Genomic DNA, 72,089 nt, shown 5'->3' on the forward strand with positions numbered 1-72,089 from the left:
GACCGCGTGTTCCAGCCGAGAGCTCACCTCCTTCACGGTCGGGTTCAACGCCGCAATGGCCTCCGCGAAGCTCGGATCGCGACGAGGGCTGCCGCAACTGAGTGCAGTGATTCCGGGGTGAAGGCGGGCTGCGCGGCCAGAGTTGCGTTAGGCTGTTGAGCCGACTGCTCCACATTGTCCGCTTGGCATTGTGCACCAGCAACCCCTCATGCGTCGCATAGTGCATGACGAGCACCCCACACGAGTCGCAGAAGGTTGCCTCGGGGTCCGCGGGCGTTACCACATTGCCGGCCACTGGTCCGAGAGTGTGTGGCCCCAGAACGGGCGGGGGTAATTCTGAGCTCTACTTTCTGCTGGTCCTGCCAACGCCGAGTGGAGACGAAAGCTTCCTGCTGCACGTCGCCACACTCCGATAAGGCTTCTTAGGGGCAGGAGGTGCGATGCGACGCTTCGTTGTCACAAGCAGTCTCTGCCGCCGCGCCGGACTTCGGCTTCGAGCGGCAACACTCCGAGTTTAATTGCTTTTTTGCAGGCATCGCGGAGGTGAATGAACTGCGAACTCCTGCACAAGCAACAAAGGAAATGACGGGGGCGAGGGTCAGGCAGGGTGCAAATAAAAATGCGCACTAGAAAACATGCAATCATCTCTGCATAGCGGAGCAAAAGGCGTTAAGGATCCGGTCCTGGTGATGATTTCGTTTTTAAATTTAGCAGCATAGAAACCACACCAGGCGCCGATATAACAACAGTGTCAAGGGGTACGGCTGAAGGATACTACTATGAGCAATATGAAAGGGAACACATAGAAATACCCTCAGACCCAGCTATGGGTGATATGCAGCGGCCGCTGTCGGAAACAAGTGGGAAGGGGACGCTGCTCTAACAACTGTTCGCATTCATTGCGTGCGTCTGCAAAGTGCGGAACTTCGCATCGCCAGCAGACAGTGATAACACTCTTAGATATTCCATCACTGACAACTGGGTGCGTCGATTCAAATAAAGAATCGGTTTGAAATACAGGGCAAGCTTGGTCTAAGAGTACTATCAAGCAGTTACGCGAAGAAAAAAAAAAGAATGAATGAACGAAAAGAAATGAATGGGTGTAAGTCACTGCGATGATTACCGTCTTATCGGCTGTCGGACGATACGATATCCTATGTAGGAAGACGCAGACGAAAAGCTATATACAAGTATATTTACAAACAAATGCGCCGCACTTGGCCAAGAAGCCACAGCCCGCAGTAGCCTCTAATCTTTGTCGTCGTCTTCACACTGCTCGCCTCTTCGTCAAGGCAAATACTGTTCCGTAGCACTACCCCCGGCGGCAAAAGCGCCGTCCCGGAGCGATTAAAGGCCAGACTCGGAAGCAGTGTAGTAGGCCTTGAGCCTACTGACGTGCTCAACATCACTAGATGCCAGAGTAGACGGCGAGGTCGAACTCACAGGTTCAATTTCGTACGTCACAGGCGTCACCTGGCGCAGCACGCGGTAGGGCCCTGTGTATCGCGAAAGGAGCTTCTCTGAAAGTCCGACGTGACGAGAGGGCGACCACAGCAGCACGAGCGCACCAGGCGAAAACTGTACGTCATCGGTGGCGGGCATTGTACTGACGCTGCTGAGTGGTTTGCGAGGCTGTCAGTCGAGTATGGGCAAGCTGGCGTGCATGGTCGGCGAGGGCGATGGTGTCGCGCGCATACTCGCTTGTTGAGATCGCAGCAGGAGGAAGTGCCGTATCAAGGGGCAAGGTCGGTTCGCGACCGTACAGTAATAAAATGGAGAAAAGCCGGCGGTGTCGTGCCGGGAAGAATTGTACGCAAATGTGACGTAAGGAAGGGCAATGTCCCAGTCGTGGTGGTCCTTGGAAACGTACTTGGACAGTATATCGGTAAGGGTACGGTTTAACCGCTCCATCAGGCCATTCGTTTGAGGATGGTAAGAGGTAGTCAGCTTGTGTTTAGTGGAGCAGGAACGCACAATGTCGGCGATAACTTTCGACAGGAAGTTGCGACCACGGTCAGTAAGCAGCTGTCCCGGGGCGCCATGAACTAAGATATTGTAGCGCAAGAGAAAGTCCGCGACGTCAGTCCGCGACGTCAGTCCGCGACTGGTAGGGAGAGCCCGCGTGATAGCGTATCGGGTGGCGTAATCAGTTGCGACGGCTACCCATTTGTTCCCCGAAGATGACGTGGGAAAAGGGCTGAGGAGGTCTAATCCAACACGAAAGAACGCTTCCACAGGGATGGTGATCGGCTGAAGATGACCGGCAGGTAGCACCTGAGGTGTTTTCCGACGCTGGCAGGGATCACAGATAGCAGCATAGCGTCGGACGGAGCGAGCGAGACCAGGCCAATAGAAGCGGCGGACGCGGTCGTACGTGTGGGTTACCCCAAGATGGCCTGCAGTGGGTGCGTCATGCATCTCAAAGAGCACAGTCCGTCGTAGATGTTTTGGCACGACAAGAAGATCAGATCCATCAGGGAGGAAGTTCCTTCGGTACAGAATGCCGCCGTGGAGGACATATCGGCTAACGGAGGCGTCGGTAGGTGTAGAGCGCAGACGCTCGATGAGTGCTCGCAGCGATAGGTCCCGGTACTGCTCATCAGCGATGCTAGTGAAGTCAGACACAGAGAAAATACCGTTGGCGTTACTACTGTCTTCGTCGTCAGGCTCGTCTACCGGGTAGCGAGACAGGCAGTCAGCATCCTTGTGTAGTTCGGCCGGATTTGTTGGTAACAGTATACGAATATTCTTGGAGGCGTAAGGCCCAGCGACCAAGTCTTACTGTAGGATCTTTCAGTGAGCATAACGAGCAAAGCGCGTGGTGGTCTGTGACAGCGGAAAAGGGCCGGCCATATAAGTATGGACGAAACTTCGCAACCGCCCAAACTAGGGCCAGACACTCAAGCTCAGTGATGGAATAGTTGCGCTCGGAGGGTGAAAGGAGCCTGCTGGCGTAAGCGATAACACGGTCACTGCCGCGCTGGCGTTGTGCCAGTACTGCGCCAATTCCGTGGCCGCTGGCATCAGTACGGACTTCGGTAGGCGCAGAAGGATCGAAATGGGCCAGAACGGGAGGCGTTGTGAGGAGGTCGATTAGATGCGAGAACGCAGAGGCCTCATTATCGCCCCACTGGAAAGGGGTGTCTTTTTTCAAAAGCTCCGTTAGTGGTCGTGCTATGGCCGCGAAATTTTTCACAAAACGGCGGAAGTAGGAACAAAGGCCGACGAAGCTGCGCACATCTTTGACACACTTCGGAACAGGGAAGTGCGTAACAGCATGGATCTTGCCTGGGTCCGGTTGCACTCCGTGCACGTCAACGAGATGTCCAAGGACAGTAATCTGGCGACGGCCGAATTGGCACTTCGATGCGTTGAGTTGTAGACCGGCTCGACGAAAAACGTCCAGGACTGCTGAGAGGCGCTCCAAGTGTGTAGCGAACGTTGAGGAGAATACTATAACGTCGTCTAAGTAGCACAGGCACGTGGACCATTTGAAGCCATGAAGAAGGGAGTCCATCATGCGTTAAAAGTGGCAGGAGCATTAGATAGACCGAAAGGCATCACTTTGAATTGATAAAGACCGTCGGGTGTTACAAAAGCAGTCTTCTCGTGGTCTAGATCGTCCACGGCAATCTGCCAGTAGCCGGAGCAAAGGTCAATAGAGGAGAAATAGCGAGCACCATGGAGGCAGTCAAGGGTGTCATCAATCCGAGGTAGGGGATACACGTCTTTTTTGGTAACCCTGTTCAGGTGCCGATAATCCACGCAAAAGCGCCATGAGCCATCCTTCTTTTTATTGCGATAGCAATTATATGGACACTCCAAAGCAGATTTCTGCCGTCGGCGTCGCCATCGCCGTCGCCGTCGCCGTGAGGTTCCGTATGACGTCAATGGAGATGAAATCGTCGCCGCGCGCCGCCGAACGCTGTATGTGCGAGTGAAAGGGCGCGAGGGACGTGCTCTTTCACGGGGAGTGAACCCACGGCGGAAAACAAACGCGTGTTCTGCGCCGTGCTTCCTTAAGGGCTGCAGAAGTAGGCGTCTCTTTCCTCCTTTACAATCACCATATATGTGGAGCAAACGCGCCTTCTTTCGACGCGCTAAAGGCGGTAGGGGGGGGGGAAGGGGGAGGGAAGGGAGGTGACTTTAGCTGCGGCACGAAGTGCCTATTTATATCAGAGGCTCCGGCACCAGTCAGCAACGCCGCACGCATTTTGTGCGAACGCGGGCAAAACGCCGACGGCGTCGACATTAGTTCTGCGTGTTGCCGGTGCTGCTGCATGTCCAAGTTTATACAGCTGATAAAGCTACTATCATTTACTCCGCATAGCTCTCTACAAATTTGCTATCGCAATTGATGCTTCGCCTTTCAGGTGAAACTGCGACCACTTTTTTACCAGTACAACAGGTGACGCCCATGGACTACATGACGGTTCAATAATGTTCTTGGCAAGCATTTTGCGAACTTCTGCGTGAATAACTTGACGCTCAGCCGGGGACACTCGATACGGGCGGCGATGAATAGGAGGGGCATCGCCGGTATTAATGCGATGTTTAACAGCTGTAGTTTGGGCCAAGGGACGATCGTTAAAGTAAAAAATATCGTGGTAGGACAATAGAACGCGGTAGAGATCACGAGCGTAATCGGACATGCCATGTCGGGCGCAATCATTTTCTGTAAGTCGGCAATGGCACAAGTTGCCGACTGCGATGGTAGAGGAGGATCGGCTGAATTGTCGTCTACTGCAATAGATGCTACTGAGTGATCCTCGAATGAGCAAAGCTGGGCCAGAGACATCCCGCGTGGCAGCACTTGTGCCGTCAAGCCAAAATTGACCACTGGCAGGCAGACGCAATTCGCCGTAACAGATAAAACTGTATGAGGCACTGTGATCCCGTGTGTAAGCAGGACGTCTTGCATGGGAGCCGCGATGTAGTGACCGTCGGGCACTGGTGGGGATGACACTAAGTCAACGTAGGTCAGTGCCGAAGGTGGCAAGCGAACGAAGTCGACGGAACTGAGGGACTAGGGTGTGGTTCAGAGGGATCCAGAACAGGCAGGTCAAGGCGGAGAGTACTGGCGGAACAGTCGATGAGAGCAGAATGCGCGGAGAGGAAGTCCAAGCCGAGGATGATGTCGTGGGGACAGTGGGCGATGACTGTGAATAGCACAATAGTGGAGCAATCGGCGAAGGAGATGCGGGCGGCACACATACCAATTACGGGGGCTGTTCCGCCATCGGCGACACGGACAACAGGAGTCGTGGGGGGTGTGAGTATCTTCAGCTGGTTACGAAGGTCAGCGCTTATTACGGATACATGCGCCCCAGTGTCTATAAGAGCAGATACAGAAACACCGTCGACGTGCACGTCAAGAAGGTTCAGATGAGTGGGTAACGTCAGTAGAGGATTTGGCGGCGTAGGGAGCAATGCAGCGTCACCTCGAGGCGCTGCATCGTCTAGTTTTCCGGCTGGGAGCGGCGTCCGAAGGGAGTCGGCGAATAGGAGCGACAGGACTGAGGAGAGCGAGATTATCGTCGTTGGGGCGAAGGCGAACGAGAATAGGGGCGGTTTGGCGCAGGAGAATCAGTGGCGGCATTATTGGAGCGTGCGGCATAGGGTCGAGAAGGGCCACCTGGGCGAGAGTAGGTAGTATAAGTAGACCGGGTCGGGGCACTCCAACGACTGCGACAGTGGCGAGAAATGTGCCCAATTCTACGGCAGTGAAAACAAATGGGCTTGTCGTCAGCAGTGCGCCATTCAGATGGGTTGCGGAAACGTGGTGGGTAATAAGATGTGGGACGGAACGTAATCGAAGAAGCCGGATGGGTATCAGGGCGATGGGCCGAGCAGACGGTGTGAAGACCCATGTTCGCGAACTCCTGGCGGACAACTGCCTGGATCAGGGAAACCGTGACTGCAGGTGAGTTGGAGGAGCTGGAGTCGAAGGCAGCCGGATAGGCGGCCTCAATCTCACGCTGGACGATTCTGGTAATATCACCAGTGTTGTTGGGACGAGGAGCGTCGGCACAGGAAGATGTCGCTGGGGTGTTGGGCAGACGGGCAAACTGCTGGTCGATACGTCGGCTTTTAGCGAGTTCCAGGTGGCGACACTCTTTTATAACTGCATCCACCGTCGCCACGTTGTTGAACACGAGCAAGTTGAAGGCGTCTTCGGCAATGCCTTTGAGGATGTGGGAAACCTTGTCTGGCTCAGTCATGTGTGCGTCAACTTTGCGGCACAGACCCAAGACGTCCTGAATGTACGTGACGTAGGGCTCTGTGGACGTCTGCACACGGCCGGATAACGCCCTCTGCGCGGCAAGTTGGTGACCGTAGGGGTTGCCGAACAAGTCTCGGAGCTTTTGTTTAAGCGAATCCCAACTGGTGATCTCATCTTCGTGTGTCCGAAATCAAACTCGAGGTGTGCCACCAAGGTAAAAGAGTGCGTTGGCGAGCATGATAGTAGGGTCCCACCGGTTATTGCGGCTGACGTGTTCGTACAGGCTGATCCAGTCGTCGACGTCTTCCCTATCTTTGCCCGAGAATACGCCAGGATTGCGGGAAGCGGGGAGAGCGATGTAGGTCGTCGAAGTGGCAGCAGATGTCGGAGCCGGCTGAGTCGAGCTGTCGTCGGCGGGAGCCATGACGGAAGGCTCGACGTACCGTCCACTGCGAAGCTCTGTGACGAGGTACAGGGAACGTCCACCTCCACCAGATATGTTACGTAGGAAGACGCAGACGAAAAGCTATATACAAGTATATTTACAAAGAAATGCGCCGCACTTGGCCAAGAAGCCACAGCCCGCAGTAGCCTCTAATCTTCGTCGTCGTCTTCACACTGCTCGCCTCTTCGTCAAGGCAAATACTGTTCCGTAGCAATATTATCGACGAAATGACGTAAGCTGCTGCTTTGTAGAAATGCCAGCCTGGTGGTAGTGCCAACAGTTAGTGGAAGAGCGCCCTCCTTTCCCCCTTCGTTTTTCACAGCGCCATCCGCATATCGCTCCGAGTCTGTTTCGAGGCTGTTTGCCACGCGTTCCTGTGTTCCCTTTCATATTGCTCATAATAGTACATGGTTCGAGACACTTGAAAATACGCTGTGAAAAAATTTATGACAATGCAATCAATGGGTCTCTTTGTGCTAGCTAGATGGGTCCAGAATTTTTCTGGTGCACTGCGCATAAAGCCAGGCAGGGTATATTGAAAGTACCGTTGCTTAGCCTTGCATACAGCCTGATTCAAGGCCTCTTGAGTGTTCTGGATTTCAGTGCAAAGGCCATGCCGTCGCTTTCGCCTTTTTAGTTTTTGTTTAAGTTGCAGTACATTTTGTGTAATCCACGGATTACGTTTGGACATACTTTTAACTTTGTTTAGAATAAAATTATCGAGACAGAAATGCCACATTTCTTTCAACTTATTCCAGAGCACCATGACGAATTTGATTCCCATCAAATTCGCTCAGCCAGTGATCTAGGTAGTCCAAAACACTTTCATCTCTGGCACAGGAAAAGTCCTTCACAATCACTGTTTTATCTAGGGCAGTATCGCAACGTTCCATGGGACATGAAAAGTAGACAAGTTCATGATCCGAAATACCTTTTTCTACAGAGGTGAAAAAATTTTCAATAGAGCGACTAATAAAAGATCAAGCATAGTTTCACTATCTCCTTGTAAGCGCGTTGGCTGTGTCACAATTTGTGGCAACTTATTAGTTAGCATAATATCAATCAAGTAATCGACATTCTGATCGTAACTGTAAACAGCATAATCCCAGTTAACACCAGCCAGATTGATGTCACCAACGAGAAGTATTTTATCCTGAGAAAAAGACGACATATGCTCATAAAGGTCATTTAGGAACTGGGTAGGTGACTCAGGTGCGTGATAAACAGCGAATAATATAAAGGATTGCCCCCAACAGTGAAGGTTTAGGCCGATACTTTCGTGAATTTTAAGCTGCCGAAGTAGAAAAGCAGGTATGCTATGTTTGACTAGTATAGCTACACAGCCTCCTCTGGAAGGCCTGTCACGTCGCAATACTTGATAAGAAGGTGGAAAAATTCTTGTGCTATCAATGTCATCGCACAGCCAGAGAGAGAGAGAGAGAGAAATAACATTTATTAGCCCCGAAGGAACTAAAGCCCAAGTCCGGGCCTCCTGGTAGGCTCATGCCTCCTGGCCCAGAACGTTCTTGACGTGCTGCACCAGAAGCGGCCACCATAGTTTTTCAAACCTTCGTGGGGGAGTGGTCCACTCCTCCCAGCTGCCAGGACGCTGGTTGTGTGGTAATTTGGAAAGTATTGTCTTTTTCAAGATGGCGTTTGCAGGGCACTCCCACAAGATGTGTTTATTTGATGGATAGGCCCCGCACTGTTTACAAGTGGGGGAGCCTGGGTCCCTGTTAATATAATGCGTATAGTGTGGTGTGAGTAATGTGTGTGTTTGTGCTTTTCGTATGATTGAGGCGTCCTCTCTCGAATGCGTGTAGGATGGTGTGTTGAGAATTGTTGATGCTTCCCTGCGAGACTTCAAAATACGTATCCTTTCTTTCCGCTGCATCTTCTGCTCTTCTCTGGGGTTGTAAGTATCTTCAACAGGCCAAAGGATAGGAGGTCCCGGATTTTCTGCGCGGGTGAGCTGGTGTGCTCTTACATTTCCTCGCAATCCTTGATGGCCTGGAACCCATTGTATGCGTATGCGTAGAAGGGGGTGAGCATGCATGTACATGTGGAGCTTTGTGCGTATGTGGTAAGGAAGATCATCATTTTGAATGTCTCTGCAAGCGCTTTGACTGTCCGTTCGGATTGTGATCGTGTCAGATGTGTGTGTCATTTCCGTTATGGCGAGCATTACTGCCAGCAATTCCGCGTCGTGAGGCGTTCGGACTCCCAAGTAATTTTTCACAAGCGTCGAGTCATGGCCCACGACCGCTGCTTTGCTGATTTCGGCATTATGACTGGCATCTGTGTAGTACGTGCTTTTATCCTCTGTCCTCTGCATTACACTTGTTCTTTTTGAGCGCCTATTTCGATTCTTTTCCGGGTGCATATTTTTTGGAATGGGATCTACGGTTATCCTTGGCAGATCATCCCATGGTGGTAGTTTCGGGGGAATTGGGGGTAAGTTAGCGGTTTCGTATCCCAATCTATTCAGTATTCGTCGACCCTGATTAGATGATTTAAGTCTCTGTATTTGTGCTTGATTGTGCATGTCTATTCTGTCTTCTAGTAAGTTAAAGAGGCCGGTTGCTTCAATTTTATGGTTAGGTGCAAACTTAGGAACTCCCAGGGCAAGTCTAGCACACTTTCTAATTATAATGTCTATCTTTTTGCGCTGAGTGCTGGTTATCTTAGCGTATGGTAGATAGTACGTTATCCTAGAAAAGATCAAGGCTTCTATAACCTTACGAAGTTCATGTTCTTTCATTCCTCTCCTTTGTCTAGTTATTCTACGTATCATTGCAAGGATCTGTTCCAGTTGTACGGTCAGCTTCTGCACCCATGTTGATGCTTTACCATTGTCCTGTAGAAAAAAACCGAGGATTCTTATGGTATTCTTGCGGGGTAAGACTGCGTCTTTCATTCCAAGTTTGATTAAATTTTTATATTCTTCGGCTCGCTTGCTAACGTCTTCACTAATGACAATATATTCTGATTTCTGAGGGGAACATTCTAGCCCTAGTGTTTCGGCGTAGTCACGTATAATATCTAGTCCACATTGAATAATGTGTTCTTGCCATCCTGGTGATCCTCGACAGCACCAAATAGTTATATCATCGGCGTACAGATTATGTTCTAGGTTTGGTATTTGTTCTAGTAATGCGGGTAGCTTCATCATCGCAATGTTAAATAAAGTCGGCGAGAGAATAGAACCTTGGGGTGTTCCGCGCGTGATTGGATGGCTAGGTGACACATATTCATCAAGTTTCACTTTAATCGTCCTTTCACTTAGGAAGTCCTTAACATAGTTGTATACTCTAGGCCCAGGTTTAGTCGCCTTGAGGTTTTCTAAAATTGCGCGGTGGGTGACACTATCAAAAGCTCGTTGCATATCGACCCCTACGATTGTTCTTAGCTGAGCTGTACTTGGTAAATCGAACACCTGGTTTTTGATCCTCAGCATAGCGTCCTGAGTGCTAACATGTTTTCTGAAGCCTATCATTGCCTCGGGTAAAAGTTGAAGGCCTTCCAGGTGCCACTCAAGACGTTCTAAAACCATCTTCTCCTTTAATTTTCCTATACAGGAGGTTAATGATATGGGCCTAAAATTGGATACTTTGCCGGATGGTTTTCCTGTCTTAGGAATTGGTATTACTACTGCCTCTTTCCATTGTTTTGAAATTACACCTTGTTTCCATGCTTTGTTTATATGTTCCAGCAGAGCCTCTTGATAATTATCTGGCAAGTTTCTCAACATTGCGTACGTGATTCCATCTGCTCCAGGGGTAGTGTTCCGTTTTAAGCTCTGCATGGCGGCATGTAATTCAGGAAGGGAAAAAGGCGAGTTGATGCCTTGGGAATTGTCGTTACCAGACTCGTCGTAATCTGGTAAGGGATGATCGTCGCTTTTGATTGGAAAAAAAGTTGTCGCAGTTTCACCTGAAAGGCGAAGCATCAATTGCGATAGCAAATTTGTAGAGAGCTATACGGAGTAATGATATTAGCTTTATCAGCTGTATAAACTTGGACATGCAGCAGCACAGGCAACACGCAGAACTATTGTCGACGCCGTCGGCGTTTTGCCTGCGTTCGCTCAAAATGCGTGCGGCGTTGGTGACTGTTGCCGGAGCCTCTGATATAAATAGGCACTTGGTGCCGCAGCTAAACGTCGCCTCCCTTCCCTCCCCCTCCCCTCCTCCCCCACGGCCTCTCGCGCGTCGGAAGAAGGCGCGTTTGCTCTACATATATATGGTGACTGTAAAGGAGGAAAGAGACGCCTACTTCTGCAGCCCTTAAGCGAGCACGGCGCAGAACGCGAGTTTGTTCTCCGCCGTGCGTTCACTCCCCGTGAAAGCGCGCGCCCCTCGCGCCCTTTCACTTGCACATACAGCGTTCGGCGCGCGGCGACGATTTCATCTCCATTGACGTCATACAGAACCTCACGGCGACGGCGACGCCGACGGCAGAAATCTGCTTTTGAGTGTCCATATAATTGCTATCGCAATAAAAGGTATGCAAAAATTCTACAGCGAGCTCCTCTGCATTTTTATTTTCCAACATTTGCAGTTTAGTTATCGCGTGCCTTGGTTTTGCCTGGCCTAGAAGGGTCCTCAATATTTGCCAAACCTTCGGAGTATGCAGCTGTCCGTTAAGCTGATCACATGTTTGAAGCCAGTTCTCGTTGGCTAATTCCTGGGCATAATCTTGTGCTTCTATTGTGATTCTTTGAATTGTCTTGCGTAATGCTTTGTTTAATTTATTCTTTTTGTATTTGTTGATTAACCTGTGGCGCTTGTCCCAGAGATTTAAGAGATGGGAGTCAACATAGGGGTGATCTTCATCTCTTCCTATTTCCTCAGTGGTCTTTTTTAGTGGTCTTAGTAGTTGAACTAATTCATTGAGGTGTGGATGAGCTTTGACAAGTACTTAATTCTATTCTGGAATTAGTGTTTTCGACCCACATGAACAATTTTCCATCCACTCGTAGCTTATCATTGATAAGGTTTACTTTCTTGCCCAGTTCTTTTTTGATTTTCGCACTCTCCCACAAAAGTTTCCGCTTTCTGCGTGTGTCCAGAGAAAAATCGCTTTGAACTGACGTTTTCGATCCTTTAAGCTTGTAGGCATTTTTCAATACTTGCTGTTTCTCGTTATAATCTTGAAAGTATATTATAACTGGCCTATTTTTGCCAGGTTTGCCCAACCAATGAATTCTCCCTACTGAGTTGCAGGTAACATCAAGTTTCTGTGAAAAGATATCCCTCAAGACTTTTTGCTTCAGATCGTTATCAGTTTCAGCATTGCCTTCTTGCTCCCCGAAAACAACCAAATTTGACCGCCTCCTCCCATCCTCTAGTCAATGATTTTTTTTATGCAGAAGATTCACAGATTGTTCCTGGGATGCAACGCGAGCACCTTGTTTATAGATTTCATCGAAACGTAGCGCCATATCTGACATTAACTTTTCCATTGTGCTTTGCTGAGTCCTAAGTGCCGCCACTTCAGTGGTAAGTTTGTGTTGCCCTTCCAACAGTTGTTTCAGAAGTTCTGCTGTCTGAGGGCCAGGGTTCAATTCTACGTCCCCGCAAAGAAGAAGCTGGCACACACAATACACATTGTATGCTATGATAGCGCACTGTTGTGGGCATGGCACGACCAATATACTGGGGCAATCACTTCTAAGCGTAATAAAGTATGAACTAACCTGCGCAATACAGAAGAAAGACTTAGACATCATGCCGAAGCTCGGTGTGCCATGCCCACGGAACTCGCAGAGCTGCAGCTGTTCTTTATAGTCAGGCATGATGACGTCACTTGGTCCCGAGGTGGCGCTGAGGGTGCATCGCAGATGATTTCCTCGAAAGCGAGGCACTGCGTCGCTGTTCCCGCTGTCCACGAGAATGATTCATCCAGCAGTATCTTAAAATGGTCAGAAAATTTATGAAGCAGATTTGGCGCTCCGGCTAAGCGCAGCAGAAAAGCCTGCGCGATACCGATGAAAGGCTTAGACATATGCCGGAGCTCGGTGTGCCATGCCCACTGAACTCGCAGAGCTGCAGCTGTTCTTTTATAGTCAAGCGAACAAGCGAACCGGCCTCATTTAGCACAGTAATCGAACGATCACTAATACGATTTCTATGTGGTTTGTATCCGATCGGCAGTATTGGATTCACGCTCTACATTTTACTACTTAGGCATAGGATACCGCAATACACCAGACCACCGGCTAAAGCCTTTTCTACCATCTTTATGGTCGCCCGCCCCGGTATGTATACGCTAGACACGGTCCTTCCTTTTTATCACAATGACAACCTAACGGTCGCTTATAGTCTACGTCTTGATGAAGAGGCTCGTTGGCTTGCGCGACTACATACTTTGGCGTAAGAGACAAACTCCAATGCACACTAGGACCTGCGACATTGGTCTGCTGCTTTTTATTCTTGTGATCTAGTTTGAATTTTGGCTCCCACGTGGAGGCGTGATTTGTTTCAAAAGCTACTCACAAGCTACGAAGGACCGTATGGTGTCCTTGACTGGATTAGAAAAGTGAACTGCACTCTCGTGCCCCAACACGACCCGAGGTGGCGCTAAAGGTGCGTCGCAGATCATATCCTCAAAAACGAGGCACTGCATCGCTGTTCCTGCTGTCCACGAGAAAGATTCATCCAGCAGTATCTTAAAATGGCCAAAAAATTGATGAAGCGGCGTTGGCGCTCCGGCTAAGCTCAGCAGAAAAGCCTGTGCGATACAGAAGAAAGGCTTAGACATATGCCGGAGCTCGGTGTGCCATGCCCACTGAACTCGCAGAGCTGCAGCTGTTCTTTTATAGTCGGGCATGATGACGTCACTTGGTCCCGAGGTGGCGCTGAAGGTGCGTCGCAGATCATGTCCTCAAAAACGAGGCACTGCATCGCTGTTCCTGCTGTCTACGAGAAAGATTCATCCAGCAGTATCTTAAAATGGCCAAAAAATTGATGAAGCGGCGTTGGCGCTCCGGCTAAGCTCAGCAGAAAAGCCTGTGCGATACAGAAGAAAGGCTTAGACATATGCCGGAGCTCGGTGTGCCATGCCCACTGAACTCGCAGAGCTGCAGCTGTTCTTTTATAGTCAGGCATGATGACGTCACTTGGTCCCGAGGTGGCGCTGAAGGTGCGTCGCAGATCATGTCCTCAAAAACGAGGCACTGCATCGCTGTTCCTGCTGTCCACGAGAAAGATTCATCCAGCAGTATCTTAAAATGGCCAGAAAATTGATGAAGCGGCGTTGGCGCTCCGGCTCAGCTCAGCAGAAAAGCCTGCGCGATACAGAAGAAAGGCTTAGGCATCATGCCAGAGCTCGGTCTGCCGTCCCAGCATGCTAATGTATATGCTGCCTTTTACGTCATAACACAATGTGGCCAGTAGCTGAGGCAAGGCAGGTGGTTCGAGGGATTCAACAAAATTAATTTCTAAAGAATCTGTGCAACTCTCAGACGTGCTTGACGACATGAGGGTAGTTTGCAGAGGAATGTAACCAGTGAATTTCATTGACATCCAATGACATGAAAAAATTACCAGAGGAGTTGCTCTCTCCTCACCAGGTTTAGGCACTGCAAACAGAGAAGCACGGTGCGTAGATGACGCACTCACAATTGGGTCTGCAAATTATCGAATCGCTCATGAAAACAGCTGAAATTTCATGCAAAACCCCTTCTTCTCGAGGAAGTCCTGCCAGAGAGTTATGTGCATACATGCAATGCACTGACTGCAACGAGTGTGGCGCGTGACTTTGGTAAGCTCACAAAATGCTGTATTGCCATTGTTGCACAGCCACAAAGGAAGAGAAAAAAATGAAGACTATGCTTGTGTTGCAAATGTGAACTCAGTCCTGGCATGACAGAAGACAAGAATGCACTGCCTACAAACACAGGCAACGAGGTGTTGGCAGTGAAGCTTGCCTCATGGCAGCATGCAACTACGAAATGCGGTGCTAGTTGTGCATCATACTTAGAGGCATGTTGACAAACGTACGTTGAATTGATTATAGCCTGCCAAGGGTGGGCGCACAATCCTTTCTACACGTATTGCTGCCCCTCATCATCGAATAAATCAATCGTGAGTGTCAGCTTTTGTGTGCCCGTCATATGCCAATGCTGTGGGTATTCCTTTGAAAATGTTAACACTAATTGTGTGGAATTGTTTCGTCCCGTTCTAGACAATCATTTTTCCTTGCTGTCCTCTGAGAACAGTTGTATGATAGAAAGGAGAGGGTAAGACTAATTGTTGCCATACAGGCTACGAAAAACATGCTTTATGAATAACCTGGACAGTTCTTTGGAGGCTAGTGTTGCTGCTTGTGGGTAAAGTGCAGGGCGTGTGCTGCGGCCTGGATCGCTGGTCCGAGTGACCCTGTGCCGCGGCCAAGGGGGCACCCTCGCCGACAGTGAGGTGCGTCGCTGCCCCAGCGACACGTGGCAGGTGGTGGAGATGGCTGCTCCAGGGGGATTCATCCTGCACCAGGTTCTGCCCTTCTGCGCACCAGCTGGCTACACTCCACGTGGGTACAGGTCAGTGCTTCTCATCGAGTGCAACGTAATGTTACTAGTCCAGCATGCCGTCCTTTAGTGTGATTAGCGTCATCTGGGAACTTGACCCAGTTTGCGGTACGTACCTTTCACATCCCCAGGTTGTGTACTAGGTATGTGCTGGCTGCTGCCACTGGGACAAATTGCTGCCTTGCTAGGGTCACTGGGTGTGTTGGTATGTGTTCATTCTTGGGCAATCCTCCCGAAAGGACGTGCCAGGGTGGTACAAAAGGCACCCCATCCACAACAGACACCTCTGCATCGAGAGCGGTCACTTGACGGATAGCCACTGCAACCAAGTTTCAGTCAATATACTAGGGGTAGTGGTCGTTGCTACGCAGTTTCAACTGGGGAGGCTGTGCCTACAACGAAATATACTATGTCGTGGTATCATTCCATTGTGGTTGGCAATGAGGTTGCCACCTCATGTGTCTGCAGATGTGCCCTTATGGTTTCATGATTGACGGATGGCATGGGGGTATGGCAGTAATACAGTAATCTACTAATCATTGTAATAATGACCACAACCTATAAAACATATTTCCAATTACACACCAATCATAAGAAAGATTGCTAATGATTCAATAAGATGGACAATTGGGCGAGTTGGGGAAGCTTCACGGTAGCTGCAGTGCGTCTTTTGCCTGCGTCTGTCACGATGTAGCTACCATATTGGTAATGATATTGACATTGCCAATCATCTACAAAGGATGCGTGGGCCACCAATTTTTTTCTGGTTTTCTTCCTGTTGGCATTCCTGGTTCAAATGACATTAAAGGATGCTTGGATTTAGAGAAGTTCACATGTTTTTGAATGAGCATCTGTAGCAAAAGTTTTGTAGTGCCCACCGACACTGTAATGCGAGGATGCTAAGGTCGACACTCTTAGCTGGTGCCTTGTTGCCGGCTGCGAAAGAAGAGAAAAATAAAGATGGGTCACGGCATTCTTGATGCGGGGCACGGCATGTGCAGTGCTCTTCTAGAAGCCAGCTGTGCTGGTCCTCTTGGTCGCGCACTCCGCGGCGATCTCTCGGTTCCCTGCAGTGGTTACCCGGGAGAATGCGCCTTTCACTGAGCTACACACTGCCATGGCTAACTGGCCAGAGCCCCAGTTCAGCCCACCACTACTACCGTTCTGGTCACGCTACGTCGGTGCATGGATTGCGCAGTTCGAGGCAGCGCTGAACAACATCACAATCCAGGAGTTTAAGTACGAGGTACTCCTCACCTGGCCCATGCCCCTACGACAGGCTGTGCTGAACGGCTCTACATGCTGACGTTGACCACACGGTACGCGACTCACATCCTAGCCGCCGTTTGGCTACCCCAACCTCATTGTCCTCTTCCGCGCTTCACCACTTAGACGCACCTCGCTCAAAGATCACCAATGCCACTGCAAACTACGAAGGTCTGTTGCTGGAGCTCCAAGTGTACCGTCCATCACACGATGCACAGCAGGGGCCGTATTTTGAAACGATACACTTCGGCAATACTATTGCCTTGGCCAACGGCGCGCACTGATTGGCTGTTTTAGCAAAATTTGATGAGCTGATTGGCTGGTTGAGCATGACATCATTCAAATTTGCTCAACCAGTGTGCACATGACAGTGATATTGTCGCCTAGGTGATGCTATCGCCCAAGTGGATCATTTCAGAATACGGCCCCTGCAGCCCCGCGTACGGGCTGTACCTTCTACCGCCTCCACCCAGCGGACGTTCAACCCGACACTACACTGTGGCACCTACAAGCCAGCGAGAGCGACGCAGCTGCAGCAGAAATCTCCATCCCTTCTCTACACTGCCCATCCTCTCCTTCGGCTGGCTTGCCGTCAAGTCCCTATGGCGACTGCGCTGACAAATCCGAGATTGGCAGCTACCAACACTCTTCACGTGACACAGACAATGTAGCTGAACTAACACTACCATCTCGAGACACGAGTCCCGATGGCCACTCGCATCTGCCACCTTTGTGTTGTACCCACACCTGAACCTGTGAAGCGGCAAGTATTAGCTATGACTGCTCCGACTTGCACCGGTTTTCGCGCTTCCACGTCATTGTCATAGAACGTCCTTGTCCGATGACTTCCTCGCAGTCTCGAGCACCACAGGTATCCAAGGCCATTAACCACGGTATGACCGAAGATCTCGCCAATGAACCACAGACTCTCTTGTTGCGGCATATGTGATTTTGCATGCAGAGGTCTGCGACTTGCAACTTCAATCTTAAGGCAGACTGGGAGTAGCCGAGAGCGTGAACATGCGTCGTCCATGCCGGAATACGGTCCCACGCGAAAGCGAGGATCAAGCCTGCGTCATCTGCTGCAGACAACTTTCCTACCTCGCTCTGTTCGCGGATCATCCTGGCACAGAGGCCTTCTCCACACTCTTCACACAAAGATGCCGTATGCAACATGTCCGCTGCGCTACTCCCAGCCTCAACCTCTCGAATGTCTTGACCGAACCAATCGCTTCCAATGGACTCAACTCGCACTTAGACTGACCACAGACCCTCTTGTAATGCGGTTACACTAACTCGCTTTATCGCTGTTCAGTCTGGGCGGGGTGCCCTACGTGATGCCCTCCGATGCCGAAACGCGCGGATGCTAAGGTCGGCACTCTAAGCCGGCGCCTTGTTGCCAGCTGTTGAAGAGAAAAAGAAAAATTGCTTGCGTGTGCTCGATGGGGTGCATGACATGTGCCGTGCTATTCTAGAAGTCGGCTGCGCTCGTCCTCTTGGTTGGGCGCTCCGTGGTGACCCCTTGGTTCCCTATAGGCTCAAGAAGCTATTGTATCTAATGAGTGGTTGCTGCCCTACCTCGACTTGGTGTTCTGCCCATGGAGCCAAGTGGTTGCTGGCTGTAGACATGCAAAGCAAAACTGCAGGACTGCACTGCTGCGGTGCTATGGGCAAAGCTGCATTAGCTCTCCTGCAGTCCCTGGCTTTTGCCACTGCCTTTACTGTGTATGGGTACACAAGCTTTACTCGTGCATTTCATAATGCAGCACAGGTTAGCTACGTTACAGAGCCAAAAGGTGTGCTAAGCAATGTGTGCCGACTAAACGTGGTAAAAAAAATGCACATGGCTATAACAAGTGGGGAAGCTTTCGGGCAGCTGGTCGTAATTTGTGCCGTTGGTTTTTGTTTAATTACTGTGTAACTATTGCTTATTTGCAGCACAGTTATGTAAAACTTAGGATTGCAAATTGGGCAAGTTGGTACTATTCTATCTTTTATAGCACCAGTATTTGACATGAACAGGCAAAAGAAGACAGGGCATATGCTGACTATGAGTTTAATTTATTGCACACATAAACAGTAGCTTATCACCATAATGTTACTCCTTGCCACCCCCGCCTGCGCACATACAGCCTGTAAATAGATATCTGACGCCAAGAGTTTGAATCGGATGGCGCAACCTCAGAACAGATTTTTTTCTCTTAAGTCCCTTGTCAACCTTCCAAGAAGGCCACTTCGCGCTCGCATAAATCAATTGAGGAGTGGCTAGCACACGTGTTGTTATAGTTGATAACACCTCTCCACTTCTGTTATTTTATGCATTTAGCCTTCCCTGTGGGTGTTTTTTGCTCCTTGCAAAATTGGAATGCACCTGCTGTTGCGACAGTGTGTGGTGAGGTGTGTGCATGCAGCAGCTTTCTACGAGCTTTTATGTTCAGCCACGTGTTTGTGCACCTTCTGGCCTACCCCATGTACCTACCTGCTACCACAAAAAGTGACACATCATACCTTACTTGTTTACATTCACAAACTTGTTCACTTTTGTATAGAGTGTGAATGACACGCTGTACACATTGTAAAGGGTCTTGTCTGTGTATGCATTATTAGGTACTGCCTGGCCAACTAGAAGACACCATGTGCTTACGTTAATTGGGAAATTCACTTTGTAAAAATAATGCAGACCAAAGAACACAAGAACACAATTGCATGGCCTTGATTTGTTGACTATGTGAAAGAAGAAAATAGGACGTAATGAGACAACATCAGCTGCACTTGTGTTGCATGGTTGTGGCCTGTTCTTTCTTTTTTCTTTTCATACTTCTCAAATAATTATACATCACCGCAGTATATAGTACCAACGAGTTCAGGTTGTTACGCTTGGTCTTCATTGCTCTTTCTAAATTGCATATTTTGAATCTTGCATGCAGGGGTGGTACCAAAGGCTTCCACACTGAAGGTGCCCTGACGCACGTGTTCTGCCTGGTGGGCAGCGCAGTCCCAGTGCTGCCCAGTGCGTGTTCCATGTGTGCGGAGCAGAATGTCTTGGCAAATCGCCTCTGGTATGCATGAGCACATAGTATTGAGTGCACTAGTGCTGGACATCATTTCTGTTCTGTGTCAGCCATGTGCATCCTTGGCCGCACTTATTTTGCTGCCGTCTTTCACTGATTTTTCATCCCCTTCCCCAGCATACCACTAGCATTACTTGACCTGCCCGACTTCACTCCCTGATACAGTGTAGACCGCTTATAACGTAAGTTGCCGGAGTCGCTAATATCTGCACTATAACCAAAGCAACGATTTGCAAGGCCTGCACATATGCAAAACATGTAGACCAAGCAGCCGCGCGTATCCAAGAATCGAAGCGTGCGACCGGGGTTTTGCATCCTTTTAAATTTCGGAGTGTTGAAAGAGTAATGTCCAATTAAACACGGTCCTCGAATGAAGCAGACAAAGTAATAATAATTACAATAAAAAAAATGACGCTGACCAAAATTTCAGGTGCAGTGCAGTGTCTCATCCGTCTCAACTGTACTTTCCATGTACCGTACAGCCATTGCAATGCATTTCATTGACTTGGCACCACACCATAACCTTGGTTGCCCGCAAGGTGCGCTGGTTAGGCCTAGCCGGCGGGGGTGTCGGGTGGCATGCCGTCATGAGAAGCTCACCCTTGATATGTTCGTACCCATAGACAATTACATAGAGGCTACGCATGCGATCACGCGCACGGGCTGAACTGACAGCGATGCGTACGAAACGGAGTTTGGTTCCTCGGGCAATCAGCCGCAGCAGCTACTGCGAATGCCTACCAAGTTTATATGTGTGCATACTACTGGTACGAACAGCGGAAGCTCACAAGTGCACATAAAGCCTAATAGCCCCAAACTAAATTTGTAGCACACTGCTTAAACTGACAGCGTCGCACGCGCGATATCTGCACTTCATGACGCGCATCGTGACAGCAGCACAGAAACTGAATCCGTTTTCAGTGCAAAGCACACCGCGAAAAGGCTTCTCTGTTGCCTAGGCAACCACTGTGCGACTGCATTGCGCTGCCGCCACTTTTTTTTTTTGTCGTTCGTTTGTGTCAGGTCTCATGCTCCTCCTCCGCATCGCCCTCGTTGCTTTCCTTTCCCATTGGCGGGCACACCTGGTTGAGAAGCGTGCTCGCTACCGTGCTTGTCGGCAGGATTTTCCCGCAGACACCGCATTATAACCGATATTTTGTCTCGCACAGGTGCACTGTAAGCGGTATACATATACAGTGGCACCCCGTTAATATGTTTTTCACCGGACCGGGAAGAAAGAACATAACAGTTGGGAAAATGCACCAGTGAGGAAAGCTCCGAAAATGAATGAGAACAGTGCACCTTTGACTTGAAACAATTTATATCCACAAAGTGAGCTTAGGACTTAAATCGAGAATGAAGGATTGCCATTTCTTTCGTTCGCTGGAAAGCACCATGCGTTTCTCACTAGCCTGAAAGGCTGCATTGCTGTCAGCGTCGCTTGGAGGTGCGACATACCTGCAGAGGAGGTCTAGAGCCGCGACGGCTTCTCCAAAACTTGGATCTGCCAACTCCCCGGAACCTTGTGGCTCGTCATCATCATCGCATTCAGCGGCTTCACTTGCAGCCGAGTTTGCAGCGATCTAGGCGATGCTTTGGCACTCTGACGTCACGACGGCAGCATCTCGCGTAGCACCCAGCACAGCCTCAGCTAGCTCTCGATCACCAGAGGCTGTGGCAGTTTCCACTTCCCCGTCCATGCATCTTGCGAGGCAGTGCTGTGCAGTTAGTACGCTCACTGCAGTCCACGCTGAAGTGACGTAGTGCATAGCGTCAAGTACAGAAATGGTCGTAGCGTGCTGTCTGCTATCAGTACGTGCGAGGCAGCGCTTCACGATGCACTTATTTATTCATTTATTTATTCAGTTACCTCACAGGCGTGCGAGGCAGCACGAGGCAGCGCTTCACGATGCACTTATTTATTCATTTATTTATTCAGTTACCTCACAGGCTCCCGAAGGAGACTATTGTGTGAGGGGAGGATTCAGGGAATTAGCAAAAAGAAAGGAGTACAAACAAATTGTACATTGTTTGCGGGTAAACATGAAAGAACAAATATCTAACAATATAAATAAAGCGATAAATGAAACAAAATGACTGTGTCAGGTAGCAAAAAAGGAGTACCAAGAAATTATACAAATGGTAGCTGGTGAAGATGAAAGAACAAGTCTCTAACAATGTTAACTCAATGCAGAACAAAAAGAAATGTCACAGTTTCGCCCTAAGGGCAAAGCAATGAATGCGATAGCAACACAGCAATGTCATACAAAGTAAGGTGAGCGGCTTTGGTAGCAATATGAATTGTAGTAAACATGAGCTGATTAAGTAAGCAGGTGTGCTGCGGCGTAAGTAGACCGACATGAAGAGAGACTCGATGACCACGAGAAGGCGCGTGTGAAACGGTGGTGTTGATGAGAAGCGCTGCCCGTAGGCAGCGCGTGCGAAGGGACACACCTGTAGCGCTGCACTGCCAATCCGGGCAGCATTGCATGTGTAGCGTGCATTGGAAAATGTGGCCCGACTAATACTAACTGTGGTGTAAGCGCGCACAAACAAACATGAATAGATCACACTGAATGACTGCAGACGACTGTCAAAACGCTGGCAGCAAGCAGCGGGCGAAGGTACGTGCGGTCTATCGCTTCAACGGAAACTGAGCAGCGAATGCACGGTGCATAAAGGTCAGAGCCGTGTGGAGATAAGAGACGGTGCGAGCGAGCGCCGAGCGCCGTTGTTGGCAGAGTAGAAATGCCCCCCCCCCGCTCCCTTTGGCGCTCGCTTCCCGCTTCCTTGCTTGCGCGTGGAAGATTGAGTGCATTCGCTCTCCGTGACAGCGTGCGTCCCCGCACGCTTCCGCTCGGGCATACGGTGCGCGGCGAAGATTTTATCTATACGGAACCTCACGGCGACGCCGACGGCAGAAATCCGGTGGAAGTGTCTATATAACTGCTATCGCAATAAAACTAACAAAAACTATACAACTTTGCTAAAGGTAACTTTAGGTAACAAAAAACTAACAAAGCTATACAACTTTGCGCAGTAAGGTTAGTGCTTTGAAGGAATCAGGGTCAAGAATCTCAACTATGTCGTTCGGTAGGTTATTCCAATGGTGAAGGGCACGTGGTAACGCAGATGAATTGAAAGTATTGGTTCGGCCAAAGATACTCTGGAAAATGAGATGATTATGCAGACGCCGAGATGTACGAGATGGACGAGTGGGCGGCAGGGTGGACCCGCTTATCCTATGGATTATTTTGTGAAACAGACAAAGCAATGCGATGGATCTTCGTGATTCAAAAGATGAGAGGGATAAAGATGACTTAATGCTAGTTACGCTAGAGTCGTGGTGATAGGCTTAGACAATCAAGCGGGCGGCGCGGTTTTGGACTGACTCGAGAGTCGCGATTAGGTAAGCTTGATGAGGTGACCAGACAGGGGCTGCGAATTCCAGTTGTGGCCTTACGAATGTCTGGTAGGCGATTTGTCTGGTGAGGGCAGGAGCGTCGCGCAGGTTACGTTTAAGGTAATTGAGCGTACGTGATGCTTTAGCAGTAATTTCTTTGATGTGCGCAGACCATGACAGGATAGGTGTAAGGAGAATGCCGAGGTATTTTTATGAGCTGGTGCGTGTAACGGAGTTCTTATCCAGTGAGTAATCAAAAGCAGAAAATGTCTTTTTGCGGGTGAATGTTATCAGTTTGGATTTATCAGTGTTTAGGGTCATTTGCCAAGAAGAGCACTAGTTAGTAATACGGTCAAAATTTTGTTAAGAGCAACGTGATTGGAAGGTGAGCAGATTTGACGATAGATCACACAGTCGTCTACGAACAAGCGAATGGATGACGTTATTTCGGATGGCAGGTCGTTAATATATATCAGAAAAAGTAATGGTCCGAGTACGCTTCCTTGTGGTACGCCAGATGTTACATCGCTGATACTGGAAATGTAGTTATTGACGACAGTGAATTGGTTACGGAATTACAAGAAATTTCTTATCCAAGATACTGTTAGGGAATCGATGTTTAAGCATGAGACGGCAATGAGCAACGCAATCGAAAGCTTTAGCGAAATCTATGAAAATGAAATCTGTCTGTGGGCCCGCATCCATGTTAAGGAAAATAACTGTATTCAATTGAATTAGTTGTGTTTCACATGATAGTACTTTTCTAAAACCTTGCTGATGTTTAAAGAAGAACTTGTTAGTTTCCAAGTGGTTTACTATGTTTCAAAAGATTATGTGTTCTAGTAGCTTACCGGGAATGCTTGTTAGTAATGCTCAGTTATAAAGGCACGCGGCCGACGCACGCACAGAGTCAAAACGAAACTACTGTTGGCCGCAACCACTGTGGACGAAATCACGGCCGCTCGCGACGCGATCATGGATGGTGACTACGCAGTCATGAAGGCACGCGGCCAGCGCGGTGCTATGCGTGGCGGTAAACACAAGAATAAAGGCTTTAAAGGCACAAATAGGCACAAAGCATTCTGGCGTTGCTGCCATTCCAGTACGATTTTCACTGATGGCGATGCGAACTCCGTTGCTTCGTTTTGGTGGACGCTAACGTCGTTTTGACTCTATTATGTCGCACATTTGCGGCGCTCCGCCAGCACCAGCGCCATCAGCGCAATTGGCGTGGACCATTCGTGTTTCGAAGGGTGGCACGGCGTAGATCTATGGGCGCACTCCATTAGTGTTTGGAGGGGTGGAAGGGTAACGGGACAGAGGCTGGCGATGCGGAGAAGCAGCTTCTCACTGTTATAACCGATATATCGTTAGCACCTGTATCCTTATAAGTGGGTTCGACTGTATTTACTTTCATGCAGAATGGCTCGTCGTTTTTGAAAACGCAATGCGTGATAGCTGGGACACTCTGTATAGTGGAGCAAGCGCAATGTGCCTCTTTAGAGTGTTCTGGGAGCAGCCCGAGCACACTCAGCAGACCCTCACACAAGTGCGACCTCAAATCTAGAGCAACGGTGCCCAGCCTCTGATGCAAAGCAGCTAGCTTCTGAAGAGGTGCATTGATGCCACGGTTAATTATGCAGTTCTATGCACTTTGTTTAATTTAATTCAGGCAGAAGTCATGTAAAATGATTATCCAGACTGCGGTTTCTTTCTTTTTACTGGTTGCTTTCTTTTTTTAGACAGTACCACCTTTGGGATCGGTCCACGAAAACGGCCAGATACAGGACAAAAAAAATGGCTTCACAGGAATGTTTCCCATTAAAAGCTATCAATGCAACAAAGGGGGGCCGAGTGCACTCAAGCTTCACTTAACTGCACTGCTGACTACACATACAGCACCGTGTAGCAGTGACCGTTATATGAAGCTAATCAGGCAGCAGTACCTCCCCGTACATCATTGCTGGCCACGAGAAAGCTATCCTGCCACATAGTAGTTCCTGTGGGGAAACTGCACAGCTTACGAGAGTCTCTTGGACATTCAGTGCACGGAGTCAATTTACAAGCGTGCACAGAGCAGACACTGCACCAATTTTGACATTTCGTACACACCCATTCAAAGTGAGGGTAGTGCAACAGACAAGCACAGAGAAAGAAGACAACTATACAAATTTTTTTTAGAGAATGTGCATATTCAAAAGCAAATACTTGTACTAAGTGCACAGGTGCCAAAATTGATGACCAAAAGACCCAACTAGTGAATGCCAGCTAAAAAAAATAGAGCAGTGGAAGAAATCCAGGGCTGTGCGAATATTCAATATTTCAAATGTGAATCAAACAGCAAAGCTTGTTCATTTGTACTCGATTCAACAATTCCCTATTCACAATTTTCAAATATTTGTTTCCATTTGTATACATGGGACACTTATTGCAGTCTACAGGGAGAAATACTGACGCAAGTGCCAGTCACCATGTCAAGTGGCGTCGCCAATGGCTGGAGAGCAGCGGTTTTTGTAAAGGGAAACCATTGCTTGAGCGAATGCATTGGATCTAACAACTACCATTCAATCCCTTGCCTTGCCTTCAGACCACCGCTTTGAACTGAACCAATAACTACACCCAAACCGGAATTTTGTTAGGAATTAAAATCAAACTGATAATTTTAAAACATGCTTGAATCTGAAGCAAAACTGAACTGAAAATAATATAGCAACCAGTTCAGAGGGCAGGCATACTATAAGGCAAGACAGTTGCAATTCTTTGAAATTTATCAGTGAGCACTAGCAGATTGTGACGACTGCTTTGTATACAAGAATAGGGACATGTAGACCTAGGTGCAGAAATGCAGTTATAACTTTTTTTAAGGGGCAGTCACATTTCCTGATGAAATTCCCAATTCAGCTTTTAGGCGAGACAACGTAAACGCTACCAGTAAAGAGAAAGCTCCTTACTAGGAAACAATACACACATGCTCAGAATCACAATGAGAATGGTGTGCTCGAGCAAATTAATGCGGTTGCTTCAGTGCAGGGCAGAACATGAAATTGGCTTTCTTTTGGGAGTATGCTTGATACCAGTATAGTTGAGATTGTACAATACATTCACAATGTCTGTGTCTGTGAGATGCCACGAAAATGGAGGCCTTTGAAGATTGGCTGCCTTTTTAAAGGACGTAGGTTTCAGAAACCCCACACATGACACATTGCAAGGTTGCAAAACAATCTGTTCTGTAGCTTGTCTAGAAGTGCCAAACTTGATGTAATCAACATTATTGTGATGTCATGACCGAAATTCGCTGATGTCATGTTACCTAGGTCAGGTATGATGACATTGCCTGATTCACTTCCACAGTTGGCGATCCGCCAGCCGTGACAGCCGAGGCCAAAGGCGGTATGCCGGTCACTCAAACATTTGTGCCCAGTTCTTGTGTCCGAGTCCAGGGAATGCCAATTGGTGTACCAAAAAAGGTACATTTGTTTTAAGAATTTACAATGAGTGGATGTGATGGAGGCATGGCATCGCTGTATGGCATGGCATGGAGGCATGGAAGCAAGCATTGCTTTAGGCTGTACTTCGTTGCGCCAGCCGCCGCCACATCCGCCAGCTTGTTGCCAAAGATATTGGAATGGCTGCAGACATGATACAGATTAACATCAAAACCTAGACTAAGCCGTCGGAGTGCCATGTTAATCTGCATCATCACGCGCGTGGAGGAAGTGGCGGCAAAAGCGGACAGTAAGGAGAGGCAATCGGTGTAAATATGCATAGGTAAAGTGGTCTGAACCCGCTCGAGATAGACAAGCGATTTCACGAGAGCAGTCGCTTCTCCGAAATAAGCCCCGCTGGCATCGCGCAGCTTAAAGCGGCCTATTTTCCCAATTGACTGGTCAGGACCCAGCACGACAAAGGCCGCGCTCGCCGACAAACTAGTACAAGAGCCATCAGTGTAGATGTGAAGCGCGCGCTGGCGAGTGATCACAAAGGCCTCGCAAGCAGTAAGCCGGCGATGGGGGTGAGCGTGCCTGTCTGCCAGCCATAGGTCGGCAGTGGGGGAGAGTACTCACTCACACTCACTCAGCATAATTTTTCCAGGCCCCGCACTCACTCACGTTCACACTCACCTCCACTCACACTCACAGCACTCCATCGCACTTGCACTCGCACTCACACTCACTCGCACTCACCTCCACTCACACTCACTCGCACTCACCCGAACTCGCACTCTCCTCCACTCACACTCACTGGCAGTCACCCGCACTCGCACTCACCTCCACTCACACTCACTGGCACTCACTCGCACTTGCACTCACCTGCACTCACAATCACTGGCACTCACTCGCACTCGCACTCACCTGCACTCACAATCACTGGCACTCACAATTACTGGCACTCTCAATCACTGGCACTCACCTGCACTCACACTCACTGACACTCACTCGCACTCACCTGCACTCACAATCACTGGCACTCACTCACACTCACACGCGCTCACAATGACTTGCACTCACTCACACTCGCACTCACCTGCACTCACGCTCACTCGCACTCACCTGCACTCATGCTCACTGGCACTTACTCGCACTCACCTGCACTCACGCTCACTCGCACTCACCTGCACTCATGCTCACTGGCACTTACTCGCACTCACCTGCACTCACCTGCACTCACACTCACTGACACTCGCACTCACTTCCACTCACATTCACTGGCACTCACTCGCGCTCACCTCCACTCACACTCACACTCACTGGCACTGACTCGCACTCACCCCTTTGAAAAGAGTGTGAGTGAGTGCACTCAATCATGAGTCACTGTGCCGATATATACCGCTCACAGTTCTTGTATACAGTAAAACCCGGGGATACGAACCCGGCTGGTACGAATTTCGGTGTTATACGAATTCGTAACATTCCCCGGCCGAAATACATTGCTCACAATACAAAAAAAATGGCTGTTCCGGACGTGTTGCCGCGCCGCTACGGATCATAGGAACGCGTGAGCAACAGCGGCGGCGGCCGAGCCAGCGGGGCCACCGGCACAGACAAGCCGGCACAGCGGGATCTGGGCGGGATACATAGTCGCCAAGCAACCGACTACGTCACGCGGCTGCGCAATCTCTCATTGGTCCCCACGTCGAGCGGGCCAGACCACATCACAGCCTAGCCGATGCTTAGCGAGAAATTAGACGAGCACCAATGCTGCAACGATGACAGCGGCGCAGCCCCGACGGCAAAAACGCTCCCTGCACTCGACTTGTTCAGGCGTTCAGTGGCGTGCGAAAACATTCCCTAGATCACGTGCATGCACTTAACGCCTTTCAGAAGGCGATCGTTGACGATTTGGACAAGAAGAAAACGTCCCGTTGATACGTTTTTCAAGGGACCGCGAAAGAAAGAGAGAAGAAAAGCCGCAGTTTCGCTCGAAAGGTGAAGCAACGGAAACGCAGCAGCAGCAGCGAGCGAATTGACCTTTGCGCTGTCTCTCGCTTCAACGCGAACTAAACGTCGAAGGCATACAAAGCTACTGGCACTAGGCGCATTTTGTCAAAATCGCAGATCATTTTGACGATAAGGTCTGCGCGGGCGCGCACTATGCGCATGTCCCAGATCGCTTTCAGGATACGGCACCCGCGCGGGTGCGTCGTATTTGCAACGTGCCGGTCGCTTGTTGCAACTTAAACCGCGCACCGCGCACAGCAGCGCGCCAAATCACGTGGCGGCGCCTCCGACCGGCATTGCTCCGACACCGCCAGTGAACAAAAGCGTAGGCGAGACCCTCAACGCCGTGCGGAGTAAAAAAAAAAAAAGTTGTCGCAGTTTCATCTGAAAGGAGAAGGATCAATTGCGATAGCAAATTTGTAGAGAGCTATACAGAGTAATGATAGTAGCTTTATCAGGTGTATAACCTTGGACATGCAGCAGCACCGGCAACACGCAGAACTGTTGTCGACGTCGTCGGCGTTTTGCCCGCGTTCGATCAAAATGCGTGCGGCGTTGGTGACTGTTGCCGGAGCCTCTGGTATAAATAGGCACTTGGTGCCGCAGCTAAACGTCGCCTCCCTTCCCTCCCCCCCTCCCCCACGGCCTCTCGCGCGTCGGAAGAAGGCGCGTTTGCTCTACATATGGTGATTGTAAAGGAGGAAAGAGACGCCTACTTCTGCAGCCCTTAAGGGAGCACGGCGCAGAACGCGCATTTTTTCTTCGCCGTGCGTTCACTCCCCGTGAAAGTGCGCATCCCTCGCGCCCTTTCACTCGCACATACAGCGTTCAGCGCGCGGCGACGATTTCATCTCCACTGACGTCATACGGAACCTCACGGCAACGCCGACGGCGACGCCGACGGCAGAAATCTGCTTTGGAGTGTCCATATAATTGCTATCGCAATAAAAAGAAAAAAAGAAAAAAACTGCGGCGTCACGCCAAGGTCGCCGTTTCTGCGTGGCGCTGGAACACGCGTGTACGTGCCGACGTCTCAGCCAACGCTGCGGCTGCAGCGCAGAGGGAAGCAACGGCGGAGGCCCAGTTCGGCCAACGCTTTAACGGCAAAAACCGAAACTTCAGGGAGCAGGCGGGCCGGCGGGAGCGGCGGACGCGCACGGAGACAGGTGAGGGGGCTACGAGGGTGTTGAGAGGAAGGGCGAGGGGAGCCACCGAAGCGACAGAGTTGCCGAGGCCAAATCCGCTTCCCTGCCGCCCTCCTCCCTCACCTGCGACGGTCCCCGCGCGCGCCCGCCATCGCTGCGTCGCCTCTTCACAACCGTAACCTCGCTCTCTCGCCGTGCCTGCGCTGCCCGCTCCCTGAAGTTTCGTTTTCTGCCGTTATCGCGAAGCGAGCGCGGGCAGTTTCGTGGCCCTCGCTCGATATGTGCTTAGGCGCCGCGATATTTCACGAATCGCACCGTTCGTACGTCGTGCTATGGTGCACGAATATTTCAAAAATAAGTCCTTTTAATTCGAACAAATTTTTGGGCCCCTGCGAGTTCGAATTATCGAGATTCGACTATACATGGAAGTCAATGGGATTTAGGTCGGGACCGCGAAAACGCAATGTAGCAGCCGGGAAAACACAGCAGCGAGGAAGGTATCAATGTGGTTCCACTATTACGAGATATTTTCTGGTAAAAATAAATTCATTTTTCTTGATATTGTGTATGTTTTAATGATACGAATTTCGAGTGATACGAATATTTCACGTGACCCCGCGAGATTCGTATCACCGAGGTTTTACTGTATGCATAACGAAGGTTCCAATTTAGCACCTGTTGCATCGGGAGTGCGCCAAGGCAGTGTTTTGGACCCAGTTTTATTTTTAATATACATAAAAGATTTGCCTTCCCGATTACATGGTAACTTCTGTCTATTCACTGACTGTTGTATTTCGTACCGTGAAATTAATCACAGTGATAATCACCATATACAAAATTCTGCCTTTTCTTGGTGTCAGGAGTGGCAGATGACTCAAAATGCCCAAAAATCTGTAACACTAACAGTAAGAAAGAAACAGATATCTGAGTTTACTTACATTATTAATGACACACCTCTCACTTGTGCATTTCAGCGTAAATATTTAGGTGTCACTTTAATATACGCTCTCCGATGGGAAAGCCATGTTAACAAAATAACCTCAAGTGGAAATCAATGTACATGCTGAGCACTAAAGCGACTCTTCTTTCTGAGAAGACACCTTCGTCTTGTGCCCCCAGATAAAATTTGCTGGCCTACAAAATGGTTGTTCGAACAGTGCTGGAGCACGCCAATATTGTTTGGTTTCCGTACAAAAAAGAACTCATTGCAAGAATGGAAGGGGTGCAGAGGAAGGCAATAAGGTTCTCTTTTAATAAATACAAGTTAACGGATTCATTGACTGAATTATTTATTAACACTGCAAAGTAGAGCAAAACTAGCACGACTAACGTTTTCGTTTCAGTTTATTCGTGGTGACATAAACATTGACGTCAGCCCCAACCTACCTCTGTCCATCTCTCTGTCATTGACATTAGACGTGTGCATGCTTGCCGCCCATGCTCGCTAAGCTCCCCTTCGGTCGGATTGAGGCAAGAGAGCGGGAAATAGAGGGAGAGATTGACTGCCCGTATACTTAGTCAACCACTTAACAACGAAACAAACATAAAAGGGAGAACAAAGCGGTATCTATCATTGCATCTTCGCTTTTTCTCCATGTATGCGAGCGTGCGTGTCTGTTTCTCTGTGCTAACTTGGCTAGTTCCTCATCCGCCCTGCCTGTTTATATAAGGAGCCTGTACGTGTACGTTTAAGAGGAAAGCAGGAAGAAAATGAGGAGCCATTTCACCCTCTGAAGGCGGATGACCAGCGAAGGTGTAGCAAATCACACGGTGTTAAGCGTCTTCACTCAGCGGAAGTCATGGCAAAATTTGCCGGTCATGATTTAGATATGTCTGCCATCAGCGCTCCACCCCATACATATTCCGTGGCGTATTAAAGAAAATGTAGCAGTTTCGGCCGACAGGCGAAGCTTCGATTGCGATAGCAAATTAGTAGAGAGCTTACGAAGCAAGGATAGTAGTTTATTGGGCCATATAAACTTCTAAACATTCACGTACTAACTAAATAGACAAGCACGGTGTCACGCGCGCACAGGTAAACATGAAGGCATCTCGTTCAATGACCGCGGAAACTCGCTGTCAGAACGCTGGAGTAAGGAGGCGTAGCTATAGCTGCGAGCGAATTGACCTTTGTGCCACCTCTCGCTTCAAAGCGAACTAAACGTCGAAAACACAACGCATACGAAGTTACCGGCTCTAGTTGAACATAGTTCACGTCACAAATCGCTTTGAAGAGAAGGCCCGCGCGGGTGCGCACTTTTTCCACGTCGCAGTCGCTTTCGAGATACGACACCCACGCGGCCGCCGCCGGAGCAAGACGACCCCCCCCCCCCGTGCCTGACGCGCGACAGAGGCAGTGCGCTTCCACCCCGCCTTTTCCCTCGCGCGCGCGAGATTGAGCAGCAAGTGTCGGCTGACCCTCGCAAGCTTTCACTTGCACACGCAGCGTACCGCCGGCACCCGGCGACAATTTTATCGTGTTTGGCGTTTATATGGAACCTCACAATGATGTCCACGACCACGGTAGAAGTTCGCTTTGAGTGTCCATATAATTGCTATCGCAATATAATATATCCGCTCATTTTATTATACATTGTCTCACTCATGCCTGAACCTTGGATTATTACGACCTTAGTGAGTGGTTTCTATCTTGGCGTGCACAGTCTGCTAGCGCGATAAGTCATCACCGCGAGTGAGCTTGTACACACAACGTGCCCCCATTTTTTACAAGCAAGGTGAACCGATATCACCTCTGCTTATTGTTCAAGCACTCACCACATTCACACTCACTTCCACTCACAAGTACTCACTCACGTTCACACTCAGCTCCACTCACACAGCACTCAGTCACGTTCACACTCATCTCCACTCACACTCGCAGGCACTCACCACGTTCACACTCACTTCCACTCACACTCATTGGCTTTCACCTTCACTCACACTCACTGGCACTCACCTCCACTCACTGGCTCTCACCTCCACTCACTGGCTCTCACCTCCACTCACTGGCTCTCACCTCCACTCACACTCACTCGCCTGCACTCACACTCGCCGGCACTCACTCGCACTCACACTCACTGGCACTCACTCTCAATCGCATTCACTTCCACTCACACTCACGCGCACTCATACTCATTCCACTCACCGTCACTGGCACTCACTCGCACTGGCACTCACTTCCACTCGCACTCACTGGCACTCACTCGCACTCACCTCCACTCACACTCACAGGCACTCACTCGCACTCACACTCACTGGTACTCACTCAAACTCACACTCGCCGGCACTCACTGGCACTCACACTCACTGGCACTCACACTCACTGGCACTCTCTCAATCGCATTCACTTCCACTCACACTCACTCGCACTCGCACTCACCTCCACTCGCACTCACTGGCACTCACTCACACTCGCACTCACCTCCACTCACACTCACTGGCACTCACTCGCACTCACTCTCGCTGGCACTCACTCGCACTCACCTGCACTCACACTCACTGGCACTTACTCTCACTTGCACTCATGCCTTTGAAATGAGTGCGAGTGAGTGTGAGTGAATGCACTCATGAGTGAGTGCGCCGACCTATGCTGCCGGCTGATCCAACCAGACATCGCGAGCGTACAGAAGCTTAGAAGGATGATAGTACAGTGTAGACCGCTTACAACATAAGTCGCCGGAGTTGCGAATATGTGCACTATAACCGGTACCGCACTATGACCAAAACAACGATTTTCAAGCTCTGCACGTATGCAAAACATGTAGACCAAGCATGTAGACACGCTTTGTACTATTGCGCGCACATCGCGATTACGTTTTCGCCAGTGAGTTGGCGAAAACATAATCACGATGTAGCCAGTGCTCTTCAAGCTCGACAGCTTTGCACCGAGTCAAAACGAAACAACTGTTTGCCACAACCGCTGCGGAAAAAACAGTGACCACTATAGACGTGATCATGAAAGGCGACTTTGCGGTGCTAAGGCACGCGCCCGACGCACGCACCGAGTCTGGACGAATTAACTACCATTCGCTGCAACAACTGCAGTTGAAACCGTGGTTGCTATCTATGCAATCATCGATGGCGACTACGGAGTTTGTTTAGGCACGCGCCGACGCGCGTATCGAGTAAAAACAAAACTACTGTTCGCCGCAACCGCTGCGGAGAAAGCCCGTGGCGAACGCGGTGTTATGCGCGGTGGTAAACGCAAGAATACATCCTTTAAAGACACAAATAGGCTCGAAGTGTTCCAGCGTTGCTGTCATTCACGTACAATTTCAACTGATGGCTGTGGCGATGCAGACTCCGCCGCTTTGTTTCGGTTGGACGCTAGTGCCCTTCTTGCTCTTTTGCGTCGCACATTTGCGGCGCTCCTCGCTCACCGAGCTCCGAAAGTGGTCCGAATTAACTGATGTGCGGCCAAATAAGTCCGAATTAACGAGATTTTGATTATATTGAATAATGCATACTCTGGCCGGCAGCACGCACCTTGTTGAGAAGCGTGCTCGCTGCCGCCCTTGTCGGCGAGATTTTTCCGCGGGAGCCGCATTATAATGGGTATTTCGTCTCACACGGCTGCACTGTAAGCGGTATGCGTATACATGGAGTTCTATGGGAGGGTAAACGGGAGTCAGAAAAGGCCGTGTTGTAGCCAGTTCTGCACTATAAACGGTTACGTTATAAGTGGTCTATACTGTAGTTAGGGCCGTAGCAGATGGTAAAATGAACAGCAAGATTGGTGCACAGGCAGTCCATTTCCAGCTCCAACGGAGGAGCCCACGCTAAGACCTGCAGGGCCGCAGTGCGGGTTGTGCCATAAGCACCCGTAAGTGCAATGAGGGACAGCCGCTGAAGAGACCACACCTTGGCCTTTAAGATGGAGTCTGCATAAGTAGACCACCCCATAGGAGCAGCATAGGTGATGGCAGGCAAGATAACTTGCTGATAGAGTGTTTTAAAAGCAATTGAGGTGGCTGTAAAATGGATTTTAAAGCTGAAATTTTGGGAGACATAATTTCCAATTTTTTCATAACATGGTCAACATGGTCTTTAAACCCCAATCAAGAATCGAACGCCGCACCCAAAATTTTAATAGTGTTTTTGGGTTGAAGTCTGCCATGACCCATGCACACCCGTAAATTCGGCCCCACCACCGCAGCGCTACCATGCGGGAAGGCCAAAAAGAAGGACTTTGGCACGCTGACCGAAACTTTGACCCAGGACAACCCCTGCCCAACACGGGCCAAAACGATAGCAGCAACATGCTCAATGGCGGCCCTGTTTTTACCAACCATGGACTACGATGACGTCCACATACACCTGCAAGGTAACACCCGGTGGTAAAGGAATTTCCAGCAAACCGAATAAAATGATGTTCCATAGCAGCAGACTGATGGGAGATCCCTGTGGTCTGCCCATTGTAGGGCGTGCAGACCAGTATGAGAGCGGTATGGCACCTGAGAGAAATGAACAGAGGAGGTAGAACCCGGGCACCCATCTTTTTGCAAAAAGTGGAGAACCAAGGGATGAGATAAGAATTGCCAGAATGTTGAGTCTTTTGAAATGTAATAAATTTTGACCAAAGGCCATGCGGCGCTCTTCCCATGCGTAAAGCCGAATTGATTTTATTGCCATAGCAATTATATGGACACTCAAAGCGGATTTCTGCCGTTGCTGTGAGGTTCCACATGACGTCAAAGGGCTATGAAATTGTCGCCGCGCGCCGTATACTGTATGTGAGAGTGAAATCACGTGAGGGATGTGCGCTTTCACGGGGAGCGAACGCATGGCGGAGAGCAAACGCGTGTTCTGTGCCATGCTCCCTGAAGGGCTGCAGAATTAAGCATCTCTTTCCTCCTTTACAATCATCATGCATACAGAGCAAACGTGACTTCCTACATCGTGCGAAAGCCCGTGGGGGGGACGGGAGGGAGGGAGAGGAGGCTACGTTTAGCTGCGGCACCAAATGTGTATTTATATAAAAACGTTGTGAGGCAAGAAGGTGGTAAAGAGTTCCGACGCTGCTCGACGATTGTCCCGTTCTGATCTTGTCGAAAACCTCCGAGCCGCCCCCAGAGGTACCGGCAACAGTCACCAACGCCGAGCGCATTCGGAGCAAATGCGGGCAAAACGCCGTTGTCGACAACAGTTCTAGGCGTTGCTGGTGCTGCTGCATGTCCAAGTTTATACAGCTGATAAAACTGCCATTTTTACTCCGTATAGCTCTCTACTAATTTGCTATTGATGCTTCGCCTTTAGGGTGAAACTGCGACATTTCTTTTATGAAGCAGGTTTGCCAAATGTAAGAAAAAATAGAGAGGAGAATTAAGTAACCGTCAAGAATTTCACCGAGTAAGGAATTCATAACTATGGGATGGTAAGAGGGAGGTATCCTCTGGCGAACGGTTCAACTTAAGAATGAAAATAATCCATACCTTTTTCCACTCCCTTGGAACATAGCTGGCCAAGTATGAGGGCGAAATTAAAAATAAACAAAAAGAAATATGGGTGGTGAGCGAGTAGGAATTTAATGATGAGAAGAGTGATGCCGTCAAGGCCGGGAGCCAGTTCAGATCTACTAAGTGTTAACGCATGTTCTACCTTTTCATACAACTAGGCCAAGAACAAGTTTTATTATGTTCTACCTCCTCTGTCGTGAACGGTCGGTCACCGGATAAGGTGACCGCAGGTGTCACAGCCACTGCCCGGATGAGGGTGTGTTTCAGCGTGTCCAACACAGGGTCATCTATGGACACTTGCGTGCGGACGTGAGCGTGTCCTCGGGCGTACGCAGAGGGGGCAGAACTACAGGAGGGCGCGCCTTCCTGAAAGCAGATTTAAAAGGTGCTCCAAAAATATATTTGTCAGAACACTCGGTGCAATAGCGTTTTAATCCTGTGTCCTGTGCCTGTTTGATGTGCAACCGACACGGTGCCTGCACGGTGCTGAATGCGGCGCAAAGTTACGCCCGTATGTCCGGGTCCCGAGCACGCTGATAGCTCTTCCTCATGGCGCAAACGCGGCTTCTTTCGGAGCCAAGTTCCCTCGTCCACCAAGCATTTGCTGGGTGGAGACGGGCCCAAACGACGCACTGGTTCCGCGCACGGGCACGCTTATACAGCAAATAAAATTTATTGACGACCAAGTCGAGCGCAGCATCCTTACGCAAATCAGTGCCCGTAATCAAGGCGCATTGGCCAACAGACGGAACAGGTTGGCTTTACCCTGAAAAGTCAATTTCTTACGGCAAGATGTTGACGCCAATGGAAAAGAAAACGTGAGAAGGCGATGTTTGAACGGGGTCAGGTCATCTGAAATAAACCAGTCATAACCAACCGCCTGCAAGCATTCACGAAGATGCTAAGGTGATATCAATCCAACTAGCGGCGTAGTGCATTTCAAACGTTGCATGAATGTGGAGATCGCAGTGGCACATAAGCTGCATCACAGCTGCACTCGGCTGAGGAAATGGCACTCTGACACTTGCCAGTATATTTAGATGGTTTGGACTTTATTTATAAAAAAGAAAGACAAGTAGAAAAGGGTACTGCTCTAACCAGTGCCATGTGCATAAGAAGAAAGACTGGACACGAGGTGTGACACCGTCCCTGTTCCCCAATGCGCGTCTATATTATGAAAGCAGCAAAATGTCACATTCTAGCTACAGACCCCAAGTTTAAAGTTGTAATTTATGTGATACAATATCTACTCACAGCGCCTCTGACACTACAGATTTTATGCCACAATTCATTCACCGCCAATCCAACAGTATATATACCTGAAGCAAAATTAAACTGACTATGCTGCTGTCAAGATATATGAGGAATCCAAGTTATGCACAGAGGCAGGAATTCTAATTTATTAACTCATTCTTTGCATCAAGCATTTTTCCAGATTTGTGCAATCCCATCGTAAGCGACACATCATGGGAAAAAAAAAAACATCTTTGGCATGCAATGGCATCTTTACAATGTCTTATCTCTTTTAGGCTGTGGCAGCTGTAAAAATGCGACGAGTATATTTAATGCATGCGAACTTGCTTGTAGAAAAGAAAAAAATGCAGAAGGTTAGAGCCTGCTTGTACAATTGCAACTTCTGTAGGAGCGCTGAATGACAGGACCAGAAAGACAACATATGGGCGCAGTGTTGTTTGTGTCCATGTGATGCCTTTCTAGTTCCATCATGTGGCACTCTTCCAAAAGTGTGAAAAAAAAAGAAAAAAAAAAGATGGACTGCACCCACGGCCACGCAGGTGCTACTTGCATAGTCGGCATCACAATTTCAGGCTCCCCGCTGCATTCTTGAGGCATAGCCTCCTATATTTTTTCACGCCCACTCACTGACAAGTGCAACAACGTGCACCGTCTGTATCACCTAGTTCATGCGCTCCCCACCAGATCCCGCTGCCTACCCATACCCAGTCCCAGAGCAGACGACGCTTGCACGCGCACTCATGGAAAAATGTTTGGCATTCGTATTAGACTTCCAACTATAAAATAAATTCGCAGGCTGAATTGATGTTTGTAGGCGATGTACATCGGAAGTAAGCAACAAAAAACATGTTGTGGAAAGTCTGCCCTTCAACCAAAGGCGCCCAGCAGTGAGATCAAGTGCACAGTTTGAGGGTCTTTCGGGACAGCGGTTTTATGTCAAACACTTTAGCCATGTCCTGTTTGTCTGCCGTCCTCATTGCAAAGTTTGTGAATATTGGGCGAAAAAACTTTGTCAGCAACAGTTGCAGCAAGTTCTCTTGGTGTCCTGGCGTCGAGCACATCAAGGCGTTGCGCTCGCAGAGTACTGCAATGGCATTATTCACAGCCTCCTTCAAAGGGTGATTCATGTGCCTTCTTCTTGCAAGAAGAACTTGAATACATTTCTCTAATGCATAGAGAACCGCTAAAAGTAATCCAGGTGGGTAGATCAGTCCACCGCAGTCTTGATGCTTTATCAGCGAGTCGGAGGGTGCCGAGGCATTTGGCTTTTTTAAAAGCCTGACACACTTCTCACATTCCATGTTTTCTTGCACAGCTCTTGCCAGGTAGCCGCCAACCATAGCCAATGCTGCGACATCTGGAGTAGGAAGCAGAGGCTGTTCTCGGTTGAGTCGCTCTGTGAGCTCTCTACGTGCCTCTGTAGGGAATTCCTCGCTGGTTTCCTCCCTTGTGTTTTTCTGTTGCGGCAGCGTTGACAAGCAATCATTGCCTTCTGCGGCCATTACGTTGCTCGTACTTGACACCGACGCAATGTTCGTCTTCAGAGTCTTCTCAATACCTGAGAGAACAGCCCGGGTGTCCGTTTGATCATTTTGGCCTGCTGACTTCCTCAGCCAGCCAAAAAACAACTCAATTGGGTCAGACGACATTTTCATCGTTAAAACAAAGTGAAAGCACATCTCTTCAAGAACATATCGAATGCACTTAACATTTGGACAAGTTGTCATCACCAGGCCTTCGTAAGTCTCCTTGATTAAGAAGTTCTTCACCAGGCACTGGCTTTTGAGATTGGCCAGGTAGTCAAGGAAGCTTGCTTCAAGCCAGATTAGCCGTTGATCGCTTCCATATTCGGACTGCTTTCAGTCACCATTGTTCTGGTGTATGAGCTGGATGCAATTGCTCACGTCCATGACCACGAACCAGCGGTGCGTGATATCCATGAATTCAGCCATCGGTCCGACACCCGCGAAACTTGCATCGCATGTGTGGTACGCTTGCTCTTGCAGGAGCTTCAGTGCAGCTGTCACGGCAGGAGACAAAACTTGAATTGCACTTTTCACGTTCATTTTATCGATATCTGTGGGGAACCCATGTTTTCTTATCGACGACCAAGTAGCTGACATGCTCAAGTGCGGCCTTCGGATAGCCCCTGGGCATCTCCTGTTCTTGTTAAGAAGGATGGATCGATTCGATTCTGTGTCGATTACCGTCGTCTTAACAAAATAACCCGTAAAGATGTTTACCCTCTTCCGAGAATTGACGACGCCCTTGACTGCCTCCAAGGCACGGAGTTCTTCTATCGACTTACGCAGCGGCTATTGGCAAGTCCCCATGGCACCCCAAGGCCAACCTAAAATGGCCTTTGTAACATCAGATGGCCTGTATGAATTTCGTGTCATGCCTTTCGGGCTTTGCAACACCCCCGCAACATTTGAGCGTATGATGGACAACCTTTTGCGTGGTCTCAAGTGGAAAACGTGCCTGTGCTACTTAGATGATGTGGTTATTTTTTCGCCCGATTTTCCCACTCATCTCTGTAGGCTGGAAGAAGTGTTACAGTGCCTAACTGCCGCCGGCCTTCAGCTCAACCTGAAGAAATGCCACTTCGGCGCAAGCCAGCTCACCATCCTTGGCCATGTAGTATCTAAACACGGTATTCTTCCTGACGCAGCCAAGCTCTGTACAGTTGCTGATTTTCCCAAACCTTCCTCCGTAAGAGAACTTCGCAGCTTCCTTGGGCTGTGTTCTTGCTTTCGCCGCCTCATTCGCAATTTTGCGTCCATCATCGCTTCCTTGAATCAGCTTCTACGGAGCGACTTGAACGATTACGCCTGGTCGTCCGCTTGTGATGATGCCTTCCAATAGTTGCATCGTCTACTGACCTCGCCGCCTGTACTGCGTCACTTTGACCCGACAGCACCGACCGAAGTACACACTGACGCCAGCAGTGTTGGACTCGGCGCTGTGCTCGCGCAGCGCAAATCTGGATTCGACGAGTGCGTCGTTGCATATGTAAGTCGTACCCTCACCAAAGCCGAGAAGAATTATTCTGTTACGGAGAAGGAATGTTTGGCCATAATCTGGGCACTTGGTAAATTTCGACCCTACCTCTATGGCGGCCCCTTCGACGTGATTACAGATCACCATGCACTTTGTTGGCTGTCCACGTTGAAGGACCCCTCAGGTCGATTAGCTCGCTGGGCTTTGCGGTTGCAAGATTTCTACGTGCGCGTTGTCTACAGGTCTGGCCGCCGCGACACCGATGCCGACGCCCTTTCCCATTCGCCCTTGTCAACCGAAAGCGATGCCTGCCTCTCTGCCATTGACCAAGTACTTTCGTTCCCAGCAGGCTGCGACATGGCTTCAGAGCAATGCAAGGATGCCTGGATTAGTGCTCTTATCCGCTTCCTTTCAAACCCGTCGACTGTTCCTCCACCTTCTCGTGGCTTGAGCCGTCAAGCATCTCACTTCGAAATTCGGGATGGACTTCTCCTTCTCTATCGCCGGAATTACGTCTCTGACATCCGCAAGTGGTTGCTGGTCATACCTCGACATCTTCGTGGTGAAATAAGTTCTGCCTTCCATATTGACCCGCAGTGTGCACATGCGGGTGTCTTTGCAACATGCGGGTGTCTTCAAAACGTACACCCGGCTTCGCTCCAGGTTTCATTGACGTGGCATGTACACCTTTGTGTGCAACACACGTTTATTTACTTGAAGCTAAACATTTCGACAGAATTACCTGTCTGGTTGGGAAAATTGATTAAGACTTCGAGATTGACTCCAACCAAATAAGGAAATTAACTAGCCCGACGTTTCGGAACCAATTCGGCTCCTTCTTCAGGGGGTATTCTTCGGAGGTGGCGGTGTGCCGCTTTTAAAAGGTCCATCATAAGAAAGGAGAGGAAGGGGGGGAAGGGGGGGAGAGAGCGTCAGGTGGGGAGACACTTGGGGGCGCCTGTTCTTGACAGACGAAAGAGGTGGCGAGGGGGGGGGGGGGGAGCTTCGGCATCGCTGGTCGGCTGGGTTGTCCGATGCTGGGAATGTGTTGACGAGGGGCGGGGGGGGGGGGGGGGGGGGGGGGGAAGGCGGACGAGATGTTTTGGTGTTGCTGACCTATAGCGGGGGTTCCTTTCTTCCCTTCGTCGCGTCTGCAAGGCCATGAATATACAAAGGAAGGATGCCCTTCACGCGGTTTATATTACCCGCCGTGTTCTGAATGTGCCATGACTCCAGTAGTAGCCTTTTTCGCCAGTTTGTCTCTGTTTGAAGGATTTGGGTTTCTTGGAAAGAAATGTTGTGGTCGGCGTCTTCGGAATGTTCGGCGATGGCGCTGCGTATTCGGTTGAATGTTCTGACGTCATTTTCATGTTGTCTGATCCTTTCTTTTAGAGTCTATACGTGCAGACTTCGGACAAGAGGCAGTGCAACTTGCAAAGAACTATATCAAAGCCCTGAAAGGCATCTCCACCTTCAAGACCCACCTAGACTTCACCCGGAAATGCAAAGAAAAAAACATCGTTCCACGAAGTCTCCAGTTACGCCAACCTATCAACACAGCGGAAGGCCGGGACATCATCAACAAAGCTCAGCAAAGACTGGTGACAGCGCGGATACACGAGTGCCACACGGTGATTAGGAAGAGAGAAGTCGATGCTTTCTTCGCCAAAAGACAGCTCGAACACCAGGTACCCCATCTCTTTTCATCAATTGATTCATTTGCAAAGGCCATTGCGTCCTCAGATGAAAACAAGCACCGCAAAATGCAGAAGAAAAAACTCTTCTTTAATCAAGCAAACCGAAAAATCAGGAATATTGGATAGGCACACAGTAACGAATTTATCATCGAGGAAGCTAACAACAGAAGAGACTTCGGTCCTGGCAAAAGGTCATAAATTCAACGTCACCACAGGTAACCTCCCCCTGCCCAAGATTGTCGCCGCCCTCGAGAGCGGCATCCAGCAGCTGGACCCTAAAGTGCGGGAACCGCTCAGATTAAAAGCAATAGGCATAATAAGGTGCAATAACAACCGTAGAAGAGAAAGAAACTTGTCGTCTGACGAAATAAGAGTGCTGAGATTACTGAAAGAAGATAAGGACATTGTAATTCTACCAGCGGACAAGGGCAACTCAACCGTCGTGTTGAACATGCAGGACTACGAGGAAAAAGCGTCCACCCTACTCAACAGCCAAGACCACAAAAAAAGTTGTCGCAGTTTCACCTGAAAGGCGAAGCATCAATTGCGATAGCAAATTTGTAGAGAGCTATACGGAGTAATGATATTAGCTTTATCAGCTGTATAAATTTGGACATGCAGCAGCACCGGCAACGCGCAGAACTGTTGTCGACGCCGTCGGCGTTTTTCCCGCGTTCGCTCAAAATGCCTGCGGCGTTGGTGACTGTTGCCGGAGCCTCTGATATAAATAGGCATTTGGTGCCGCAGCTAAACGTCGTCTCCCTTCCCTCCCCCTCCCCCCCCTCCCCCACGGCCTCTCGCGCGTCGAAAGAAGGCGCGTTTGCTCTACATATATGATGATTGTAAAGGAGGAAAGAGACGCCTACTTCTGCAGCCCTTAAGGAAGCAGAACACGCGTTTGTTCTCCGCCGTGCGTTCACTCGCCGTGAAAGAGCGCGTCCCTCGCGCCCTTTCACTCGCACATACAGCGTTCGGCGGCGCGCGGCGACGATTTCATCTCGATTGACGTCATACGGAACCTCACGGCGACGGCGACGGCAACGGCGACGCCGACGGCAGAAATCTGCTTTTGAGTGTCCATATAATTGCTATCGCAATAAAATTAAATAAGGACCCCACCACAAGGACCCAATCAGTACTGAATAAGACGCTGGTCGAAATTTTCCGAAACCACACAAATTCTCGAAATCTTTATTTAAAGTTAATGCGCAGGAACGGGTCCGCACCAGCCTTTTACGGCTTGCCAAAACTTCATAAACCTGGAATCCTCTTACGGCCAATCGTAGACTTTTCGTGCTCCCCACTTCGATCACTATCCACATACTTGCACCAGATTATATCACCCATGACTGGAAGGACAGCATCCTACGTGTGCAACCCTGAAAACTTCATCAAGCTCATATCAAATGTACGCCTCGAAGATGAATGCCTGGTCTCTTTTGATGTGATCTCCTTGTTTACCAGAGTACCCATTCAGTTAGCTATATCCGCGACAAGGGATGCCCTGGAACGCGACGACACACTCGACGAGAGAACCCCTTTGAGTGTAGACGAGATCTGCTGCCTTCTAGAGTTATGCCTGTCAAATACCTACTTCACCTTCCGAGGCAGCTACTACAAGCAGGTGAAAGGAACTCCCATGGGGGCCTCAATTTCCGTCACCTTGGCTAACCTAACTATGGAGAATATCGAAGACAGAGCTCTGAGTACTTTTTCCCCGAAGCCAAAAGTTTTCCTTAGGTACATGGATGATTGCTTCTGTATCGTGAAGGAGTCGCCAGTCGAAAATCTGCAGAGCCACTTAAATTCCATAGACCCGGATATACAGTTCACGTCGGAGCGCGAACAAAATGGATCGCTACCATTCCTAGATGTACAAGTAACACGAACCAATGGCAATCTAAAATTTTCAGTCTACCAAAAACCAACCTACACAGGCCGCTACCTACACTTTGCATCCAACCATCCGGCAAACCACAAGGCATCGGTCATACATTCTTTATTGAAAAGAGTCGAAACTCATTGCACATTGGAATCAGATCAAAAGAAAGAAAGGAGAACGGTTCTCAACGAACTCAAAAGGAACGGCTACACAATGGAATTCATTCGAAAAACAACCCGACAACAAAAGAGAAAAAACAAACTACGAGACCTCCAACCGTTGACTTCCCCTCGACCACAAAAACGAGTGTCCATCCCATACGTCAAAGGTACCAGCGAAGCTCTCAGCCGAATATTAAAAAAGGAAGGCCTCAAAGTCGCGCATAAACCGATGAACACTTTGAATATCCTCATTCCTAAACCAAAAGACCGTCCACCAAAAGAAAAAGCTCAAGGCGTCGTCTATAAAATCAGCTGTGCCGACTGTCCGGCCTCGTACATCGGGGAAACCAAAAATCTAAATAAAAGAAAGGGTCAGACAACATGAAAATGACGTCAGAACATTCAACCGAATATGCAGCGCCGTCGCCGAACATTCTGAAGACGCCGACCACAAGATTTCTTTCCAAGAAACCCAAATCCTTCAAACAGAGACAAACTGGCGAAAAAGGCTACTACTGGAGTCATGGCACATGCAGAACACGGCGGGTAATATAAACCGCGTGAAGGGCATTCTTCCTTCTTTGTATATTCATGGCCTTGCAGACGCGACGAAGGGAAGAAAGGAACCCCCGCTATAGGTCAGCAACACCAAAACATCTCGTCCGCCTTCCCCCCCCCCCCCCCCCCCCCCCCGCCCCTTGTCAACGCATTCCCAGCATCGGACAACCCAGCCGACCAGCGACGCCGAAGCCCCCCCCCCCCCCGCCACCTCTTTCGTCTGTCAAGAACAGGCGCCCCGTCAAGTGTCTCCCCCCCTGACGCTCTCTCCCCCTTCCTCTCCTTTCTTACGATGGACCTTTTAGAAGCGGCACACCGCCACCTCCGAAGAATACCCCCTGAAGAAGGAGCCGAATTGGTTCCGAAACGTCGGGCTAGTAAATTTTCTTATTTGGTTGGAGTCAATCTCGAAGTCTTAAATGTTTATTTACTGAATGAATCAGCAGAATCCTTTTTCTATTTTGCACAAAAGCAGTGTGGAAGCTGCACTGCTTAGCGCCAACGCTGCAAGGTTCCTGCTCAGCATGTCTCTGGTCCACTCCAGCCAATCCCGTGTCCTGCCAGGCCCTTCGATCGCATTGGCATTGACCTGTATGGACCCCTTCCAAGCACAGCTCCCGGAAACCGCTGGATAGTCGTCACCATCGACCATTTGACGTGATACGCAGACATAGCCGCTCTGCCTGCTGCGCTCCTTGCTGAATGTCGCATCGTTCATCGCACCACCACCGCCTACCATCCCCAAACTAATGGTCTGACGGGAAGATTTAACCGCACCCTTAAAACATGCTCTCCAAATACGTCACCTCTGATCACACTGATTGGGACCTCATTTTGTCATTCATCACGTTTGCCTACAACACTGCACCACAGGCAACCACAAACTTCTCCCCATTATTTCTCTTGTATGGCCGCGAACCTTTGACTACCCTCGACACCATTCTTCCGTACAGATCCGACTCATCCGAATCTACGCCCATCTCTGAAGCTGCCTGCCGCGCAGAGGAACGCCGTCAGCTTGGTCGACAGCTGTAAAGGTACAGCATTCGACCAATGGCAACAAAAATCTCACCCGCATTGTCAATTTCTTCCAGACTCCCTTGTGTGGCTTTGGGTTCCTGCCATTCCTGCTGGACTCGCATCCAAGCTTGTTTCCAAATATCAAGGACCCTACTGTGTTGTAGCGCAGACATCGGCACATAGCAACCGCGGTTGCGGCAATTTTTACTCAGTGCAAAGCTGTCGAGGATGAAGAAGCACCGTCTACATCGCGGTGGGTGGCGAACTGGCGACAAGGGCGATAATGAGTGAAAAGCGTGTCTGCCGCGCTGTGACAGAAGTCGCTGCGAGCGCTGATCTGTCACGAGATGACGAGAATTGCAGCTTCCGCACTGCTTTTGTGCAAAATAGAAAAATTATTCTGCTGATTCATTCAGTAAATAAACGCGTGTTGACGTAGATTTGTTTGTTTTCTTGATACCCTGGATAACTTGACATTCGGTTAATTCGGACATTTTTTCTATCCCGTGAAATTCAAATTAACAAGGTTTTACTATAGCTTATTAAGGTGGCTGATTGGTCTAGTTGGTTTTTTCATATGTAAAAGGCCGCCTGCGGCGCGAAAAAGAAGAGCGAGCATTATCGAAGTGGCTCCGGACCAAGAAGGTCGCATCGCCAGCTCCGCTCTGGCGACGGGAGACTTGGGGGTCTGGCTGAGTCCGTGACTTTGGCCGTCCAAGGTGTGGCCCTCGACCTCGGAAAGTTCGAGTGAGGCTCCTGGACTGGCTGCAGCCTCTCACGGCAGGACCGGGCACCCCAGAGAGGATCACTGACATGGGTGAGTTGGTACGGATGCATGGCTTCAGAACGGCGCAACAAGGAAGACGAAAAGACAAAAGAACACACGAACACAAGCGCCGACTCACAACTAAAGTTTATTCCACATCACAGAGCAGATTTATACACACACGTGGCCACACACCCAACGCAAAAAGAACAACCAAAAAACCAGAACACGTTAACCATTCAGGTACAGGATTTCTTTATCCTGTAGCGCCTTTCTTTATCCTGTAACGCTTTTTGGTTGTTCTTTTTGCGTTGTGTGTGGCCACGTGTGTGTATAAATCTGCTCTGTGATGTGGAATAAACTTTAGTTGTGAGTCGGCGCTTGTGTTCGTGTGTTCTTTCGTCTTTTCGTCTTCCTTGTTGCGCCGTTCTGAAGCCATGCCCAGAGAGGGATCCTCTTCCGCGGCAGACCGGCACGTTTGATGATCCCCGGAACGCCACGTCGGCACTCGGGAAAGGAGCTGGACGGAAGCGGCGGCCGAGCACGTCGCTAGGCCTAACCCGTCGCGCCTCCCTGCCACGTCAGCAACAGCGACCTGGTCAAACAGGCTTTGAAGACGAGCGAGCGGACGGACCGACTTCTATGCAGCATCGATTATGCGACAGTTGGCAAGAACCACAACATGGAGAAAGATCCGATAAGATTCCGGCCGGGAAAATACGTGCAACGAGAACAACGAACTCAGTAAGAGCGTCTCATCCTAGTAGCGTCACAACAGTAGGCCAGAGTTGCCAGACTTTCGTAGAGGAAACGCTCAGAACTAACGGAGGCGGAACTTAGAGCATATTTATTGATTCATTAGGTTGTTTTGTTAACCTTTATTTGTTCATTGTGTTTTAGTTCAGTGCATTCTAGTTTGAATGAGTCTTTAGTTTGAGAGTTTTGAGTTTGTGTGGGATTAAAATCTGCTTGCTGTGTCGCCATGCGTCTTCCAATCCCATCTCTATTAACACCCGCATGCCTCTGAGATCAGTGACAACAAAAAAACATCACAAAGTCAGGCAACCCTGTACTATTGCTTAGACGCTACAAATAAGAGTCACCTTGCTGTGCTCGTCGTTGCACGTTTGTCCGAGTCCAAAGCTCGTCGGTACTTCGTCGGTGATGAACTCGTCAGTAATTCTTCAGCGATGGCGCTCGGCGTTGCTTAGGCCCACCTGGATAGGCCTAGCGTCGGGATGTGTCGCACCTTCTTGAGTGCCGACGTGGCATTCCGGGGATCATCAAACGTGCCGGTCTGCCGCGGAAGAGGGATCCTCTCTGGGGTGCCCGGTCCTGCCGTGAGAGGCCGTGGCCAGTCCAGGAGCCTCACTCGAACTTGGCGAGGTCGACGGCCACACCTTGGACGGCCAACGTCACGGACTCAGCCAGACCCCCAAGTCTCCCGTCGCCAGAGCGTAGCTGGCGATGCGACCTTCTTGGCCCGGAGCAACGTCGATAATGCTCGCTCTTCTTTTTCGCGCCGCAGGCGGCCTCTTACATATCACAGTTATTCATACTGGTAATACACAGCGCGAGAACAGACACGGGGACGAAGGGCAGACACGGACAAGCGCTGACTTCCAACTGATTATTTTATTGACAGACATGCTTTATATATGCATGATAAGGAACAGATAGAAAGAAAAAAAGTATTTCCACTGACTAGGAAACAAACAAAGAGACCGAAAGAACTAACAATCACGGTGGCCTGCTGCGCATGCCCTCACATTCCAAGAATCCCTGTCAGAACTGACTCGCACCTGCTTCTTTCCCTGACCATCTGAGCTGCCTCACTGATTCATCTCACAGATAACTGTGGTGTGCTTGAACTCCGGGGTACACCCACACGTGCTAACATGTTGGGCCAGCCCATCATCAATCAGCAGCCGGATGGAGGAAGGTGTGCCCTATCTTGGTTTTTTTTCATGCAACCCGGTTATAGCAATTATTGTTTACAACAATGGACTTGGCACTTAAATATTGGTATAAGTGAGTTCGACGGTATTGTTCAGAGTGAAATCGAGTAGCCATCAGTAAGTTTTTTGATGTCATCCATAATAATTAATTGCCGTTAACTAAGCTTTTAATTACTACGCTGAATGCCGTGCTGTCAATGATGAGTTAGTAGGAAATTGAAAGAAAAAACATGGCTTCCGAAGAAAGGAAGGACACCATGGCCAAAGCTTGTGAACCTGCCAGATGTGAGCTGTCTAACCATAAATTAGACGGTTGGAGAGGCTGATGAAGGATGTGCTGCTGTGCCTGACAAAAGACGGTTACTGGTTTTACAGTTACCACGCCTGAGGCTCTTCGAATTTGTGACCACTTTGTACACAAAGTGTGTACATACCTGTAAAAAACAAACATTGGTAGTTTCTTGTTTGCCACTGACCGAGTGTCACCTACTCGGGAGCCAGAGGGTTGCACACAGGCGTACATTACCCTCGATGGAAGAGAGATACGACTGGCAGCACAGCAAACAAGGATTTAATATGCATAAGATTGGGAAAAGCACGAGGCACACGAAACTAAAACTATAATTCGACAAAAATGTTCACTCAAAATAAAACACAAAACTTGGACTAACTACAAACTACTAACAAACAATACTCCGTCTCGGTTTCAGAGCCTGGCTCTGTCTTGAAAGTCTCTAAGTCAGTCCTAGCCCTGACTCATCAAAGTCTGGCCACCCTAGACTCGGCCTAACTGCGACACAATGTAGAAATGTGGACTCTTAATTACGGACCGTCAGTTTGGAGTTCTTGTCATTAAGTCTACGTCGTGCTCGTTCAGAGTGTTGCTGGTGCCATAAGTGCCGACGATTCGCGGTTCCGTCGACCTGACCGAATACGTGGCTGGTGCCCCGGTAGCCGCCGCTGACGTGTCAATTGCCTGGTTAGGCTTCACGGAGCGTTCTTCGCCCTCCGTCGATCTGCATGGCGGGCCGGTGTCATGGCGATTATCGGTTGATCGCACTCAGCCGAGGAAGTGGAGTTCTTGTGAAGACCGGAACCACCGTGAGCAGCAGCAGCCGGTTTCAGGAGCTTCGCCCGGACGTCTCCGAGGTCTACAGCCACGCCTGGGCCTTGCCAGCGTCATGAGCTTCGTGGCCGGGCTCTCCCCGTCATCAGAGCATAGCTGACGAAGCGACCTTCCAGTCCAAGAGCCACGTCGATAATCCTGTTTCGTTGCTTCTACCTCGCGGATTACACCTCGGTTCGCGTGCCTCAAGCGCCCGCGCGGTTTCGAATGCTCTGCTTCATCTTCATTTTCGTGTACCGCCGGCGTCCAACTCATGACACGAAGCTTAGTTTAACTGTGGCTTACTCAAGTTCATTTTCGTTAAATATATTTTTTTCTTAATTAATGAGCAGCGTCTCAAAGGACTAATGGAAGTCAACTGTAGAAGCATACATCATGCAGGGGCGGCACAGAGACACAATCTATGTCAGCAGGCTGTGACGAAATAACATTTCAAAAGAACACAAGATTTAGTATTGGGGGAATGAAAAATCTACAACACACTCGCACACAAGAAAAATGCAGTCAAATTTGGTATTAGGATACTTTTAATAAAAAGGTTGTCGCAGTTTCACCTGAAAGGCGAAGCATCAATTACGATAGCAAATTTGTAGAGAGCTATACGGAGTAATGATAGTAGCTTTATCAGCTGTATAAACTTGCAGGGGCGTAGCCAGAAATTTTTTTGGAGGGGGTTCATCGGCCCGACCGGGGGGGGGCAAGCGTCTGCTTTCCTCTACGTGACGTGATCGATAATAAATATCGGTAGTTTAAGCACCCTCTATGTATGTACATCAAAGACATGGGACCCCCCCTCCCCCCTCGCGTGTGTGTGTGCTAGAGCACTGCACGGGCTCGGGCTTACCTGAAAGCCCGGGCCCGTGGGCCGGGCCGGGCCGCGTAGAACTGTTTTTTCACGGGCTCGGGCTGGGCTCGGGCACGGCGTGTGCTTTTTGACCCGGGCCGGGCTCGGGCTTTCTGGTGGTGTGCATGTAACGTGCAGTGAGTTATTCTCGGGCGACTCAACTCTGAAAAACATTATTTTTCGGTCTCGGGCCGGGTTCCGGCCGGTTTAGAGTCGGGCTCTGGCCGGGCTCGGGCCGGGCTCGGGCCTAAGGTAAAGGGGTGGCGGGCCGGGCCGAGCGGGTAACGTAGATTATTTCCGGGCCCGGGTCGGGCCCGGGTCTCGCCATAAAAGTTTTGATCGGGCTCGGGCGGGCCACCCAACGTAATAACGGGCCCGGGCCGGGCCCGGGCTGAAAAAATCGGCCCGTGCAGTGCTCTAGTGTGTGCTTGTGAAGAAATTAAGTAAAAAGTAATGTAAGCTCAGTAAAATACAGTAAGTACGACAGGTACAGTGGGCGTTTGGAGCAACCGTCTCTCATCGCGCCACTGAATGGACCAGTCTTCGAAAACGCATCATTAAGACGACCCGCCCGATCGGAGAAGACATCATTAATTGTTAATCTCCGTTAAGCGTAGATGGCGTCGTCCTCGTCGGGGCGAAGTGCGTTTCACAAGTCAAGGACGGCTATACACGTGAAAATGCACGTGTGACCATGCAGCAGTGGCGCACCGACGGGGGGGGATTCGGGGGTTGTAACCCCCTGTGATGTCAGGTTCTTCGGGAGTGAATTGTTACACTGAGGCAGAGCCTCCGTTCAGGAAAGACAAAGTCATTTTCTTTTTCAAAACAAACTTAATATTCAACGCAAGGAAAGGGAGGAAAAGAAAAGAACACTAAACAGAACACAGAAAGTACATAAAAACCAAAAGTACAATTAACCCCGTTAGTCCACGCGAGAAGAGTCTCAATCAAAACAAAGAAACAAAAATCATCGAGTCTTAGTTACTCGGGCACTTGCGTTGACGGCGTGCACTAGAACTTGCGTTGACGGCAGTAGTGACGTGGCGGGCAGTGGCATGCGAGGGACGCGGACACACGGTAGAGCCAACCCGGACGTCCGAGTCCAAGGTTGTCGGAGTCGAAGACCGACCAAGTCCGACCGCTGTAGCTGAGCGGCGCCCGTACCGGTTCCCTGGTTCGCGGCTTCGCCCTGGCGCCTCTCGTCAGCGTCGTTCCAGGCCTCTGGTCACCCCCAGGTGACCTCTGCTCTCCGCACGGCAGCTCAGGACCAGCAACAGGAACGCCAACCGGAACAGGCACGCCAGCAGGAACAGCAAGAGGAGCAGGAACGCCAGCAGGAACACGAACGCCGGCAGCAGCAGCTTCCGCAGGAATAACCGGGCCTTACGCTCGGTGGATCCCTCCAGGGACAACCGGGGCCATGCTGGTTCTGTTGAGGCTCTCGGGTTCGGGTCTGGACCCCGACGACACCGACCTCGACACCAGCGATCCTTGCACCCCGACTCCGAGCGATCTCTCTTCGAGCGTCCCAGTCTCTTCTTCTTCCTCGTTCCTCGTACCACAGCCTGTGGTTTCGTGTCGACCACTGATTGGTCGATTCTCTTTCTCCCTCGTCTGGTCGCTCGTGCCACCGCCCGCCAACATCGTCGTCTTTGTCGGCGACTCGATGGTGTTTAATTGGAGCAGACGCTCCTGCGCAGTGCGTTGACGCTGTCTACTCACTCATGACAAAGAGTCCCCCCCGCGATAAGTTTTTTTTTCATAAAAAAAAACGCAGTACAGAGTGAGGGGTATAGCGACACATGTACAATGAAGTTGCAAAGCGACACATGCACAATAAACACACACAGTAAAAAGGGGAGACCAGCTACGCTTGTAGTCTACTCAAAAAATCTGCGCCTACATTCTCAGAACCTCAAGAAAGTCTTTCCATTTCATACATTCTCAGAACCTTTTATGTGCTCTACCTTGAAAGAGTACTCTTTCATGACAACGTATCCTATCCATTTGTCGGGCGCGTTGGAGCGGACTAGGAATACCTTATTGATGTCGGGCGCCTTGACGCTAGGTTTGGAAGCCAGCGCGCTCTTAATAGTTTCAAACGATGCTTATTGATCGTTCCAGAGTCCTTCTCTAGTCTTAAACCTAGGAATTGGATTATCCGTTTCTTCCTCTTTAAGCACAATGAATGTCGATGCTTGGACTGTCTCTAATGGTTTGCGTTCTTCGTAGCGTTTCAACATATTGATGTGAAACAACTTCCTGCTGTTGCCAAGGTCCAACCAATAGTTGAAGTCATTTTTCTTTCCCGTGACGACAAAGGGTCCCGTCCAGTGCATCAGCAATTTATTATGTTCTGTTGGGAGTAGTAGCAATGCTCGCTCCCCAACCTTCAGCTGTCTGCGACAACTCTTTCTGTCGTAATATTTATTTTGTGATGCTTGTGCCTTGGCAAGGTTTTCATGCGCTAGTTTTAGCGTTTTTTCCAATCGTTCCCTTAGATCCAGTACATATCCGTAAGTGGTCTTCGCTTCCTCATCGAGTTCATCTTTAGTCCACAGCTCCTTCAGGACGCTCAATGGCCCCCTTGCCTGATGACCATATATCAGTTCGAAGGGTGAGAACCCGAGACTTGTCTGCGGCACTTCTCTGTATGCGAAGAGAAGAGGCGCAAGGTATCGGTCCCACATCTTCGGTTGCTCTTGACATAGCTTGCGCAGCATTCCCTTTAGAGTGCCGTTAAACCGTTCAACCAAACCGTTGCACATTGGATGGTAAGGAGTAGAGCTGAGGTGTTTAACAGCAAGCAGTTCATTCACTTCTTTCATTAAAGATGACGTAAAACAGGAAGCCTTATCGCACAGGATTTCTCGTGGAAACCCGATCCTAGAGAACATTTCTAGCAAACCTTCAGCTACTGTAGCTGAATCAATAGCCGCTAGCGGTACAGCGTCAGGGTACCTCGTGGCAAAGTCTACCAACGTTAATATATAACGATTGCCTTTACTAGAAGTTGGCGACAAAGGACCTATGATGTCCACTGCCACTCGCTCGAATGGTGTATCGATGAGCGGCAAGCGACCGAGTGGGGCTTTGCCGAGTTTCCCTTTGGGAAACGTCCTTTGGCAGGAGTCGCAAGATCGAACATATCTTTTGATATCTGCTTGAACGCCGGGCCAGAAGAATGCACCAAGTACTTTCTCCGTGGTCTTCTTAATTCCTCCATGTCCGGACAATGCATTTTCATGCGCGAGTACCAAAACTTGGCTACGAAGTTTCTTTGGGACCACAGCTTGTTGTACCGTCTTTCCGGGACAAAACTGGTAATCGCGATACAAGATCCCTTTATCCATGTAAAACGACTGTGCCGTTGATCCCACGCCAGGAAACGTTTTGCCGACCTTCTTCCTGCAGATGTCTAAACTCGCATCTTGTTCTTGTTCCTTTTGAAACACCTGCCTGGATACTTGAAGCAAGTCCAAGACGGTCGTGCGCTGCTCAGTCGCGACTTTCGCTCCCACCATAACTGGGTTGTGCTTTTTTCCACAGTCCGTCCTTCTACTTCCAGGGAGGTTACTGGTGCTGCTAGGAGGCTTCCAGGCTGGGTCGGGATCTGTCGGGTCCCGTGATCCTGTAACATTCCCGACTATCACGTCGTATAGTGGGGTTCTCAAACATTTCACGATGGCAAGACCTGAAAAATATGGCGAAGAGATGTGAACCTTCGCTTCCGGCACTTCAATGGTACTTCCATCAGCGAGCAGCAGCGTTGCCTTGGTGCCGATCATCGCGTCATCCGGCACAAGAGACCGGCGTACGACGAGACTGTTGCTGCCCGTGTCGCGTAGTACCGATACCGTTTTTCCATATACTTCTCCTGGCAAAACAGGTAAGTTGTAGAGTCCCGTCGGTTGATTTGGAGACACTTCTGTCGCGTCTTCCCTGTCAAACTTAGGCTCTTCTTTCTTGCAATGAACTTCGACAGGTGAAGAAAGACAAGCCGATGCTTCTTTTACATTGCCCCCTTTTCGTTTGCAGGACTGGACGTCATGTCCCGTTTTTCGGCAGTACCCGCAATAGGGCTGGTTGACCCTTACGCGGCAATCTGATGCTTTGTGTCCTGATTTTCCACAAACAAAACATTTTATGCTCGACCTCACAGTTTGACCAGCGTCCTTTTCTTTGTTTTCATCTTGTTTCTCCCGGAAAACAAGCAAGTTGCTTTGTCGCTGGGCTTCCATGAAGTGGTCAGCCGCTTCTGCGATTTTCTCAACCGTCTGACAGTTCCGCTCACGAAGAAACAGTGAAAGACGACTATGGCAGTTATTCAAAAGCTGTTCAGCGACTATTAAGTCCCGAACCGCGTCAAAAGATTTCCCCTGGACACTCATCTCTACCCATCTGTCGAAAAAACTGAAAAGTCTAGTAGCGTACTGCTTAGCAGTCTCATTATCGTAGGGCTTACTCCGACGAAATTTTTCTCGATAGCCTTCGGCAGTACAACGAAAGCGCTGGAGCAATGCCATTTTGACCTTGTCATAGTCCATCGACTCCTCAGGCGACAAGCGGCCAAACACTTTCAATGCTTCCCCATCCAGACACAAACTCAGTGCCGTGGCCCATTTCTCTTTAGGCCATTCCTGCCCATTGGCGACACGCTCAAATCTCTTTAGATAAGCGTCTAAGTCGTCTCGATTCTCATTAAACACAGGAATTAAGTTGTGAGGGTTCACAAAAGATGAGCGACTTCTTTCCGATTCGCGGCTAGGAGTTGCCAATTCTGTGCCACCTCCTGCCTCGGCTAACTTAAGGCGTAGCTCCAGTGCCCTCTGTTCAAGCTCTAAACGCTGCTTGGTTGCCTCGCGCTCCGCGAGCCGTTCCTCACGTGCTTTGGCAGCCTCCTCCTGCGCCCTGTCGGCTTTCTCATCTACCCACTTTCGCAACTCCGCGCCCTGCAGACCCATACGCTCGCCCAACGCCGTAAGCTCTGACAAACTCATCTCGATGACTACACGGTAATGATAACTGGAAGAAATGGCTTTGTCTTGTCCTGTCCTAGCGGACGCCAATTTTGTGATGTCAGGTTCTTCGGGAGTGAATTGTTACACTGAGGCAGAGCCTCCGTTCAGGAAAGACAAAGCCATTTTCTTTTTCAAAACAAACTTAATATTCAACGCAAGGAAAGGGAGGAAAAGAAAAGAACACTAAACAGAACACAGAAAGTACATAAAAACCAAAAGTACAATTAACCCCGTTAGTCCACGCGAGAAGAGTCTCAATCAAAACAAAGAAACAAAAATCATCGAGTCTTAGTTACTCGGGCACTTGCGTTGACGGCGTGCACTAGAACTTGCGTTGACGGCAGTAGTGACGTGGCGGGCAGTGGCATGCGAGGGACGCGGACACACGGTAGAGCCAACCCGGACGTCCGAGTCCAAGGTTGTCGGAGTCGAAGACCGACCAAGTCCGACCGCTGTAGCTGAGCGGCGCCCGTACCGGTTCCCTGGTTCGCGGCTTCGCCCTGGCGCCTCTCGTCAGCGTCGTTCCAGGCCTCTGGTCACCCCCAGGTGACCTCTGCTCTCCGCACGGCAGCTCAGGACCAGCAACAGGAACGCCAACCGGAACAGGCACGCCAGCAGGAACAGCAAGAGGAGCAGGAACGCCAGCAGGAACACGAACGCCGGCAGCAGCAGCTTCCGCAGGAATAACCGGGCCTTACGCTCGGTGGATCCCTCCAGGGACAACCGGGGCCATGCTGGTTCTGTTGAGGCTCTCGGGTTCGGGTCTGGACCCCGACGACACCGACCTCGACACCAGCGATCCTTGCACCCCGACTCCGAGCGATCTCTCTTCGAGCGTCCCAGTCTCTTCTTCTTCCTCGTTCCTCGTACCACAGCCTGTGGTTTCGTGTCGACCACTGATTGGTCGATTCTCTTTCTCCCTCGTCTGGTCGCATCGTGCCACCGCCCGCCAACATCGTCGTCTTTGTCGGCGACTCCATGGTGTTTAATTGGAGCAGACGCTCCTACGCAGTGCGTTGATGCTGTCTACTCACTCATGACAATTTCACACACCGTTGATAAAAGACTCTGCCCAAGGGGCACTCAAGTCTTCAGGTCTTTTTCAGTGTCAAAAAAGTGCTAAGTAATCTGTAGCGAGTTGAAAATACAGCAACGTATTGATTCTCTGGACATAGGCTATCCATATCATAAGAAATAATTGTTAGTTCGCTACCTCTTTCTCTTTAAAAATATCAGAAATTTTGTCCTGTGTACACATTGAAATATAATGTGTCTGTGCATGGTGTTCACACTGGAAATTAAAAGATGATGTTGAAGTGAAAAAATACGGATGAGGGTGCCGCCGTTGGTGTTTCTAATGCGCCTGTTTTCCTATTGCCAGGATTTTCAGAAATATAGCGAAAGTATGAATAAAAGCCGTGCACGTCCGCGTCAACAATTATGCAGTTAGCTTTTAGCCACAATAACACTTTAAGGGAAAATGTAGAGGCAACTCAAAAGAAACCATACACGTTTGGATAACAGGACTCTGGTACTGACATTATAGGAGCTCGAGCGGCGCGGGGGGGGGGGGGGGGGGGGGGGGGGGGGGAGGTAGGGGGGGGGGGGGGGGGCAGAGCCCCACCCCCATGAAAACTCCGGATGGGGCTGGATGGGGCTGGATGAAACTCCGGATGAGCCTACATGCAAAGCTTTGCATGTAGGCTCTGTACTGCACCTTAGAGTTACTGTGTATAGCTCCCGCAGGGAGCCACCTGCGGGAGTCATATATATTAACTCTACTGCACCTCGACAACACCATTGTGAATTTCGCATGGTTACTACAAACTCACTCATTGTCCCGCCTTTTCACCCTTCACCCCACGCAAGATCGCTCGCGCCATCCTTTCTGCAGAGCAGAGCCCACAGTATATCGCTGCTCTAGCAGCCGCAGCAGTGGCATAGCGGATATGGTCTTGCGCTAAGCAAGACCATAGCCTGCTAAGCACGACTCTGCTTAGTACGACGTCTGCTAAGCACGACGTCGCAGGATCGAATCCCGGCCACGGCGGCCGCATTTCGATGTGGGTGAAATGAGAAGCGCCCATGTATACCGTGCATTGGGTGCACGTTAAAGAACCCCAGAATCCCAGGTGGTCAAAATTAACTAGGAGTGCCCCACTACGGCGTGCCTCGTATTCAAATCGTGGTTCTAGCACGTAAGACCCCAGAATGTATTTTACCGGCGAAGCGGTTCTAGCTGACCGTAAAAAGTGCCGCCTGCGCCGCAAAACCTCGCCGAGCTATGACGTCGCTGCATTGCCTAGCAGCCACCTCGTGGAGCGGGGCGTGCCTCGCCTCCTCTCCGTGCCGTGCACATGTTGCCTTGACATGGGACGATAAGCAGAGAGGAGAGCATGCGCGCGGCGCGCGCAATGCTCGGGAGACGGAAAGAGAGAATGGGCGCGAGATAGAATGAATGAATAAAACATTTATTGAAAGTTATATGTTGTATCAGTTATTGCTGGAGAGGGTCGGGCCTGGTCCCTATTCCGGGACTCCGTTGGACAGGGCTGCCACCCACGCCCGCTCCACGAGGCTCCGCTGGTTCTCGAGAGCCGGGCTGGACAAGGCCTCCTCCCACCCTTTCCACGTCGGCTGCGTAATTTGCTCTATGCTGCTGTTTGCTTGGCACGACCAAACCATGTGGTACAGGTCAGCCGGACCGCCACAGAATTTACAGGTAGCGTTAAAATGTTCGGGATCTATTTTGGCGAGCACGGCCGGGCTGCCATACGACATAGTTTGGAGCCTGCGCAGACGAGTCTCTTCTGCTTTAGTAAGTCCCTTAGCGGGATGAGGTAGAGCTTGTCTACGCAGGCGATATAGTTGCAGTATATTTGCGTATGTTGTAATGGGTGCTGGTAACTGAATGCTGCGGTCGGTAACTAAATACTGGTAACTGAATGCTACAGTTTACCGGTCGAGGGGGAGCCGAGCCCCTCCTTTAAGGAAATGGAAGAGGCGGCTCTTCGCTTATGTTTGGCCTCAACATCGTGCTCCCTCAACTCGGGGTCCGCGGCTCTTCGCTGACGTTTCGCCTGGGCTTCGGAAGCCCTCACGAAAGAATCGGCCCGTCGACGACGAGTCCTTTCCCGAGCGTGTTCGCGGCGGCGTTGCTCAAACCCGTTAGGGCACGTCGCCAGTTGCTCATGAATGGTTCACACTCCCTCAAGCAATGCCTCATGCCCCCGTAAACGCTGCCTCCCAATTACGACGACAAAAGAGAAGCGACATTCTACGCTGGAATGATTAGCGGCAACGCAGCCAGCTGTGGAAGCAGACGACGACGATGAACGCGGGAGCAGTGGCACGAGCGCGTGTCGAGCACGAGCGCAAACTTCACTCTCTCCCAGCTCACGCTCTCTCAGCTCGGTGATGCTGCGCACGACAACGAGACCAGCCTAGCGAGCCTTTAACATCTCAGCTGTAAGCTTAGGCATTGATTCTAGATGGTTTTACTAGGACGGAGCACTTCACTCGGCGACGCACTAAACAGAGACTGGTGCATGCTCACACCATCAAAGTCGCTGTTTGGAGGAGTGCGCTGTTTGGAGGAGTGTGCACAGATGGTAATTTGCATCGAATCATCTAGACCGCCCTCTCAAAACTCTTTGCTAAGCAGTCAAGAGTGGGTTGCTTCTCGGGGAGCCTTCTCAATGTAAGCTCCATACTAAGTCTGATTTACCTTTTTCCAAGCGGCGAGCACGCGAGGACTAGACGAGGATGAACTAGTATAAATTTGACAGCCGAGTTACTCCAGTTTCACGAAGATGGACCGAAGAATTACGCCGATCAATAGCTCATTGTCATGAAATTTCCGCCTGGCTTACCTGGGATTTTCGTAGCGGTCTTTTGATTCGCTTCACGTTTAATTTCATAATTGTCCAATCAGGAGACTACAAATTTATTTGCTGTTGTAAGATCAGTGTGGTATGCTAGGTATTTCAAGATCAGACGACAGGAAGTTCTGCGAGAACAGACGGCGCCGAATCGTTGAAGTTACCGCGTCTTTCTTTTTCAGTGAGCAAATATGAAATTCCTTCGGTTCACGATGCAGACTCTATACAGCGCCTTCTCGCCAAGCAGCTCATGTTTCGGCAAGTTTCCTCCTGCTGCACGCCGAATCATGTCTTCCACATTCACCATCTTGAGCACTAGGAATGAATGCGCAGCGCTTGTGTCGCTTTAATCTGACGCTTTAAGGTTACAAGTCTAGGCTGCACCCCCCCCCCCCCCCCGTTTCGAGCAAAAGCAGAACTGTTCTTGGGCATCCATTAACAACACGTCGACCCCCCAAAGGACGACATTCGTAACTCCGCCGGAGTGACGTGGACCATGACTGCTCGTTCCCTCTGGCTGCGTTACGATTACTAGAGACCTAAAGACATTAACTTATCATCATTAAATAACTGCAATATTACACTCACTGAAGTGCCAAAGCTATAAAGTTTGTTTCGAGGTAAAACCCATTAGTTCTGTGCAGCAGCCAGCTCCCAATTTAGAGCCACGTGGCTGGCGTGCTGTGATGCCAATAATTACCCATTCTCACATGCAAGCAGCTTCCATCTCTGGGAAAACATTACTTCCAGTGACTGGCTTGCGCAATCCGTACTTATGTCACGTTTTGTTGCAGCAGCGCACTGACAAGGACTTTGTCCTTGTCAGTGCGCTGCTAGACCAATACGGTATGATGATTAATCACCAACTAGCCCAACTTTCCACATTACTGTATGTCACGTTTGTAGTGATGGTAGCGGTGATGGCGTGATTATGATGACGGTGCTGGTAGTTCTAGTAGTGACTGCTACTCTATTTTCTCATCGCCGAGTTCACTTCAGTCTAAATTCAGTCTTCATTCAGTCTAAAGACCTGCCGCTTTCGGGTTAAGCAGCCACTAATTTGTAAGGTCACTTATCTGAAAAAAGATGCACGATGTCTTTAAAGGGATACGGACACAAAAGTTGGCGGGTGGTTTTTTGCGTCGGAACAAAAGTTGAACTGTTGAAAATGACGAATACAACAAGCTGCTTGGAAAAAAAGAACGAGGAACATCTTTTTTTTTTTTCGATTTTCTCTTGCACCTTGCCTCCAAGCGGCCGCCGGCAGAAGCTGAAATTTGGCGTCATAACCCCCCCCGCGCGCGCGCGCGCGCCCAAGGTCGGACACAGCCGTCGTAGTGTTTCCGGGGGTGTCGGTCCCTTGCAGCGTTTTTTTTTAGTCCCCTTTCGGCGATCTTCGCACGTGGTCCGTCTGAAACATTATCCCCGTCGGCGCTCCACGCAGAGTAGTGCGTCTTACATGCGCCTTCCCGCGGTCGTCGCTCGGTGTTGACGCGTTCTTCGCGGCGGAAGGAAATGCCCAGACATTGCTGTTATAACAGCATCGTCGGTCGTGACACGCCGTCGCACACGTTTCTCAGAGACGAGAAGGTGCGTAAACTTTGGATACCTGCCTGTCAGCCATCACGCCCAGCCTGGAGACCTCTAAAAAATTACTTCATTTGCGCGGACCACTTCGTCGACGATGATTATGTGACCAGCCCGGCTGTGCTGAAATGCCTCGGCATGCCGCTCAAAAGGCAATGCCTGAAGCTTGACGCAGTGCCATCGGTCTTCTCACGAAAACGCAAGGCCGAAATGATCAGCGGCGCGTTTGAAAAGAGGAGGCGAAAATATGTCGGTACTGTTTTCGTGCACTTGCACCTTTCATGAACAGTGTGAGGGCGAGGCTGGGGCGAGATTCCCGAGGCTGGGCACGAAGGCAGTAATGTCCTTAAAAATGTTGGAAAAGCATAGTAAAACAATACAAGGCTAGCGAGCACGACTCAGGAGATCAGTCCTACATGGCAGCGGGGCAGACACACACACAGCTCTGCTTCTGCACGGGTGCAGGAAAAACTAGGGAGAACGCCAAAATGGTGCTGCCATCTGTGGGGCGCCTGGCGAAGTGGACGTGAAAGTCTCGGAGCTTTACTGATATCCCACAGCATAAACTAGTTTTCAGTCATCCACGCAATGCAGAAGTACCCCGCAGCTGCCGCGCCTGCGTGCGCTCTTGAAAAAGCAAGTTTACAGAGGAAACGACAAATAATTCTCGCACAAGTGTCTGGTGCAGAGCGAAATCTTCGCCGTATACGGTTCGCGAAAACCTGACCGGCGCTTCCACGGTCGCCTGCTCTTCGTCGCTTGACGCGGAAGGCTCGTGACCGTAAGCGGTAATATTCCTTGCCAAGTTGGAATGGTCCTCGTCTTCAGACTTGTACTCATCGCTGGTAGAGGCACCAGAACTCGAATCGATGCTCGCGATGGCGGCGTCGGCGCGCATCGAATGACCGCGGCCGGCCGGCTGGCTATCCGACGAGGGTGTCGTGACGTCACGCCTTCACACTCCCGCGGGTCGGGCGCAGTGGCGCGCGCTCACAAAAACGCCAAAATTAAAGCCATCCTCTCAAAAATGAGCTAGGTGACTACTTCTTTTCGGTGTAATCACACACTGAGAATTCTTTTTCAGTATTTTCGTAAAATTTTCAGATTTTGTGTCCGTATCCCTTTAACTCCAAATGTCAGAAAATGGGAGGTTACGAGAAACAGCTTGTCAACCTCAGCATGACAGTCCCTTTTCACTCGAGTGTATACTGTCCCTCCACCTATTCATATTTTAGCCTACAGGTGCATATACCTGCGCCCACGCTGACACGAGGGGCTCAAGCTCATCATCCCATTGTTCAGAATGCAACGCGATAGTCAATCACATTTCACGGAGGGTGCAAAAGAAGATGGTGTCATAGACCTTCTGTGTAAAGGCAGCTGACGTCTGTCTTCAGCAAAGAAAGAAAGAAAGAAAGAAAGAAAGAAAGAAAGAAAGAAAGAAAGAAAGAAAGAAAGAAAGAAAGAAAGAAAGAAAGAAAGAAAGAAAGAAAAAGTCTCTGAAACCGACTGTTCAAATACAGCTGCAGATAAATGATTTTCGTTTAGAGAAAGGCAACCTGGAACCCATGAAGAAGGAAATGTGTTTATTTCTGCTGATTATACTTCTTACTGCCATTGGTGAGTTAATGCTTTTAAACATTCAGTGCCACAGCGCAAACTCGTCACTGTTCTATGTCCGCTAAATTTCATTTTAATTTCCTCAAGTGTTCGATCATCTCGCAAAGAAGTAAGTGCACGTTATGCGTAGTCAGCCTCTGGAAACTCCACGAAAGTACATATATCTGGGCCAAGTTGTCGCATAAGACTCGGGTCATGAGAAACGAATTTCCAGATGAATAAGGGAGGTTGGTGGCGCGCATGACCCGTACTATCAAGTCATGACCAGCAGTCATCGAAAAGGGCGCTGTCATTGCATTCTACCAGTAACAGTGTATGTTGTTAAAACGTGGAGGTTAATAAAGCCGAACTATAGGGGCAACGGTGTGCATAAAAGACACGCATACGGCGTTATAGATTAGAGACAGGAAACTAGTATAGCGCAAGCAAGTGTTATAGCTGAGTTAAGAGGAAAAAAAATCCCACACACCTAAACACTTATGATTTGTGAATGCGAAAACATTAATGCCCAATTGAACGCCGCTGAGCGGTCCTTGGAGTTTTGCGCTACGAGTAATGTGCCATAGCCGTGCGGGCTGCGCGAGGCAGCAAGCAGCAGTAGTCGATGGTGCCAACGCCTCATACCACCGACGTCCTGCGCGACGAGACCGAGGAAGCAGCAGCGGCCAGAAAGGCCAGCAAGTGCGCGCAGTAGCTAAAGGCTGTTTCACGTGCTGGGACTGGAGCGACAAAAATCGGCGCGGTCGCACGCGTCGCACTGTGATTTTTTGAGGGCTCAATTCAGATGATTGATATTTCAACAATGCGACTGGTGAGACGCCCAGCGCTGGTTGCTGCCAGGTTTTGTCGCACACGCCGCATAATTATTTTAATGCAATGAAAAAGACGTGCGCGTTGTAAGATAATTGACCTCTCTTTATTAAGACCAAATAATACGTGTGTTTGGTCACTTAAAAACGTTTTGAAGTTTAAATTTGTTTTTCGAGTGCGCAGCGGCGGTTCCTATGCATGACGTACGTAAACAGGTGTTCGCAGCTGGTTGTTCAGCGCTGTGTGTTGTCTCATGTGCCTTCTATGTGTCACTCTGCCTGAGTAGGATAAAAAGTCCACAATATATTGAACGTTTATTGGCTTTTGCGTAGGAAAACAAAATTCTCCATCAGAGAAGATACAACTTAACGTGCATAGAGTACTGTAAAACAAACTGACTCTGTTTATTCAAGCCACGGAGTTAAATATGCTGTCGTAGAAAATTCATTACGATAGATAGCCTGCACGCTTGGCACGTCAAATTTAATAAGCAAGTGAGGCAAGATAATCCTTCAAGATGCATCGGGAAGTTTACGCGTGTGGAAAACCGACAGGAAAAGAATGCATCTAAACGGTCGCGCGTTGAGCGCGACGCTGAAACTACGGGTACTTTGATGCCTCGTCATTTGCGCTTGCAGACGTTACAATTATTTAAACTGATCCGTATGTGCGATTTTTGTATGCTACTCAAGAAATTGAAATTGTGACGCCCCCAAAAGGCCATCTCTTCTCGTATGGATCGAACACCTCGTAGTATTGGGAACTCGCATAGGTGAGTCTTACAGCATACGAAGCAAAGGTGAAAATGCACTCTGCTTGCTACGTAGCGCGCCAACGAACGCATAGGAATGGCAGAATGGAATCTGCGGCACAAGTTTTTTTTTTATGCTCCCTTCGCGTAAGTACCGGATCAAGCAATCCATCTCCGCGCGCGTCGCACTTGTTGAGCGAGACGCCATTTTCCAAAACAGACCACGAAAGTTTTGGAAAATGGCGTCTCGCTCAACAAGTGCGACGCGCGCGGAGATGGATTGCTTAATCAGGTACGTACGTGAAGGGAGCATAAAAAAACTTGTGCCGCAGATTCCATTCTGCCATTTCTATGCGTTCGTTGGCGCGCTACGTAGCAAGCAGAGTGCATTTTCACCTTTGCTTCGTATGCTGTAGACTCACCTATGCGAGTTCCCAATACTACGAGGTGTTCGATCCATACGAGAAGACATGGCCTTTTGGGGGCGTCACAATTTCAATTTGTTGAATAGCATACAAAATCGCGCGTAGAAAAAAGTTCACACATATACAACCTATGCAATGGCAAATTTTTAAAAGCACTGAAACTTTCACAGTTTTTTTCCCACGGACCGTTTCCGACTGGAACTGTCTCCCGGGGGCCAATTTCCGGTCCCCTAGTCCTCCCCCCCCCCCCCCCCCCCCCCCCCCGGGCGAGAGCGCCGACCCGGTGCTTGATACGACGGACTAGAGGGGCCAGTTACGTACGGCTTAAGTCTCGCAACGTGCACTATAGCAGAGGGTGGTAACGTAGACGGCGCTCGCACGGTGACTGGCTCGATCTCATAAGTAACGTCGGGGACTTGATGTAGCACCCTGTAAGGACCATCGTAGCGGGACAATAGCTTTTCGGAGAGACCGATGCGGCGGGACGGAGACCACAGCAACACGAGGGCAGCTGGGAAGTAACAACCGTCTCTGTGGCGACTATCACACAGTGCTTTTTGGGAAGCCTGAGACACTGTGAACCGTTCACGAGCGATATGGCGAGCTGTGTCGGCGCGCGCTATGGTGTCGCCAACGTACGTGTGGTTGAGCTGACAGGAAGTAAAGTATCGAGGGGCCGAGAAGGTTCGCGTCCATACAGGAGATAAAACGGGGAGTAGCCAGTGGTGTCATGTCGTGACGAGTTGTAGGCGAAAGTAATGTACGGCAAAGTAGCGTCCCAATCGCGCTGATCGACGGAGACGTACATTGAAAGCATATCGGTCAGAGTTCGGTTCAGGCGCTCTGTGAGTCCATTTGTTTGCGGGTGATGGGAAGTTGTGAGCTTATGGTGGGTAGAGCCGGAACGAAGGATGTCATCGATGACGTGAGACAAAAAGTATCGGCCTTGATCGGTCAGAAGCTGTCGAGGAGCACCATGATGCAGGATGATGTCATGAAGGAGAAAGTCGGCGATATCCGTAGCGCAGCTGGTTGGGAGGGCACGGGTAATAGCGTATCGCGTCGCTTAGTCGGTCGCGACGGCGACTCACTTGTTGCCTGATGTCGAGGTTGGAAAGGGGCCAAGAAGGTCGAGCCCAACATGAAAGAACGGTTCGGCGGGAATGTCTATAGGATGAAGCAGGCCGGCAGGTAACATAGCTGGCCTCTTGCGGCGCTGGCATTTGTCGCAGCTAGCGACATATCGTTGGACGGAGCGATAGAGACCAGGGGCGGTATTCTGTAAGAGTCTACCTAGTGAGTGGACTGTCCGTTTCGGCGACCGTTGATTCGCTGCAGCTTGACGTGCAGGAAGGAGACTGGCTGGCACCTTCCTGCACGTCAAGCTGCAGCGAATCAACGGTCGCAGAAATGGCGAAATGGACAGTCCACTAGGTAGACTCTTACAGAATACCGCCCCTGGGCAGAAGAAACGGCGCCTGACGCGATCATAAGTGCCGGTGACACCAAGGTGACCAGCAGTGGGCTCATCGTGAAGCTGGCGAAGGACAGCTGACTGAAGATGGGAAGGCACGACAAGGAGGCGTTCAGGGCCCTCAGGATGCATATTATGGCGGTATAAGGTGCCGTCCTGAAGGAAGAACAAGTGGAGTGAAGGGTCAGGTGTGGTGGAGTTGAGACGATCGATGATATACCGTAAAGCCGAGTGGCGGCGTTGTTCGTCTCGTATATTAACGAGGTCCGAGATAAACAAGACGCAGGCGTCGGTGTCCTTCTCGGTGACGTCAGGGAATCCACGGGATGCCGTGTTAGACAGTCGGCATCTTGATGAAGCTGACCGGACTTGTGCACCACTGAGAACGAGTATTCTTGGAGGCGCAGAGCCCAACGACCAAGGCGGCCTGTAGTGTATTTGAACGAAGAAAGCCAACAGAGGACATGATGATCAGTTACGACGGTAAAGGTGCGGCCAAACCGGAGGGACGAAATTTGGCGGCAGCCCAGACAAGAGCAAGACACTCTCGTTCCGTGGTGGAGTAATTCTTCTCCGGTGCGGACAGGAGGCGGCTAGCGTACGCAATAACACAGCCGTGGCCGCTCTGACGCTGAGCGAGGACGGCACCGATTCCATGGCCGCTGGCACCTGTGCGAAGTTCCGTCGGTGTAGTCGGATCAAAATGCGCTAAAATAGGGGCAGTCGTGAGGGCATCGATAAGCGCCGAAAAGGCAGCAGCTTGGGGTGAGCCCCATGTAAAAGCAACGTCTTTTTTGAGGAGCGCAGTAAGGGGACGCGCAATGTCGGAAAAATTACGAATAAAACGTCAAAAATAGGAGCGCAATCCTATAAGATTGCGTACTTCTTTAGCCGAACAAGGTACCGGAAAATGCTTCACGGCGCGAACTTTTTCAGGATCGGGCTGGACACCTGCCGCGTTGACGAGATGGCCAAGTACGGTTATTTCACGGCGTCCGAAAGGGCATTTTGAGGCGTTGAGTTGGAGACCGGCATTGCGGAATACCTCGAGCATAGCCTCGCCTCGAGATAGCGGAGAGGCGCTCAAGATGGCTGTCAAATGTTGGCGAAAAAACAATGGCATCGTCAAGGTAGCACAAGCAGGTTGACCATTTCAAGCCACGAAGAAGAGAATCCATCATGCGCTCGAGTGTGGCCGGCGCATTGCAAAGACCGAAAAGCATCACTTTAAAGTGATAGAGGCCATCGGGAGTTACGAATGCGGTTTTTCGCGGTCCGGCGGGTCAACAGCAATCTGCCAATAACCTGAGCGATGGTCAATAGACGAGAAATATTGGGCGCCATGAAGACAGTCGAGTGCGTCGTCGATACGGGGCAAGGGATAGACGTCCTTGTTCGTGATCTTGTTGAGGTGTCGATAATCAACACAAAATCGCCAGGTGTTGTCCTTTTTCTTGACCAGCACAACAGGAGCGGTCCAAGGACTCGAGGACGGTTCGATGATGTTCTTGGCCAGCATTTTATCGGCTTCCTTTTGGATTATGGCGCGTTCCGCAGCGGAAACGTGATAAGGGCGCCGGTGAACGGATTGAGCATCACCGGTGTGGACGGAGTGCTGAACAACTGTTGTCTGGCCTAAAGGGCGATTTTCGAGATCAAAGACCCTACGAAGATCTTCTGCTTGCGTATGCGGGAGGTCGGCTTATATCATTATATATTCGAAATTGGCACATAGCGACAAGGTGGCTGTGAGAGAGCCGGAAACAGTTCGAGGGCCGTCGACGGCTAACACAGAAATCGCGCATTCCTGCAACGACGACACGGTGGCAAGCGCGATACCGGCAGGTAGCACGTGGGTAGAAAGGCCAAAGTTCAAAACAGGCAGGCAGGTTTTGTTGTCGCGTACGGTAACCACAGTATGCGGGAGGATGACAGAGTGCATCAGGACCACGTCGAGAATCGGGGAAACAACGTATTCACCATCGCACACAGGAAGAGAGGGACTTAATGGGACGTACGTGGAGGCTTCCGGTGACAGGTGGAGCAACTCGACAGAACATAAGCGGCTGGGAGTGTCCGATACTACGTGAGCGTCAAAAGGGAGTTCCAGTTGAAGGACACCTGTGGAGCAGTCGATAAGGGCTGAGTGCGTCGAGAGAAAATCTAGGCCGAGGATCACGTCGTGGGGACACTGCACAAGCACGGCAAACAAACCAATGGTCTGGTGGCCAACAATGCACACTCGGGCAGTGCACATTCCAAGAACGGCAGACGAGCTGCCATCAGCGATCCGTGCTGTGCTCTGAATTGCAGGCGTAATCACTTTGCGGAGCTGAGTACGGAGAGCAGCGCTCATTATTGAAATCTGCGCTCCGGTGTTTATGAGGGCCGTAACGGTGACGTCATCCACTTGAATGTCCAGAAGGTTTCGGCGCATAGGTACAGTAATATCGGGTCACTGATGCAGCGTCGCCTCCGGGAGCTGCACTGCTTAGTTTTCCGGAGCGTAGGTGCCAGGCCGTGCAGGGGACGATGACCGGTATGGTCGTGGCGATCGAGATCCACAGCCTTGTGGGGACGATAAGCGGCTAAACCTGAGGTGCGGAACGACGGCATCAGGGGCATCGGAAGCATGTGGATTAGAGCGAGGGGAAAACCATCGAATGTTGCCTCCACAATGACGCCAAGATCTAGTGCTCCAGTTTGAAGGCGACGACCAGCTACAGCGGCAGTTACGGGCAATGTGTCCAACGCGAGAGCAGTTGAAACATGTGGGTCGGTCATCTGCCGTCCTCCAGTCAGCCGGGTTTCTGTAGCGCGAAGGGTAGACCTGGTTCTGGGTGACATTTGTAGGGGAACGTACGGATGTACGGATGGAACAGACGGCTGATGATAATCCCACGTTCGCGAACTCCTGGCGGGCGACTGCTTGTATGAGTGACACGGTGGGCAGGTTGGCAGACTGAACGTCTGGAAGAACGGCCGTAGGAGCTAGTGCTTCGAGTTCGCGGCGGACAATGCGCATTACATCTTCTGACGCTGTAGCCTGCACAGGCATCGGTGCGTCTTCGCATGATGATGTGGCGGGTGTGTTAGGTAGCCAAAGGAACTGGCGGGTGATGCGGCGACTCTTCGCTTGTTCAAAGCGCTGGCATTCCTTAACTATGACATCGACCGTCATGCAGTCCTTACATACAAGTAGATTAAACGCGTCGTCGGCTATTCCTTACAAAATGTGCGATATCTTGTCGTCTTCGGCCATTTTTCCATCAACTTTTCACCAAAGGCCCAGTACGTCCTGTATGTACGAAATGTACAATTCAGTGGTCGTCTGGACACGAGATCCCAACTCCTTTTTAGAAGCCTGCTGTGGCCAAATGATCTGCCGAACAAGTCACGCAGCTTCGCCTTGCAAACGCCCCAACTTGTCAGATCTTCTTCATGCGTCCGGTACCACACGCGTGCCGTTCCTTTCAGATTGAATATCACATTGGCTAACATAACCGTGGCGTCCCACCTGTTGTTGGTGCAGACACGTTCGTACATGTCGACCCAGTCTTCGGCACCCAAGCCATCTGTGCCAGGAAAGGATCCCGGGTCTTGTGGGTGCAAAAGAATCACAGGAGCTGGTGGCTGCTGCACCGTCGACACTTCGCTGTTCATCGCGGAGCAACCAAGACGGCGACCGCTTCGCAGTTCCGTGCTTGGTTGACGGAGCCGGCAAGTTGGCAGGTTTACCCAGCACCTCCACCAAAAGATGTTAGGGGGATGACATTTATTTAGGAATTATTACTGTATACAAGGTTTGGACTGGACAAGCAGCGGCGACGGATGCAAGGCTGTCGTGCTCTTCTGGTCACTTCGTCACCGTCGTCTTCGTACGACCGACAGTAGCAGCCCCTTCACTGTCTCGTTGCAATATCTTCAGTTTTGTTTTCCATGTAATAAAGAAAGAAAAAGCAGTATAGCCTTGTGGTTACGACGCTCGCCTTGGGACCGTGGGTACGCAGGTTCAAATCATGCCTCAGCAAGAAAGTTAATTTTATTTATTTCTTCATTGTTGATGATGAAAGTTTCTTGATCATCATCATCAGCCTATATTTGATGTCCACTGCAGGACGAAGGCTTCTCCCTGCGATCTCTAATTACCCCTGTCTTGCGCTAGCTGATTCCAACTTGCGCTTGCAAATTACCTAACTTCATCACCCCCTCTGGTTTTCTGCCGACCTCAACTGCGCTTCCCTTCTCTTGATATCAGTTCTGTAACCTTAATGGTCCATCGGTTATCCATCCTACGTAATACATGGCCTGCCCAGCTCCATTTCTTCCGCTTAATGTCAACTAGAATATCGGCTATCCCCGTTTGTTCTCTGATCCACACCGCTCTCTTCACGTCTGTTTACGTTAGTCCTAAGGTTTTTCGTTCCATCGCTCTTTTTGCGGTCCTTAACTTGAACTCGAGCTTCTTTGTTAACCTCCAAGTTTCTACCCCATATGTTAGCACCGGTAGAATGCAATCATTGTACACTTTTCTTTTCAACGACATTGGTAAGCTCCCAGTCAGGATTTGGCAATGCCTGCCGTATGCACTCCAACCAAATTTTATTCTTCTGTGAATTTCTTTCTCGTGATCAGGGTCCCCTGTGAGTAATTGACCTAGATAAACGTACTCCTTTACAGACTCTACAGGTTGACTGGCGATCCTGAATTCTTGTTCTCTTGCCAGGTTATTGAACATTATCTTTGTCTTCTACATATTCATCTTCAACCCAATTCTTACATTTTCTCGATTAAGGTCCTCAGTTATTTGCTGTAATTCGTCTCCATTGTTGCTGAATAGGACAATGTCATCTGCAAACCGAAGGTTGCTGAGATATTCGCCGTTGATCCCCACTCCTAAGCCTTCCCAGTCTAAGAGCTTGAATACTTCTAAGCATGCAGTGAATAGCATTGGAGAGATTGTGTCTCCTTGCCTGACCCCTTTCTTGATAGGTAACTTTCTACTTATCTTGGGGAGAACCAAGGTAGCTGTGGAATCCTTGTAGATATTTGCTAAGATATTCACGTACGCCTCCTGTACTCCTTGATTGCGCAATGCCTCTGTGACTGCTGGCATCTCTACTGAATCAAATTCCTTTTCATAATCTATGAAAGCCATATAGACAGGTTGATTGTACTCCGCAGATTTCTCGATTACCTGATTGATGACATGAATATGATCCTTCGTAGAATATCCCTTCCTGAAGCCAGCCTGTTCTCTTGTTTGGCTGAAGTGTTGCCGTGATTCTATTGGAATTTATCTTGGTAAATATTTTATACAATACTGAGAGCAAGCTAATGGCTCTATAATTCTATGATACGAATCACAAATTATGGCTGCCTTAAACAGCTTCGCTGTTAACAAAGAAAGAAATCACATCCGGCGCACACCCACATTAGATATGCTACACGCGGGATCACGTGACGCGCGCGCGGCCGATCAGGTTCGTTTGGTGTGTCGCGAGGATGTACATCGAAGGAAAGCAGGTTGGCGCCCTCCTCCGGGCTTCCCTCGCCTCAGATCAGTTTCGGCGAACAGATGGGAAGGCCACGAGTGGTGCGCTCTGCAAAGGAGCAAGCTGCGCTTGATTTCAAGTTGGCCAAGCGCTTGAAATCTCTGGGTAGGTCAACTGAAATTTGTGGGTATGCTTACGCATACTTAGACAGCTCCAGTGGAGTTCCTGCATACTTTTTACAGCGAAGATGTTTATGGCTAAGGTTCCGTGATTTATAAAGCGAAGCTTTCTTCTCCGGACTTTTCGGGTGCTGCTCGCATGCGCCACTGGGTTTCTTGCAACACCCCCAAATGGCGCTCACCAACGCGCCTCCCTAAATACGCATCCCGGCCGACGCCGTTACGGCGGTGTTTCACTGTTTGTGCGTATGGAGCGTGCTATGTGTGCGTTGCTATACGAGAAAAATTGGAGGACGCTTAAGCTTCGCCTTTAAGAGTGGAACGCTATAGCCTTATCGGGCCACGTTCGCATCGCATTTTGCTTTCAGCGGAAGCGCTTCACTGTAACACAGAACGTGGGAAAGCCAGCTTACATAGACCAAGCTTCCACTGATCCCCTTAAAGTCGACTTGACTCTTAGACAATAATGGATTGTTGGGAAGAGGTTTTTCCAGGGGCAATATAAGTGGTCTTACATTAAAATGTGAAGGCCGTAACACTTTTTTTATTGTTGTATTAATTGTTTGCTATTGCCCCGACGCGCGCGCGTCTCCAATGCGCAGGC

At 49.9% G+C, this 72,089-nt stretch overlaps 1 protein-coding gene across 3 annotated transcripts; it reads left to right on the forward strand.

Annotated features, from left to right (window-relative positions):
* The first annotated feature begins 14,722 nt into the window (after positions 1-14,722).
* On the forward strand, positions 14,723-42,502 carry LOC125946727 (uncharacterized). 3 transcript variants are annotated; one of them, XM_049670610.1, is made up of 3 exons: positions 14,723-15,207; positions 19,389-19,520; positions 26,287-26,455. In XM_049670610.1, exons 1-3 carry the CDS (start codon positions 15,128-15,130, stop codon positions 26,438-26,440), a joined length of 366 nt encoding a protein of 121 aa, XP_049526567.1. In that variant the 5' UTR covers positions 14,723-15,127; the 3' UTR covers positions 26,441-26,455. The 3 variants fall into 3 exon arrangements, 1 of the variants encoding a protein (XP_049526567.1); XR_007467820.1 differs by lacking the exon at positions 26,287-26,455 and adding an exon at positions 41,620-42,502 and having other exon boundaries at positions 14,737-15,207; XR_007467821.1 differs by lacking the exon at positions 26,287-26,455 and adding an exon at positions 24,678-25,051 and having other exon boundaries at positions 14,737-15,207.
* The last annotated feature ends 29,587 nt before the right edge of the window (positions 42,503-72,089 follow it).

This window comes from Dermacentor silvarum, chromosome 7 (assembly GCF_013339745.2).
Source record: "Dermacentor silvarum isolate Dsil-2018 chromosome 7, BIME_Dsil_1.4, whole genome shotgun sequence".
Classification (NCBI taxonomy): Eukaryota; Metazoa; Arthropoda; class Arachnida; order Ixodida; family Ixodidae; genus Dermacentor; species Dermacentor silvarum.

Bases quoted from the DNA above. Each gene is read 5' to 3' on its own strand.
- LOC125946727 (XM_049670610.1), top strand. From the start codon at position 15,128: ATGGCTGCTCCAGGGGGATTCATCCTGCACCAGGTTCTGCCCTTCTGC. The intron at 15,208-19,388 runs GTCAGTGCTTCT...TCTTGCATGCAG, and splicing joins TACACTCCACGTGGGTACAG to GGGTGGTACCAAAGGCTTCC. The intron at 19,521-26,286 runs GTATGCATGAGC...TCACTTCCACAG, and splicing joins GTCTTGGCAAATCGCCTCTG to TTGGCGATCCGCCAGCCGTG.